At 38.2% G+C, this 72,089-nt stretch overlaps 1 protein-coding gene and 1 pseudogene across 5 annotated transcripts; one reads left to right on the top strand and one right to left on the bottom strand.

Annotated features, from left to right (window-relative positions):
* Nucleotides 1-15,553: 15,553 nt before the first annotated feature.
* On the bottom strand, nucleotides 15,554-63,013 carry ZFY (zinc finger protein Y-linked). Of its 5 annotated transcripts, none has more exons than XM_031661108.1 (8): nucleotides 61,777-63,013; nucleotides 44,790-44,878; nucleotides 37,010-37,582; nucleotides 22,427-22,576; nucleotides 22,018-22,161; nucleotides 20,856-21,008; nucleotides 19,933-20,073; nucleotides 15,554-19,213 (listed from the first exon to the last, which is right to left on the bottom strand). In XM_031661108.1, the coding sequence occupies exons 2-8, from the start codon at nucleotides 44,848-44,850 to the stop codon at nucleotides 18,030-18,032; spliced, it is 2,406 nt and encodes an 801-aa protein (XP_031516968.1). In that variant the 5' UTR covers nucleotides 44,851-44,878; nucleotides 61,777-63,013; the 3' UTR covers nucleotides 15,554-18,029. The 5 variants fall into 5 exon arrangements, with proteins under 5 accessions (XP_031516968.1, XP_031516969.1, XP_031516970.1 ...); XM_031661109.1 differs by having other exon boundaries at nucleotides 61,966-63,013; XM_031661110.1 differs by lacking the exon at nucleotides 61,777-63,013 and adding an exon at nucleotides 55,351-55,473.
* A 3,432-nt stretch (nucleotides 63,014-66,445) lies between these two features.
* On the top strand, nucleotides 66,446-67,949 carry LOC116272334 (annotated as a pseudogene).
* The last annotated feature ends 4,140 nt before the right edge of the window (nucleotides 67,950-72,089 follow it).

Genomic DNA, 72,089 nt, shown 5'->3' with positions numbered 1-72,089 from the left:
AAATAGCAGTGATTTAGATGGGCACCTCTGGCACAGTGGCACATGCTGTAATCCCAGAACTTTTGGAAGCCAAGGCAGATGGATCAGTTGAGGCCAGGAGTTCAAATTCAACTTTTCCTTTTTGCAAAATTTCTGCGTACTATTTACCAATGTTCTAAAATGCAACGTATTGTATTGTAAACCTTAAAAACTAATAGAGAGACTCTTTAAAAGAAAAGGTGTTTATTTGGAAAAGGAACATTACAAAGTATGCACAAGCTGTAGTAAACTAGGTGCATGTTCAGAGCAGTAAAGGAAGACAAAGGAATTTTAAAGTACTAAATGAGGAGGATTACATAGTTGTTATGAAATAACTATCCCCGGCTACAAAGATCAATAAAACAGATGTGTGGGTAAGTCAAAAAGAAAAGTAACAAACATAATGCCAGTCTGAGGTTGAATAGGCAGTTGCTGGGCAGATGTCTTGTGGAAATATTTTTTATAAGTTTGTGGTATGGTTGCAATCTGTGTTCCTACCCAAATCTCACACTGAATTGAAATCTTCAGTATTGAAGCAGGGGCCTGGTTGGGGGTGATTGGATCATGGGGGCAGTTGCTCACAATCCCCCTTGGGTGCTGTCATTGTGATAGTGAGCTCTCCTGAGATATGGTTGTTTAAAAGTGTGTGCCACTTTCCCCTCTCTCTGGATCCTGCTCCAGCTATGTGAGACACTTGTATCTGCTTTGCCTCCTGCCATGAATGAAAGCTCCCTGCAGCCTCCCCAGAAGCACATACGCCCATGCTTCCTGTAGAGCCTGCAGAACTGTAAGTCAATCAAACGTCTTTTCTTTATAAATTACCCAGTTTCAGATATTTCTTTATAGCAGTGTGAGAACAGACTAATAGTGATACTAACAATCACTTGGTCCAGTAACCTTTAAATCCTCATACCCAGGATTCTGCATAGTAGTTTAAACAGGCTTGAAATTAGTTTAAATAAGACCACTTAAATGGACTAAAAGTTTGTGATGCCTTTGTGCAAGGTTGTAGAGTTTTGTAGAGTCTTCTTTGCTGTCAGGCATACCAGTATGAGAACGCTGTATTCCTAGTCTTTCCTGGCTCCATTTGTTAGGATATTCTTTTTTAACATTAGGGACTCCTTTTTTTTTTTTTTTTTTTTTTGAGAGGGTGTCTCGCTCTGTCACCCAGGCTGGAGTGCAGTGGCCGGACCTCAGCTCACTGCAAGCTCCGCCTCCTGGGTTCACCCCATTCTCCTGCCTCAGCTTCCCGAGTAGCTGGGACTACAGGCGCCCACCACCTCGCCCGGCTAATGTTTTTTGTATTTTTTAGTAGAGACGGGGTTTCACCGTGTTAGCCAGGATGGTCTCGATCTCCTGACTTCGTGATCCGCCCGTCTCGGCCTCCCAAAGTGCTGGGATTATACATTTTTAATCTGACAACTTTCACAGTGTACATGTGTAATATTGTCACACAAAGTAATTTGCTTCTAAGTGTCAGATAAAAATAGGAGGTCTAAAGTTGGGGGAAATAAAGAATGTGGCTTTACCACAATATCAACCACTAACTATATGACTTTAACTGGCAGCCTCAATTTTCATATTTATAAAACAACATACTGAAAAGTATTAATGTTTATACATTTTTCCCACATTATACATTTTAAAATGAATACTATCCACAAATCTAATATGCCAAAGTGATCAAAAGCCTGCTGCTAGTTAAAAAAAAAAAAGAGTAAGAAAAAATAATAAACCAAGAAAAAAAAAGCAACCGATATGGCTAGGTGTGCACATGTAGGATTATTTTCTCCTATCATACTATAACTATCTGCGACCACCTTACTGTTTCATTGTACTGAACCCTGTTTAAACTACCTCGGCAGAATCCTGTGTGCCAGGATTTAAAGGTTACTGGACCTAAAAGTACTTCATAGAAATACTTCCAACTTTCTAGTCCAATAGAGGAAAGTGTATCATCAAAGCAGTGGACAAGAGGGCTGCTGGAGCTAGCAAGGTCACCAATTCTTCCCCAAAATCTCAGAAGGCTAAATGAATGTTATCCTTAATATTTGCTACCCCAGTTTTAATCAGTGGTGGAAGAATAGTCTCAGAACTGTTTGTTTCAATTGGCCATTTAAGTTTAATAATAAAAGAATCATTAATGAAAATAATGCATCATAAAACTTTAGAAGGAAAGTAGAGTGTCTTATGGGCCACTGGTAGGGGGAGTGTTGTTTGTTGTTGATTTTTTTTTGCATATGGCAGTTTTCAGTTACTGGGTTCAAAAACCAATACTATTTAATTAAAACAACTTGAATAAAAATCTGTCACAGCATTTTAAGAACCATTAAAACAAAGTTTAATGAGAAACCAAGAAAAGAACCCAAAATATGTTACAACGCTCTATTAATCAAAGCAGCATGACACAGCATATAAACAGATACACTGACCAAGGGAACAGAATAGAAACCTATGTATTTACCATACCATAAGCTGACTTTCAGTTGACAGGGAAAAATAAACACAAACAAGGAAAAACACATTTCATGGTGGCTCATGTCTGTAATCCCAGCACTTTGAAAGGCCGAGTTATGAGGATCACTTGAGATCAGCCTGAGAAACATAGTGAGACCCCCATTTCTACAAAAAAAACTTCTTAAAAATAATAATAAATTAGCCAACATAACCAGCTACTCAGGATGGTGAGGTGAGAGGATCTCTCAAGCCTGGGAGGTCAAAGCTGCAGTGAGCCGTGATCACTCCACTGCACTGCAGCCTCCGTGACAGACCAAGGTCCTATCTCAAAACAAAACAAAACTAAAAAGTTGTTATTGATGTGACCTAAAACTTCAATAATTTACAAAGGATTTTAACCTCATAAGATGCAAAAATGGTTTTAAAATCTGAATAAGTATAGATGTCATACCTCCAGGCAACATAGATAATACTTCATTGGTAGCAGAAATGCCAACCTGCTCAAAGAGCTGCAACACTTCCAGCTGGTAGTATGTTGGGGATTTAGTTTAAGCAGCTTTGTCTGTATGTATTTCTTGTGTATATCCATGCATGAATACCTGAATCCCCAAACATATATATATGGACACATACATACACAGAAACATATATATACATGTCATGTCATCTATCATTTACCAATATTCAAACACATATGTTAAAATAGGGTAGAAATTTATTTAGAAATAAGAGCAGATATCAAAACATAACAGGAATACTATATTAAACAAAATTTTATGAGCAAAACCACATATGTGTAATAAAACAAAATCCATGAGACCAACTTAAGTTTGACTATCTAGTAGCTACTGAGTGTGGAAAAATTGTATTTCTAACATGACTTACATCAACTACCCCTGGGGCAGTTAATTCTAAAAAACAAAATACTCATGCAGTTACTCACACCACACCTTTGCCAGCCTTTCAAGTTTTACTTGTTGACTCTGCTTCTGAATTTTATTTACCTTTGAAGAATTTAACTCATGGGAGACCACACAAGATTTATGAAATGCACATTATTTACAGGTGCATTAAAAAGTATACTTATTGAATGAACACCTGCCCTGTAAAAAGCTTACATAAAAGTATGAATGTGAACTATTTAGGCCCTGCTTTACTTGCTCTGCTTTTTTTTTTTGAGATACAGTCTCACTTTGTGTCCCAGGCTGGAGTACAGTGGCTCAATCTCTGCTCACTGCAACCTCCACCTCCTGGGTTCAAGAGACTCTCCTGTCTCAGCCTCCGGAGTAGCTGGGACTACAGGTGCACATTACCATACCTGGCTACTTTTTTTGTATTTTTGGTAGAGACAGGGTTTCATTATGTTGCCCAGGCTGGTCTGAAACTCCTGACCTCAGGTACTCCGCCCTCCTTGGCCTCCCACAGTGCTGGGATTATCAGTATGAGCCACCACATCCAACCTGTGAGTTTCTGGTTTGGTTTAGTTCTATGATTTTTCACATAAAACACAATATGTTGCATAATTATTTTGTAACTTCCTTAAAGTGCTCTTTTTAGTAAAGATTCACAAACTTGAGAGTGCATAAGAATAACGTCCTTAACAAAGGACTTGTTAAATCAGATCGCTGGGCTTATTGGTAGGAAAAATGTTGGCAAATGAATTATGCCTGCCTAACAGCAAAGAATGACGTCCATAAGATGGTATACTAGAACTTTCCAGGCCCTCATTCCACCAGAGACACCAAGTTAAGAAGAAACTGCAGGCCGGGCGCGGTGGCTCAAGCCTGTAATCCCAGCACTTTGGGAGGCCGAGACGGGCGGATCACGAGGTCAGGAGATCGAGACCATCTTGGCTAACGCAGTGAAACCCGTCTCTACTAAAAAATACAAAAAACTAGCCGGGCGAGGTGGCGGCGCCTGTAGTCCCAGCTACTCGGGAGGCTGAGGCCGGAGAATGGCGTAAACCCGGGAGGCGGAGCTTGCAGTGAGCTGAGATCCGGCCACTGCACTCCAGCCTGGGCGGCAGAGCGAGACTCCGTCTCAAAAAAAAAAAACTGCAGACTACAATACCTTTGTAAGAGCTCTCAAGACCAGCTGAGAAACTATAGCAAGCCATGCCAAGTAAAATCAAGAAGGGACAGGAAGAGTTATTGGACTATCAGTAATTTCTCAACAGAAACACTGCAGGCCAGAAGGGAGTGGGATGACACATTTAAAGTGCTGAAATTAACTGTATCTTGCAAACTATTCTTCAAAAATGAGTAAAAAATAAAAGTTTCCCATATAAAAGCTGCAAGTTAATTACTGTAAGAACTGCTCTTCAATAATTGCTAAAGAAAGTCCAAATTTGAAAAAAAAGGATGCTAAAGAGCAATATGAAAATATAAGGATTCTAGTAAAGGTAAATATGCAGAAAAATACAGTCATTTGGTTTGTTATAATTTTAGTGCATTGATTCACTTTTAATTCTTGTATGGAAGTTAAATTAAAAAAAGAAAAAGTAACTATAAATTTATGTGAATGAATAAACATAACCAAGTAGGGAGGTTACAGCTAAAGAGGCACATATATGTGACTGAAGTTAAGTTATATCAATTTAAAATAGAATGTTATAAACTTTAAGATATTTAATTGCAATGATAATATTGCAAACATAATATATCGACAATATGCGCAAAAGAAATGAGCAGGGAATCCCTACCAAAAAAAAAAAAAACTAAACACAAAGGAAGGCACTAAGACTTAAGCAGGAACACAAAAGCTAACCAGAAAATAATTAACAAAATGGCAATAGTAAATCCTTCCCCTATTATAATCTAATTTAAATGTAAATAGATTGAAATCTAAAAATAACATTGGAGTGTCTGGGTGCAGGTGCTCAGGCCTGTAATCCTAGCACCTGAAGAGGTCAAGGCAGATGGATCATTTGAGGCCAGGAGACTAGCCTGGCCATTGTAGCAAAACCCAATCTCTACTAAAAATGTAAAAATTAGCTGGGTGTGGTGGCACACAACTGTAATCCCAGCCCCTCAGGAGGCTGAGGCACAAGAATCACTTGAACCCAGGAGTAGGAGACTGCAGTGAGCCAAGATCACGCCACCGCACTCTAGCTTGTGTGATAGAACAAGACTCCATCTCACCAAAAAAAAAAAAAAAAAAAGAGAGAGAGAGAGATTGAGAGACTCTGTCTCAAAATAATTTCTCAGAAGAAATAAAATAACATCGTAACATTGGAGACTATAAATTGACTGGCTGTAAAAGAACAAAACAAAACAGAATCTAACTATATGTCGTCTATCTTAGATCTAATGACATACGTAGGCTGAAGGTGAAATGATGAAAAAAGATAATCAGGCAATAGTAACCAAAAAGAGCAGGAATGACTACAATAACAGATAAAATAGACTTCATGCAAAAAAACCATTCAAAGAGGCAAAAAATGTTATATAATAATAAAAGGGTTAATTCAACAAGAAGATATTTAAAATGTTTAAAATTGAATCAGTAATAAATAGCCCACCAACCAAAAAGAGCCGAGGACAAGATGGATTCACAGCTGAATTCTAGTGGATGTAAGAAAGAAGAGCTGGTACCATTCCTGCTGAAACTATTCCAAAATAATTGAGGAAGAGGGAATCCTCCCTAGCTCATTCTATGAGACCATCATCATCCTGATACCAAAACCTGGCAGAGACACAACTAACAAAAAAAATTTCAGGCTAATATCATTCTTGATGAATGTCAATGCAAAAATCCGTAGCAAAATACTGGCAAACTGAATCCAGCAGTGGATAAAAAAGCTAATTAGTCAACTATAATCAAGTAGGGTTTATCCTCTGGGAAGCAACGTTGGTTGAACAGATACAAATAAAAAAAATGTGGATTATCCTATAAACAGAAATAGAGACAAAAACTACAAGATCATCTCAATAGATGCAGAAAAGGCTTCTGTAAAATTCAATACCACTTCATGTTAAAAGCTCCTAATGAACTAGGTATTAAAGAAACACAACCCAAAATAACAAGAGACATCTATGACCAGCCCACAGCCAACATCATACTGAATGGACAAAAGTTAAAAGAATTTCCCTTGAAAACTGGCACAAGACAAAGAGGCCCTCTCTCATCACTCTTATTCAACATAGTATTGGAAGTTCTGGCCAGGGCAGTCGGCCAAGAGAAAGAAATAAAGGGCATCCAAATAGGAAGAGAGGAAGTCAAACTATCCCTGTTTGCGGACAGCATAATCCTAAATCTAGAAAACCTCATACACTTGGCCCAAAAGCTGATAAACAGCTTTAGCAAAATCTTAGGATACAGGGTCAATGTACAGAAACTGCTAGCATTCCTGTACACCAACAACATCCAAATCAGGAACATGATTCCATTCACAACTGCCATGAAAGAATGAAATACCTAGGAATACAGCTAACCATGGAAGTGAAAGATCTCTACAAGGATAATTACAAACCAGTGCTCAACGAAATCAGAGATGACATAAGTGGAAGAATTATCCATGCTCATGGATAAAGATGAATATTGTTAAAATGGCCATAATGTCCAAAGCAATTTATAGATTCAATGCTATTCCTATCAAACTACCAATGACATTCTTTACAGACTTGAAAAAAAAAATTAAATTCATATGAAACCACAAGAGAGCCTGAATAGCCAAGGCAATCCTAAGCAAAAAGAACAAAGCTGGAGGCATCACATTACCTGACTTCAAACCATACTACAGGACTACAGTAACTAAAACAGCATGGTAATTCTACAAAAACAGATACATAGATCAATGGAACAGAATAAATATCCCAGAAATAAGGCCACACACCTACAACTATCTGATCTCCAACTAAGCTGACAAGAACAAGGCATGGAAAAAGTACTCTCTATGCAATATATGGTGCTGGGATAACTGATTAGCCATATGTAGAAGATGGAAACTCTTCCTTTACACCATACACAAAACTCAAGTCAAGATGAATTAAAGGTTTACATATAAAACCCAAAACGGTAAAAACCCTAGAAGACAGCCTAGGCAATACCATTCTGGATGTAGGAATGGGCAAAGGTTTCGTGAAAAAGACAACAAAAGCAAATGCAGCAAAAGCAAAAATTGACAAATGGGAACTAATTAAACAGTTTCTTCACAGCAAAATAAACTATCAAGTAAGCAGACAACCTACAGAATGGGAGAAAATTTTTGCAAACTATATATCTGACAAAGGTGTAATATCCAGCTCTATAAGAAACTTTAAACAAGAAAACAACCCCATTAAAAAGTAAGCAAAGAGCCGGGCGCAGTGGCTCACGCCTGTAATCCCAGCACTTTGGGAGGCCGAGGCGGGTGGATCACGAGGTCAGGAGATCGAGACCATCCTGACTAACACAGTGAAACCCTGTCTCTACTAAAAATACAAAAAAATTAGCCGGGCCTGTTGGCGGGTGCCTGCATGCGAGATCCCGCCACTGCACTCAAGCCTGGCTGACAGGGCAAGACTCTGTCTCAAAAAGATAAATAAATAAATAAAGCAAGCAAAGGACATGAACAGATATTTTTCTAAAGAAAACATGTATTCAGTCAACAAACATGGGAGAAAAAGTTCAACATCACTAATCATTAGAGAAATGCAAATCAAAACCACAGTGAGATACCAGTCACAGCAGTCAGAATGGCTATGATTAAGAAGTCAACAGATGTTGGCAAGGTTGTGGAGAAAATGACACACCCATACACTGTTGGTGTGAGTGTAAATTAAGTCAGCCATTGTGGAAAACAGTGTGGTGATTTCTCATAAAAGGAAAAGCACAACTACCATTCGACCCAGCAATCTCATTACTGGGTATGTACCCAAAGAAATGTAAATCCTTCTGTCATAAAGACACAAGCATGTGTATGTTCACTGCAGCACTTTTCACCATAGCAAACACATGCAATCAACCTAAATGTCCACCAATAGTAGACTGAATAAAGAAAATGTGGCACATACACACCATGGAATACTATGCAGCCATAAAAAAAGAACGGGATCAGGCTGGGTGCAGTGGCTCATGCCTGTAATCCCAGCACTTTGGGGGGCCAAGGCAGGTGGATCACAAAGTCAGGAGTTCAAGACCAGCCTGTACAACATGGTAAAACCCCGTCTCTACTAAAAATACAAAAAATTAGGCGGGTGTGGTGGCGGGCGCCTGTAGTCCCAGCTACTCGGGAGGCTGAGGCAGGAGAATTACAGGAATCCAGGAGGTGGAGGTTGTGGTGAGCTGAGGCTGTGTCACTGCACTCCAGCCTGGGCAACAGAGCGAGACTCCATCTCAAAAGAAAAACAAAAACAAACAAACAAAAAACAACAACAGGATCATGTTCTTTGCAGGACCATGGATGGAGCTGGAGGCCATCATCTTAACTAACACAGGAACAGAAAACCGAATACTGTATGTCCTCACTTATAAGTGGGAGCTAAATGATGAGAGCGCACGGGCACATAGAGGAGAACAATACACACTGGGGCCTACCATAGGATGGAGAGTGGGAACAGGGAAAGGATCAGGAAAAACAAGTAATAGGTACTAGACTTAATGTCTGGTACCTAATGAAATAATCTGTACAACAAACCGCTGTGAAACAAGTCTACCTATGTAATAAACCTGCACGTGAACTTAAAATAAAAGTTAAAAGAAAAGATAATAACAATTATAAATATATCTACACTAAATATCAGAGCTCTTAAGTATGTGATAAAAATATTGACAGAAATAAAAACAAGAAACAAGGACAATAATATAGGAGGCATCATTCGCCCACTTTAAATAATGGGTAGAAAAATCAAATAGAAAACCAATGGAGAAACAGGACTAGTAAAATGCTGTACACGAATTGGACATACCAGACACATAGAGAACATTCCACACAACCACAGCAGAATATACTGAGGCGGGCGAATCATGAGGTCAGGAGATCAAGACCATCTGGCTAACACGGTGAAACCCCGTCTCTACCAAAAAAATACAAAAAACTAGCCGGGCGAGATGGCGGGCGCCTGTAGTCCCAGTTACTCCGGAGGCTGAGGCAGGAGAATGGCGTAAACCTGGGAGGCGGAGCTTGCAGTGAGCTGAGATCCGGTCACTGCACTCCAGCCTGGGCAACAGACCAAAAGGCAGTGTCAAAAACGAAACCACACAACCAATGAATCAAAAGCAGCTACAAGGAAAATTACCTTGGCACACACTAAAATGAAAGCACGACGTATGGTACACACAACGTGAGATACAATCAAAGTAGTCACAGACAGGTAAATTTACAGCTGTAAATTACGTGTATCAAAAAAGAAGAAAGACCTCAAACCAACTACCCAACAATATCACATGTACTCGAAAATATGTTATTTAAAAATATGTGGCCAGGCGCAATGGCTCACGCCTGTAATCCCAGCACTTTGGGAGGCCGAGGCGGGTAGATCATGAGGTCAGGAGATCGAGACCATCCTGGCTAATATGGTGAAACCCTGTCTCTACTAAAAATACAAAAAAAAAAAATTAGCTGGGTGTGGTGGTGGGCACCTGTAGTCACCCTACTCTGAGGCTTAGCCAGGAGAATGATGTGAACCTGAAACGTAGAGCTTGCAGTGAGCCGAGATCAGGCCACTGCACTCCAACCCAAGTGACAGAGCCAGACTCCATCTCAAGAAAAAAGAAGCTTAATAGTAGAAAAATCAACAAAACTGAATTCATATTTTGAAAAGATGAATAACATTGGCAAATTTTGCCTACATTAAGAAAAAGACTCAAATAACTGAATTTAGAAATGAAAGAACAGTAATTACAAGTGATGCCACAGAAATGAAAAGGAGTAAAGAGAATACAATGGGGCCGGGCGCGGTGGCTCAAGCCTGTAATCCCTGCACTTTGGGAGGCCGAGACGGGCGGATCACGAGGTCAGGAGATCGAGACCATCCTGGCTAACACGGTGAAACCCCGTCTCTACTAAAAACACAAAAAACCAGCCGGGCGCGGTGGCGGGCGCCTGTAGTCCCAGCTACTCGGGAGGCTGAGACAGGAGAATGGCGTGAACCCGGGGGGCGGAGCTTGCAGTGAGCTGAGATCCGGCCACTGCACTCCAGCCTGGGCGACAGAGAGAGACTCCGTCTCAAAAAAAAAAAAAAAAAAAAAAAGAATACAATGAATAAAATGTACACCAAGGAGTTGGATAAATCAGAAGGAATAGGCTGGGTGTAGTTGCTCACACCTGTAATCCCAGCGATCTGGGAGGCCAAAGCGGGTGGATCACCTCAAGGTAGGTTTGAGACCAGCCTGGCCAACATGGTAAAACCACATCTCTACTAAAAATATAAAAAATTACCCAGGTGTGGTGACGCACACCTGTAATCCCAGTTACTCGGGAGGCTAAGGCAGAAGAATCACTTGAGTCCGGGAGCCAGAGGTTGCAGTAAGCAGAGATAGTGCCACTGTAATCTAGCCTGGATGACCGAGTGAGATTCTGTCTTTAAAAAAATAAAATAAAATAAAATAATAATAATAATAATACATTGCTAGAAACACACAACCTACCATGAGTATATCAGGAAGAAGTAGAAAATCTGAACAAACCAGTAACTAGTAAGATTGAATCAGAAATAAAAATCTGAGCAAAGAACAGCCCACAGTAAGATGGCTTCACTGGAGAAGTCTATCAAAGTTTAAAAATAATTTTATGCAGGCACAATAAAGAATGAAATAATGTCCTTTGTAGCAACATGGTTGCAGCTGGAGGCCATTATCATAAGGAAACTAATGCAGAAACAGAAAACCAATTGTCACATGTAAGTGGGAACTAAATCTTGGGTTAATATGAACATAAAGATGGAAACAACACATACTAAAGTCTCCAAAAGAAGGGAGTAAAGGAGTGGGGCAAGCGTTGAGAAACTTCCTATTGGGTATTATCTTAACTATGTGGGTGATGGGATCAAAAGAAGCCCAAACCTCAACACTACACATACACCCTTATGGCAAACCTGTACTAGTACATCTGAATCTAAGATAAAAATGAAAATTTTTTAAAATAAAAAGAAATTAATAATCCTAAAGAAGGAAGCACTCTGAAATTCATATAAAGATGCCAGTATTACATTGCTGTCAAAACCAGATAAAGACATACACAAGGCTAGGTATGGTGGCTTATGCCTATATTCCCAGCATCTTGGGAGATTAAAACAGGGATTGCTTGAGTCCAGAAGTTCATGACAAGTCTGGGCAACTTAGGGAAACCATGTCTCTACAAAAAAATTGTAAAAAGTTAGTTAGGCATGGTAGTGTGCACTAGCAGTCCTAGCTATCCAGATGGCATGACAGTTTGAACCCAGCGGTTCAAGGTTACAGTCAGCTGCGATCGCACAACTGCACTACAGCCTGGGCAACACAGCAAGACCCTGCATCCAAAAAACATTAATTTAAAAAAAACACACAAAGACAAAAAGAAAATCACAGATCAATATCACTAATGAAAATCTATGCAAAAATTATCAGTAAAATACAAACAGGTTGAATTTAACAGCACATTATAAGGATTATAGGCTGGGATTACATGCTTGTAATCCCAGCATTTTGGGAGGCCAAGGTGGGTGGATCATTTGAGGTCAGGAGTTTGAGACCAGCCTGCCCAACATGGTGAAACCCTGCCTCTACTAAAAATACAAAAATTAGCCAAATGTGGTGGCCAAGATGCAGTGGCATGTGCCTGTAATCCAGCTACTTGAGAGGCTGAGTAAGGAGAATCACTTGACCTTGGGAGGCGGAGGTTGCAGTGAGCCAAGATCACACCATGGCACTCCAGCCTGGGTGACAGCAAGACTCTGTCTCCAAAAAAAAAAAAAAAATTACATAGGCCAGGTGCCATGGCTTATAATCCTATAATCCTAGCACTTTGGAAGGTCAAAGCAGATGGATCACCTGAAGTCAACAGTTCAAGACCAGCCTGGACAACATGGTGAAATCTTATCTCTATTAAAAATACAAAAATTAGCTGGGAGTGGTAGCAGATGTCTGTAAGCCCAGCTACTTGGCAGGCTGAGTGAGGCAGGAGAATCTCTCTAACCCAGGAGGCGGAGGTTGCAGTGAGCTAAGATCACGCCATTGTACTCCAGCCTGGGCAACACAGAAAAAAATTGCTCTCAAAACAACAACAAAAAAAACAAAAAACTGATTATATACCATGACCAGTAAGATTTTACTGGATTTTAAGAATGGTTCAACAATACCTTTTAATACATCACGTTAACAAAAACAAAGGACAAAAGCTACATGATCATTTCAATTTACATAAAAAAGCATGTGACAAGATTCCACACCTGTTCGTTATAAAATACACTTAGGCAAGAAGGGGGAACCCTCAACATAATGAGGGCAATTATTTTTATTTATTTATTTTGAGATGGAGTCTTGCTCTGTCACCCAGGCTGGAGTGCAGTGGTGCAATCTCACCTTACTGCAACAGCCTCCTCCCACGTTCAAGTGATTCTCATTCTTCAGCTTCTTGAGTAGCTAGGATTACAGACATGTGCCAGATGCCCAGCTCATTTTTGTATTTTTAGTAGAGACCTAGTTTCATTATGTTGGCCAGGCTGGTCTCAAACTCCTGACCTTAAGTCATCTACCTGCCTCAGCCTCTTAAAGTGCCAGGATTATAGGTATAAGCCACCATGACTACCTAGGGCAATTTTATTTATTTTTGAGATGGAGTCTCGCTCTTTTGCTCAGGCTGGAGGGAAGTGGCATGATCTCGGCTCACTGCCACCTCTGATACCTGGGTTCAAGCAATTCTCCTGCCTCAGCCTCCCGAGTAGCTGGAGTTACAGCCATCTGCCACCACGCCCAGTTATTTTTGTATTTTTAGTACAGACGGCGTGTCACCATGTTGGCCAGGCTGGTTTCAAACTCCTGACCTCAGGTGATCTACCCGAACTCCCAAAGTGCTGGGATTACAGGTGTGAGCCACTGTGCTCAGCCAGCAGTTATTTTTAAAAGCCCACAGCTAACACCTTATTTGATGGTGAAAGGCTGAAAACTTTTTCTCTAAAATTGAGGAAAGGCTGCTAAGTGATATAAGCCAGTTACACACCCACACACACACACACACAAACTGTACGATTCTAATAAAGTAGTCAAATTCATGGAAACAAACTAGAATAATGGTTACCAGGGCCTGGGAGGCAGTGGAGAAAGTTGTTTAATGAACATTGAGTTTCAAATATGAAACTTAAGAAACATTCACAACCATGTAAATATTCTTAGTACTATTAATTGTATACACTTAAAATGATTAAAATGGGCCGGGCGCGGTGGCTCAAGCCTGTAATCCCAGCACTTTGGGAGGCCAAGACAGGCGGATCCCGAGGTCAGGAGATCGAGACCATCCTGGCTAACATGGTGAAACCCCATCTCTACTAAAAACTACAAAAAACTAGCCGGGCGCGGTGGCGGGTGCCTGTAGTCCCAGCTACTTGGGAGGCTGAGGCAGGAGAATGGTATAAACCTGGGAGGTGGTGCTTGCAGTGAGCTGAGATCTGGCCACTGCACTCCAGCCTGGGCGACAGAGCAAGACTGTCTCAAAATAAATAAATAAAATGATTAAAACGGGTTTTTTTTTTTTTTTTTTTTCTTTTCACAGTAAAGCCAACCTGACTGACTGCTGGTGCCTATGTACAATTTTTTTATGTAGTAGGTCTAGGGTGAGCCCAAGATTTTATGTATCTAAAAAGATTCAAGTAATGCTGATGCTGACCTGGCCCAGCTTCAAAATATCATACCTTTAAGATATTGGTCATAATGCTTTTCTTTACAAAAATCCTAGAATTCCTGAGGAGTTAAAAAATAATAAAAATAAAAAATAATAAAATTGACATTGACATTGCCAGAAAACCAGTCAGTAAATTATCTTAGGTGAAATCACAGGCCTCATTGGGTATATTTTTAGGTTTTCTAAGACAAGTAAGTTATTCATGATCTTACCTGGCTTATGACTCTGGCCAGTGACATTCACCATATATATATTTTAAACATTTTAGTGGCTTTATTTACTGTTTGAACCACTAAACAAACACATGTTCCTAGAGTTGAAGAACTGCAGAATCTTTATCAAAGGTGTTTTGCAACTGGAGAGAGGTGATGGAAACATATGAATGTGTTAAATGCCACTTACACATTTTAAGATAGTGACTTTTATCATGTGAATTTTACCTCCACAAAAATTTACGAGTCTCGGTCTTCTTTGCTGTGTTTGACTCCTCGTTAACTTCTACCAAGCTTCTAATTTTTGTTGTAATACCCATCCCACAGTATATGTGTACACTAAAGATCTCCAAACTGAATACAAAGGAGTAACACACAAATGTGTAACTAGGGCAGGTTCTTCTGCTATGGACTTACTGCCCTCAAAAACCACTTAAGGCCTGGTGCACTGGCCTATGCCTATAACTGCACCATTTTGGGAGGCTGAGGCGGGAGGACTCCTTGAGCCCAGTGGTTTGAGACCACCGTGGGCAACATAATGAGACCCAACCCCATCTCTATAAAAAATAAAAAATTAGCCAGGCATGACAGTAGATGCCTATAGTCCCAGCTACTATGTAGGCTGAGGTGGGAGGACTGCTTGAGCCCGAGAGTTCAAGGTTGCAGTGAGTTGAGATCACAAACCACTGCACTTGAGCCTGGGCAAATGAGTGAGGCTTTGTTGTTAAAACAAAAACAAAAAACCAAAAGAAAAAAAAGAAAAAAAAAGCTCTATGCAAGGAAAATTTATTTCAGCAAGTGGAGATGCTAACCAAACAATCTTTCATTAAGATAAAACAAAAAATTGATTTTCAAAAACACACTGAGCAAAGGACTCTTCAATTAGCACAAGTACTCTGAAATACTACTTGTAAATTCATAAGGTTACCAATATTTACATAAAAAGCATTTTGTGTTCCACTTATGTACAGAATGAACTAAGTGGGGAAATAAAAATAGTCCACTATGTTTTATGTTTATTAAGACTTGAAACTGCATGTTTTAAAGAAAAAGCGTTAACTTAGTATTGGTATCATATACAAGTAAACATTTATTAACAGCAAAATATTATCATTTTTATTTTTGCATATTATTCTCAAGTACACATTTACAACAGTATCACACTTCCTACATGAATTCTCCATAGTATTTTAAGTACTTTACAATTTGTACAGTGGAAGGGACATACGATATTTAATACACTATTTTTCAACCAAACAATAATTTATGTCCTTGTAAGATTTTGTACCTCTTTAAAACTTTCAACTTCAACATCCACTTTTTTAGCTTTGCTAATCAAATTAAGAATTAAAACCAGCCTGCAAATAATAACAGTATATAACATTAAGCACAATTTCGTTTCTGTCTTTATACAAACGTTCTATCATATTTACTTGACCAAATGCTTAATTACCTTTTAAAGGTTTCAATACTGTGGTTAAAAACAACTGTGTATAACTCCAGACTATATGAAAAACATGAAGTATGTAAAGTGTTGTTCTTTACCTTTCTGTTTATTTTTAAAATATAAATAGCTAACTATTAATTTTAAGGAGTGCTTTAAAACTCTTAAACTTTCACTTAAATACTTCCTTTTATATTACTTCAGGGAGAAAACAAATTGGAAGCAGATTTAAAGGATTCTCAAATACAAACTGAAGTTATCAAGAACAAGATAATGAAGGACAGTAACAATCAGGTAGAAACATGTATGAGGGCTAAGAAGTCCTAACAGATTTTCAAAATCCATTATATGGTTTTGGTTGGTACTAGGTTTAAATTCATGTATGACTAAACCACTTCAGAACTAGATCAAATTAATCTAACATGTCAGAGGCTGTCAATCACCAAATATTTATATTTCCTAATCCTGTAACTTTTGAATTGGTGGCCCAGAAGGAGAAAACAAAAACCTGACAGCATAAGTTGAATGAAGCACCACCATACTAAAGCCAGAAGGTAGCTGTAATGTGGTTTAAAAAAAAATTCTAATCCCCGAAAATATTCCAAATACATAGGTACCAACAGCCAAATTAAGGAACCTAAAAATGTATTTTCCATTCTCCAAAATTCTTATTAACCAAATTCTTTTTAATTATATGAATTCATTTTATATTATATCCATACATGTTATTAACTGCTTAATAACTTATTAACTCTCAAACAATAAAATTTGGAAAGTGATGTATGTTCCAAATAAGGCCACGGATTTTCATTACGTATGTTTATCTTCTAATCAAAATCAACTTAACTGTTGTCTTTTTAAAACTTTACTCAGTGTAAAATAAAAAGCAGGATAAAGTTGCTAATTTGGAATTAGCTCTCATTCTGTTACATGGTACCACCACTTTCCCTTAGTCCTCTTTACTTTGCAGTGAGACAAGAGTTCCTTCACAGGATTCTCAAAAACTAAGAAACCTATGTCTGAAATAGCTTTCCAGGAAAAATTTATGATATGAAGCTGAAATTGTAAGAAAACATTCTATCTAGAAACATCTTACTTTCCATTTTTATCTATCAAAGAGTATTAGAAGATTTTTACTCTTCCTAATGTCGTTCTTTTCAATTCTTCACCTCAAATTTAGTAACTCTGAATAGTAAGTTATGAAATGCTCTCATGCATCCCTGGATCTTTCAGGTTACTGTAAATTTTCATAAGTTTAAAATTTGTGCTGGTGTGTGTAAATATGTAATAAGCAACAAAGATGCATATACAAGATTTAGAGTTACACACCAAGTTTCAAAAAATCCTGAGTCCACAATTTACCTCTAAAAGACTAAAAGTCAGTATGCAGTAAGTCTCGGGTGTTGGAATACAATGCAAGACAAAGCAGTACAAAGAGAAAACAAAAGACAAAAATAAGCAAAACTTTTCAATAATACTTTTTAAAAGTTTGCTGTGCTGACAAAAGATGTAAACACTAGTAATGAAAATTAAAGGAAGTACATTTTGTCTGCTGAACAAAATGAAATTTAAACATAAATGTAGTCAATATCCTATATTAATCAATGCTAGAAGCTCAAATGTAAAATTTCATCATCATGTAATATTAAGCAAGACAAAAAAATTATTACGTTTTGCTAACTGGACTTGACAGTAAAATCTCCCATTTATGTTAGCAGATGTCTCCAATGTGAAACGTTTGTGTAGGAAGAAATGGGTCAAAAATGTTACTTTTGTAGTTATCAATCTGATTTTGTCTTAGAAGAGTACCATCAACATGAATAAATATGTAAATAAATAGTAAAGCTTTTAAGACTGAAAATTCAGTATAGAATCACAAATTATAAGCAACTTGCTTGTTGCTATTTTTCTCATCTATTAAAGAAACTGAATAGGATTCAGGACACCCTATTGAATAAAATGTAAAGAAAAGTGGACTAGAAGCAATAATTCTATTTTTACACAGCATAATTCAATGTATAGTAATGGATGTGAACAAGACTGGCTTTAAAAAACGAATTTTCTGCTTCAAGGCCAACATCTTTACAAGCTTGTAGACACAATGTTAAGGCAGGCCAACTTCTTTATGATGTCGCATTATGTGCTGGTTCTTCTCTGAAGGTCTTCGGAAGCCTTTCTTGCAGTACTCACACCGATGAGGATAGTCTTTTGTATGAATGGAAATAACGTGCCGTTTAAAGCCTGAGGCATCCGTAGTGCTATACTCACAGTACTCACACTGATATACTTTCCTGCCACTGTGTGTCTTCATATGCTTTTTAAGCTCATTTTGTTGCCTAAATCCCTTTCTACATCTCTTACACCTAAATGGAAGATCCTTTGTGTGAACTGAGAGAATATGGCGACTTAGAACAAATGGGTCTGCAATCTTAAAGTCACAATGTCTACATTGGTGCATTTTTTTACCTTTGTGGACAGCCACATGCTTCTTGAGTTCTGAAGGCCTGTGAAAGCCTTTCTCGCACATCTCACACTTATGAGGATAGTCTTTTGTATGAACTGAAATTACGTGTCGTTTCAAATCACTTGAGTTTGAACTCTTGTGGTCACAATGCAAACACTGGTGTGTTTTGCTTTCTTGGTGGACAAGAGTATGCTGCTGCACTTCTTTGGTATCTGAGAAAGTCAGAAGACAAATATCACACTTGAATGGCATCTCTTTACTATGCTTTGTTTTTATATGTGTTTTCAAGTTAGAAGAGTCTGCAGACCTATATTCGCAGTACTGGCATTGGTATGGCTTCTCCCCTGTATGGATTCGCATGTGCTTTTTGAGTTCCGATGGGTGTCGGAAACCTTTACCACACTCCACACAAATATGAGGAAAGTTCTTGCTGTGGACTGCCAAGAGGTGGCGATTCAATAACCCCTGTTCAGCTGTCTCATATTCACAGAATTTACACTTGTGCATTTTGTTGGCCCCTTTTTCCTTGTGCACCATTTTGTGAGTAAACAAAGCCCCCGCATGAGAAAAATGCTTCCCACACTCATCACATTCAATGGCCTTCTCTGCCTTGCTGGTCAGCTTGTGGCTCTCCAAGTGGTTATGTAAACTTATCTTCTTGTTGGTAGTGTAATCACAGTCAGTACAGTGGTACTTCTTCTTGGCAAGGTGTTCGGGATGGTTTTTCATGTGTCTTTTCAAAAAACCTCTCGACTTAAACTTCTTCCCACAAATCATGCAAGGATAGACAGTCAAAGGATGACCATCAGGGCCAATAATTATTGCTAAGAAAGGAAAAGAAAGCAGTATGAGTGCTTAATCAAACTTCTGGTTTCCTCATGAATTTAAAGCTTGTGTTCTGAACATTACCGGGCAAATACTTTTATTAACATTCCTTTTACTGCTTTTCACTGTTAAGAGTTATAGTAATGTCCTAATCAAGAGAAGTGGTTTGGTTCAGTATGAATCAATCTCACCCCTCCAGCTTAAAAAAATAAATCAATCAAGCAGTGATAAAATAACATGAATTTAGAAATGTATAGCAAATAACCCATAGAAATCAAGGCCAGCATTTCTTCTTTGGTGACTGACTCCAAGCCAAATATATGCTAACAGTAAAGCTTAACTGCACCTATAAATAAATTTTAATATGCAAAGAAGCATTCAAAACAACACAGGATAGTAATCTGTCCTGTAAATAACCTAAGTACTTCTTCCACTTCTCTGTAAATAATACCTGCTTTATGGTGGTATACGTAGATCCATGTAATTTTGTTCACTTAAAGTTAGGTAACATTTTAGAAATTTATTTTCCTTTTCACTAAATCACCAGAGGATTTTAATTCTTTTTCCTGAATGTTTGAGGCACAACTGTTTCTTTTTATCCAAGAAAATCATTCATGAATATCACTGAATTTTGAAATGTTTTCTTTCAAATTCAATACACAAAAATACACGTGGCCTAGCAGCTAAAACTCTATCATAATACTCCTGTGGAACTCACCTGTTTGGTACTGCCTGGAATCAGGTCTTCTCTTTTTCTTTGGTTTTTGTTTAGCCAGTCTGCCAAGGCCAGTAGACTCATCTACGTGCAAGAGAGCACTTGCAGTGCCATTCCGGTTTTCAATTCCATCAGAATTATTACCTAATGATGTGCATTAAAACACAAAATTACACAACATTATAAATTCTAAAGAATCAGGAACTCTTTATTAACAACAAGAAGTCCTGACATTCACGAATGACAGAAAGTCCTTATTTTTTATTTTTATTTATTTATTTTTTAATGTATCTTTGAGACAGAGTCTTGCCCTGTCACCCAGGCTAGAGTGCAGAGGTATAATCTTGGCTCACTCCAACCTCCTCCTCTCAGGTTCAAGCGATTATCCTGCCTCAGCATCTTGAATAGCTGGGATTACAGGAACACACCATCATACCCATCTCATTTTTTTGTATTTTTAGTAGAGAGGAGGTTTCACCATATTGGCCAGGTTGATCTTGAACTCCTGACCCCAGGTCATCCACCTACCTCAGACTACCAAAGTGCTGGGATTACAGGCGTGAGCCACTACCCCTGACCCCAACTGCAGATAATGTGTTTTATGGGCATATTTATGGCAAGACCATGGGCAGTGCCTAGCTTCCATATCTAGCAGCATGTTGCTCTACTGGACTCCCTTATTACTTCCCAAAATTGTAAAGTTATGAGTTACCTATAAACCAAGATTTAAAATGTCAGACTAAAAGCTCCCACACTTACGTAATAAAGGCATGAAAGTTCATGTTAAAATTAAAGGCAACAGGGAGACTATGTAATCTTCCTCTACTTTTGCTTAAATCATGAAACCCTAAGACCACAGAAATCACTTTCAACGGAGAATTAATGTTCAAAAACCACTCAATCCTTCTAGCTACTATGTAAGTTACCATAAGCTGCTGCCCATGCAATTGGCACGAAGGTTTTCATTTCATCCTCATCAATTTGCTGCTCATGCACAGCAGCTGCTGCTGCTGCAACAGCAGCATCCTCCTCTCCTACGATCACTTCCATATAAACTTCATCAGCAATTTCAGCAACATCTAAGCACAAAATAAATAAAAAATTTTTTGTGACTAGGTTTACAGAGATCACACAGAAAAAATACATTAGTAGGAAAAAATAAACTGGTTGAATTAATCATTCGTTTCTTGGCTTTCACCATAATTAGTTTATAAAGCAACAATGAAAACATACATAGTCACTGATATGTTTCCTTGGAATATGGCAATATAGTAATCTCTACAACAGTGTTGCTTATTTTTTTCAAATATTGGCTGCATTAAAAAAAAAATAAAACGCAGCTTGGGCAGGGCACAGTGGCTCACGCCTGTAATCCCAGCACTTTGGGAGACCAAGGTGGGCGGATCATGAGGTCAAGAGATCCAGACCATCCTGGCCAACATGTTGAAACCCTCATCTCTACTAAAAATACAAAAATTAGCTGAGTGTGGTGGTGCATGCCTGTAGTCTCAGCTACTTGAGAGGCTGAGGCGGGAACCTGGGAGGTGGAAGTTGCAGTGAGCTGAGATTGCACCACTGCATTCCAGCCTGGCGACAGAATAAGACTCTGTCTCAAAAACACAAAAAACAAAAAACACAGCTTATAGAAAGATAAAACCCTCTCCCACAAAAAAAGCCACATACTGGCACATATACATCACGGAATACTATGCAGTCATAAAAAATAATGAGATCATGTCCTTTGCAGGGACATGGATGAAGCTGGAAACCACCATCCTCAGCAAATTAACACAAGAGTAGAAAACCAAACACCACATGTTTTCACTCATAAGTGGGAGTTGAACAATGAGGACGCATGGACACAGGGAGGGGGACATCACACACTGGGGCCTGTTGTGGGATGGGGTGCAAGGGAAGGGAGAGCATTAAGACAAATACCTAATGGACGGTGGGCTTAAAAACCTAGATGATGGGTTGATAGGTGCAGCAAACCACCATGGCACATGCATACCTATGTAACAAACCTGCACATTCAGCACATGTATCCCAGAACTTGAAGTAACATTTTTTTTTAAAAAAACCACATACTTAAATCTTCATCTTCTTGTTGAGAGTCATTGACAGTCATATAAACCATCTTTTCCCTGGGAACACGAATACTGCTGTTCTGATCAAGTAGTTCAACTCCATGATCATTTTCAGGCTCACTCTCCACAATGTCTACAGTTCCACCTATCAGAGAAGATGAAAGCTCCAAAAATTATTAGAGAGTTCATTTTCACATATTTTGCTTACATGTTTTCACATATTTTTATATTACTAAATCAAAAATATGTCTTGAAAGTTGTCTTTGAAAAAGAGTTCAAATTTTCCAACCTAAATAATCTAAACTAAACGCTAAATATCAATGAAAAAAAGGAACCTGTTTATTTTTTTGACACCATTTGGTTGAAACATTTGGATGATGATGTATAAAATGCTGACGGCTTCCTCTTACCTAAGTCATCTTCTCCAGGGTCAGCTTTAAAAATGTATACCTTGATGACTTCAGGACAAGTGCCATCCACTTTACAAGGATCCATTTCTGATTCTGCATCGATGGTCACTCCAGTGGAACCATCATGTTCTATTTTGCCAGCATCATCCACTGAAAAGGCAGAAAACATATCATCAACAATAACAGCAGATGCTTTAAAACTTAAGAAAACTAATAAAAGCACATACATCATCTTTGCTTGTCATAAAGTAAAAGCATACAATATTACAAGTATTCTGCTTTATTTTTTGAGATGGGGTCTTTTCTTGTTCTGTCACTCAGGCTAGAGTACAGTGGCACAATTACAGTTCACTGCACCTTTGACTCCAGAATTCAAGCAATCCTTCCGCCTCAGCCTACTTCAGTAGCTGCAACAACAGGCGTATGCCACCATGCTCAGCTAATTTTTTTATTTTTTTGTACAGACAAGGTCTCACTATTTTTCTCCGGCTTATCTCCAATTCTTAGGCTCAAGCAATTCTCCCACCTCAGCCTCACAAAATGCTGGGATTACAAGCTTGAGCCACAGAACCCAGTTTACCAATGTTCTTGAAGATCTGAGAAATAATGCCCTACTAGTAAATTCAGTACACACTAGTCCTAATATATTTTATGAGCATTACCTAACATTCAGTACTTCTGAATACAATTGTCTTATCTGTTTCTATGAGAATCATAAACTTTTTAAAAATCAAAATATGGTTGCCAGAAACATAAATTCTGGCTGGCCGTGGTGGCACATGTCTGTAATCCCAGCACTTTGGGAGTCAGAGGCAGGCAGATCACCTGAGGTCTGGAGTTTGAGACCAGCCTGGTCAACATAGTGAAACCCCTGTCTCTACTAAAAATACAAAAAAATGAGTTGGGCATGGTGGCAGGCACCTGTAATCCCAGCTACTCAGGAAGCTGAGGCAGGAGAATCGCTTGAACTTGGAAGGCAGAGGTTGCAGTGAGTCAAGATTGCACCACTGTACTCCAGTCTGGATGACAGAGTGAAACTCTCAAAAAATAAATAAACATAAAAATAGTTGTAAATTCTAATATTAATCTGTTTAAACCTAATACTACACACATATGCATTTAAAAATACACACACACACACACACACAAAACATATACATGAGTTCATGGAAGTAATGAGTCTGGGTCTACTGCTGGCAAATAAGTAAGATGTAGGGCTTAAGTATCTTCTTAAATGACTTAAGGCAGCCTGTTTCATGTTTATGTATTAAAAAAAAAAAAAAAAGAATCCTTACTTACCAATAAAGTGAATATATGATTTCCAACAGTGGGCTCAGGGTATCTACAACAAACTTTTAAGTGTTACACAGTAAGGGAATTAAGTGTGCTGTTATGCTTGGGACTTCAAAATTTTAACAAAAGTAAAACATAATATCTAAAAAAAACACACTCTGGATTGCAGTAAATACCAAAAATATGACCCCCATATAATGTAACCTTACATTACACACCACTGTGGGCACTGACTACTATCTTTAGCACAACAGAAAGTGTGGCACAAACAATAGCCCAACAGAACAATTTAATTTATCACAAAAGTCAGATTTTTCAATATTCAGTCCATTACAGAAACACTGAGTAATGTTCTCTCTGTTCTGGGCCCACCTGGCCTGTATGACACAGCAAGAGACCAACCACAGAGGAGCAGGACCCCAAGAAGCTTTTTCATTTCCCCTTTCCCATTTTAGTTTTCTTTTTGTATTCCTCTGCTGAATATATTTCATTAACCTTTTGGCTAGATATTTATGTTTAATTCAATTAAACAATGATTCACAACTATAAATCAGACTCTGGGCAAGTATTAGAGGTGTAAACTTTAAAAGAAATTGACCCAAGGCCAGGCATGGTGATTCGCACCTGTAATCCCAGGGCTTTGCGAGGTGGACGTGAGTGGATTGCTTCAGGCCAGCCTGGTCAACATGGCAAAACATGTTTTTTACTGAAAATACAAAAGCTGGGCATAAAGGCACATGCCTGTAATCCCAGCTTCTTGGGAAGCTGAGGCGCAAGAATCATTTGGACCCAGGAGGCTGAGGCTGAGGCACAATAATCATTTGAACCCAGGAGGCTGAGGCTGAGGCTGAGGCACAAGAATCATTTGAACCCAGGCCAGAGGCTGCAGTGAGCTAAGATCTCACCACTGCACGCAAGCCTGGGCAACAGAGAAAGACTATCTCTGAAAAAAAAAAAAAAAAAAAAGGTAATGGACCCAAGAAATTTATAATTCAGTGAAAAAGCAGACAGATGAACAGATGATTATTTTAAAATGTGATCATAATAATGTAGTTACTTTTTATTAAGTGATTACTGAAAGCATTACTTAATACTCATAATAACTCCATGAGGAAGTGCTATAATACTGTCGACATTTTACAGTAAAGCAAACTTGAATGATTTATCTAAGGTCACACATCTAGTAATTGGCAAAACCAGAATTCAAATCTTGATCCATGTAATTCACAAGAAACAATCATCAACCTCTGGTGTTTGAAAAATGCTGTAAGTTTGAGCTGTTAGAGGCAATAATAATTTTTTCTAAAAATAAAAAACAATATAACAAAAGATGGTTTCCATTAGTGCAGAGCAGATAAATGCACTCACAATTCAACTACAATGAGTATTACTAGAAAAGGCAATGGTGATAGTTTTGACTACTTTAGGTTTTAAATTCTTAGTCTTAACTTTTAACAGTGGCTTATAACACAGAATTTAGATTTTGAAATCTTTGCATACTTTTCAAATTCCCCATCTTGTTCTTCAAAAGATCCAAAACTGTATTTGTCTAATCAAAATTCTCTAAAGCCAATGTTAAAGAAACAAAAATACAATGACAATATAATTTGGTTTCTTACTAGGAATTACAGACTACTTTCAAATAGCATCTCCTTGTTACAAACATGGATATTATAAAATCTAACTACTTAACCCAGGATATGAGAACTTGAAACACTGGGCTACTAAAAGCTACTAAAACTTAACTATTTAAACACAAGATGTAAGAACCCAAAACAATGGGGAAAAAAGTTTTGTCTAATTTGGACACAGTAACATATTTTCAAATCACGTTTTAATATACATTTGTCTTCAAAACAAAATGTCACTTAGAAAGACACTAGCTGATTCCTTAAAGTAAATTTAAAAGATTACTTAGAAGAAAAAATTAAATTTTCTTTTTTTTCTTGAGATAGGAGTCTCACTCAATTAACCCATGCTGGAGTGCATTGGCGCTATCTCAGCTCACAGCAACTCCCAAGTTCAAGTGGCTCTCTTGCCTTAGCCTCCTAAGTAGCTGGGATTACAGGCATGTGCCAACACGTGTTGTCAATTTTTGTATTTTTAGTACAGATGTGGTTTTGCCATATTGGCCACGCTGGTCTTGAACTTCCTGACCTCAAGTGATCCAGTTGCCTTGGCCTCTCAAATTGCTGGGATTACAGGCTTGGGCCACTGCACTTGGCCTAAAATTTCTTTAAACATAAAATTATACTAATTTTGAACTCTCTAGTGCAATCTTTAATGTTAACACTGGTGTACATTATTTTTATTAAAACTGATTCGTTTTCCCATACAATGAAATAATATTTTATAAATTTTCAAGGTGTCCACAAGATAGTATTCGTATAAAACAGGCTGGGGAGTCAGAAATGTTTTGGCAAATGTTGCAAAGTGCAATAACAGCTGCCCCCCAAAAAAGTGAAGGTATCTCATGTAGACTGAAAGAGAACAGCACTTATTCTATGCAAAGAATACAGCAGGTAGGGGGACAGGACAGTAAGAGAGTACGTTCTTCAATACTGCTGCAGATCAGGCCATAGTGGGAAATGTGACCAACTGGTAAACCAAAACCAGGTTTACTGGAGGACTTTATGCACCAGGCAGAGGGGCTCAAACTTAATTCTGGTAGACTGCAAGTTTCTCGATCTGATTAAAATCAGAATCTGCAGGTATGGAATGAACTTGTATACACAAATAGACTCCAAGGTATCCTACTCTTGGGGATTCGTATCAGAGATCTGATAATTTCTGCTTTTAAAAAGAGCAGTCACTAAGTCAGATCAGTATTTTTGCTAAAGCATCCTGCTGACCTTATAAAAAAGCAGATTTGAAGAGATCAAGAAATGACGCAGAGAACTACAGCTTCAAGTACATTTAGGTGACAGATAATGAGGCCTTGAATGAGGACAAAGGTAGTACAAATGGGGATAAAGGCTGGAGTTGAGTCATATTTAAGAATAAACCGAGAAGACAGAATGAATGACATGTGAAGCCACCTACAGAATATTCAACTCTGAAAGTTGAAGATCAACACCAATTTGGAAGCCATCAGCAAAATGTTAACTAAAAAACACTTGAGATCATGCAGTGAGCATCTGCAGTGTAAAGAAAATAATGAGCTAAAGACACAGTCCCAGTGAGATTACAATTTAAGGCAGTGGCAAGAAAGAATTCACACAGTAACCTAAGTAGAAAAAGCTGGAGAGGTAAGTAGAAGGGCACGAAAGAAGCCAGGGAGTTAAAGGTTCCAAGTATCCTAGTAAAACCTGATGTAATAACACAAGCCAATGAGCTACAAAAGGGAGAGGTGAGGAAATGAGAAGGATGTCTGTCTTTATAACTCATAGCTTAATTTTTAGCTGGTCATGTTATCTCACTTTTCTTTGCTTCCTCAGAAAATGAATTATAGTTCTGCTGAGGAAAAAAATTGGTTACTGGATTTCCACTGGACTGCATTTTGTCTAAATTAATATCATAAAAATGGTACTAGTTTTTTGCTTTGCAGTCTTAAAATGCAAGCACATGGCTTGTGCCTCTCCATTCATTTAAATCGTCTCATCTTTCAAAACCAGGTTGTTAAAACTTCATTTACAACTAACCTCAGAAACAAAAGAGTTTACCTGATTTCTCTCTCCTAAGGCTTCCAACCAGACACCTTGACAATGGTATCAATCTGTCTTCTTAAAAAAAAGATCCAGTCACTTTACCCTCCTGCCCTAGTCTCTAGTACTCCTTTTCCTACCAAGTAAAATACAAATTGCACAGTCTAGCAACCAAAATCTGCCCAAACTGCTTTGATCTTTACAGTATTATTGCCCCCAATATCTCATGGGCCCCAAATTTAAGAAATACTATTTTATTATTTATTCCCTTATACTTCTTCAACTTTGCTCTAAAAGACAGCTTTTTCTTGAGATGATCCACTTTAATATTTAAGAAAGTATTTAAAAAAAAATTAGAGTGCTCAAAAACAACACCATCTGAAATACCAATAGAATTTACAAAAATATTATTCAGATATTTCTCAATGCATATATACAACTAAAAGAACAGAAAGAAGGACAAATACAAGTTTAAAATTAAAATTGAAATGTTACTTTTAAACAAAAATTTTATAGCAATTTGAACAACAAGTAAAACAGCTTAATTCCATGGCTGGTCATTCTAACTGTTCTCTTGCATATTTTTTCAACTCCTATGCCCCTGTCTGATTTGATAATACTTGACTGGCAAAACCACAAACCTACCTGATATAATTTTATGTCAGCATCTACATCTATGCAGCTAAGTCTAGACAGAAAAAAAAAAACAGCATGATGTAGATAGTGTCATCTTTAAATATATAAATATGAACCTTGAGTAGATGCTATTTGCCATATTTTTCTTAAAATTCCAATACTACCTGCCTGTTATCTTATTTCCCACCTTACCAAGAACCCAAAGCAGAAAGGATGATCCACTGCCTGCACCATCTGTCCTACTGCCAACAACTCAACTTTGTATTTCCTGCACATTGCCACAGACAAGCAGTATTCCTTTCTACTTAAAACCAATGCCCCCACATAAGCACTAAATTATACCTTCTCTTTTCTGTTTTTTTGCATTTTTTTTTCAGTTATCCCCTATACCACCAATTTATCTATCACCCTCTAAAGGAATATTCCCACCAGGAAATAAGCTTTTTCTCTTGAAACAACACTAAAACAAACAAAAATTCCATCTTCTCTTGATCCCACTTCTCCTGCAAGCAACTGTTTCGTATCTCCAGTGATTCTCATTGCACATTCTTTCTCTAAACTTATACTTCCATCAAGCTTTTGTCCATGATTTCACTGAATCTGTTCACCGAAGAAATACATGACCAACTCTGAGTCCTCATCTGACTTGCCTAAGTTGCCGCATTTGATGCAAATTGTCACTGTCCTCTCTACTGAACTAAGATCAATACATGCATTTCCTTTTTGAAGTCTATGATACAACTGAAACTGAAGTCTATGACAAAATGTCATCCTTCCAGCAAGGCATCCCTGACCATCTCTGAAACTCACAATCCTTTTGATTAAGCTCTTTTACTTTCCCAAGACACATTATAATACACATTTAAATAATTTTACGTATATACAGTCATACCAGAAGTCCATCACGATGAGGGAAAGGAATCTCTATTTTGTGCACTAATGTATTCCAAGACTTGACAATATTGTCTAGCCTTAGTAACTATCTAACATTCAGTTTGTTATATATATGAAAGAAGATCAATTAAATGTCTATTAATTCAAAACAGAAGATTTTAAAATACTCTTCTAAGAAAAATATGGGCTGGGAGAGGTTCCTCAAGCCTGTAATCCCAGCACTTTGGGAGGCTGAGGTGGGTGGATCACGAGGTTAGGAGATCAAGACCATCCTGGCTAACATGGTGAAACGCCGTCGCTATTAAAAATACAAAACAGCTAGGTGTGGTGGCGGGCGCCTGTAGCCCCAGCTACTCGGGAGGCTGAGGCAGGAGAATGGCGTGAACCCAGGAGGCAGAGTTTGCAGCAGCTGAGATGGCACCACTGCACTCCAGCCTGGGCAACAGAGTGAGACTCCCTCTCAAAAAAAAAGAAAAATATGATAAAAATAATAGGTAGGAACCATACTGTAAAGATATTATCTACTGTCACCTGCTGTAAAAGGTGAAAACATGAACATATTTGCATATCGTGACATGGCAAATATTTTAGTTAATATTTTGTAGACATTTACCATGTTACATAACCTTAATTTGCATGTTTACTCCAATTTTACATTAATTCAAAAATCACTACTCATTATTTTATCAGTTCTCCACTCTTGAGTCTTTTTCTACTAATTCATCTTTTGGTTTACGGTACCAAGTAGCAACTCTATCACACATGGGTGCTAAAATTTCTGAAATCATGGATGTTTTAAAATGTCTAACTGTGATTTTGACTTGAATAAGCTGTCTGTGTATAAAATTCTTATGCTATACTTTCCTCAGAAACTTTAGGCTTTGTTGCACTGTGTATAGCATTGAGTATTTTGAGGTGGATGACTATATAATTCTTGATCCTTAAGTTCACTAATATGATGATGATTATTATTAGTTTTCGCTGGGTACAGTGGCTCACGCTTGTCATCCCAGCATTTTAGGAGGCTGAGGCAGGCAGATCACCTGAGGTCAGGAGTTCAAGACCAGCCTGAGCAACCAGGTGAAACCCCATTTCTACTGAAAATACAAAAATTAGCCAGGCATGGTGGCAGGCGCCTGTAATCCCAGCTACTTGCGAGGCTCAGACGGAATAATTGCTCGAACCCAGGAGGCAGAGGTTGCCGTGAGCTGAGATTGTGACACTGTACTCCAGCCTGGGTGACAGAGCAAGACTCTGCCTCAAAAAAAGAGTTTTATTAGTCTCTCAATTTCTTAGAAGAAAATGAACTGCCTTAAAAGATTACAATTTTTCTTTTTTGGCACTAAGAGGAAATTCACATATGAGTTACTGTGGCATAGTATGTAAAGCATACAATCCAGTGGGTTTTCAGAGAGCTGTGAAAATTCACAGAGCTGTGCAAGCATCATCACTAATTGCAGATAATTTCTATCACCCTCACAAGAAATCGCTGTACCATTTAGCTACTACTCCCTATTCCACACAACACTATCCATGAACACTAGGCAACAATATACTTTTTGACTTTACATATATACCTATTCTAGATACTGCACACACTTCTTGCATTTTAACACAATGTTTTCGAAGTTCATCCATGCTATGGCATTCATCAGTGCTTCATTACTTTTTATGATCAAATAATATTTCATTAGACAGATACACCACATTTTATCAATTCATCAACTGATAGATATTAAAGTTATTGCTGCTCTTTGGCTACTATGACTAATGATGCTATGAACATTTGTATAATATGTAACCTGTTTTCTGGGCATATGTTTTCAGTTCTCTTGGGTATATCTGGAAAGGAGCTGCTAGGTCATATGGTAGTCCTACGTAAATTTAACTTTTCCAGGAACTGCCAAACTTTGTCACAGTGGCTGCAAAACATCAACAATTTATGCTTATTCCAAATACTTGTTTTCCTTTCCTTTAATACCCATCCATAGCAGATATAGGGTGGTATCTCATTCAGGGATTCCTTTTATAGTTTTAGCTGTCTTATTTAGACAGGTGACAGCTCTCTACGATCATAGATAGCTGTCTATGATCATAGAGATAATCATATAGCTCTCTATGATTTTACAGAGCTATCAATGATCTGTTTTGAGTCATTTTTGTATACACTTTGAAGTAGGGACACAATTTCAATCTTCTGCATGCAAACATCTAGCTACTCCACTACCATCTGCCGGAAAAACTATTTGTTGTTATACTGAACTGTCTTGGCACCTATGTGAAAAATCAGCTGGGTGACAGAGCCAGACTCCATCTTAAAAAAAAAAAAAAAAAAAAAAAGGAAAGAAAAATCAATGGGCCCTAGAGACATGTGGTTTTATTTTGTACTCTGCATTCTGTTCCACTGATCTATACATCTCTTCTTATGGCAATATTACACAATCTGGATTACTGCTGCTGTTCTGGTTATCTGTAAATATTTTAATTTCACCTTCATTTTTAAAGTATAGTTTTGTTGAATTTCAAGTTCTTGACTGGTATCATGCCACTGCCTTCTATCCTCCATGTTTTGTAATGAGAAAATCGCTATTATACTTTTTCAGAGACGATAACTTGAGCTGGGTGCGGTGGCTCATGTCTGTAATCCCAGCATTTTGGGAGGCCAAGGCAGCAGATCTCGAGGTCAGGAGATCAAGACCATCCTGGCTAACACAGTGAAACCCCCTCTCTACTCAAAATATATAAAAATTAGCCAGGCATTGTGGCACACGCCAGTAGTCCCAGCTACTCAGGTGGCTGAGGCAGGAGAACTGCTTGAACTAGGGAGGCGGAGGTTGCAGTGAGCCGAAGTCGTACCACTGCATTACAGCGCAGGCGGCAGAGAAAGACTCCATCTCAAAAAAGAAGAAAAAAAAAAAAGGATGGATGAAATAGAAGGAAAGGAAGGAGGGAATGAGGGAGGGAGCGAGGGAAGGAGGACTTGTATGTGAGAAGTGAGTTCTACCTTACTGCTTTAAAAAAATTATCTGTCTTTTGACAACATAAATGTCTTGTGTCTAGACATGGATCCCTTGTAATTCACGCAACTTCTTACAAGTGAAGATTACAGTTTTTCATCAAGTTTATGAAGTTTTCAGCTATTATTAAACTATTCTTTAAGCAATTTCTTTCTTCCCTCCCACTTGTGGTACAGTATATGTTGGTATGCTTACTTCATGGCATCCCATAGATTATATATGGCCATATTCATTTTTCTTCATTATTTTTTATTTCTCCTCAGACTAGATGATCTTAATTGAAGTTCCTTTAAGTGTTCTGATTCTTTCTTCTGCCTGTTTAAACCTACTTTTGAGTTCCTCTGGTGAAATCTTCATTTCAACCCCAGAGACTCTATTTACTTTTTAAATTCTGATTATTGATATTCTCCATTTAATGAGACATCATTATCCTACTTTCCTTTATTTCTTTACACATGACTTCCTAATTAGCCCTTTGAACAATGTAATAAAACTGATTCATAAGCTACTCTAGTAAGTACTGTGTCTGGATTTCCTTGGAATGAATTTCTGTGGGCTGTACTTTTTCTTGCGCATAGGCTGTGCTTTTTTTGGTTTTGTGCCTGTCTCATTTTTTGTTGCTGTTGAAAACTGAACATTTAAAATAATACTATTTGGCAACTGTGAAAATCAGATTCTTTGTTTCCCTAATGTGTGTTGTTATGACTGGTTACTGTTGCTTAGCAAACAACAGTACTGTGATTTTTCTAACCTAATCCTTTAAAGTGTATTTTTTCACATGTAGCAATTTAAAAGTCTAATTATATCTAGTTATATAAAATACATATTCAGCTTATGACTCGACAGATGTGTAGAACCAGCAGTTTTTGGCTCTTACACGCATGTTGAAACATTCATGCAGGCTGTTTATAGTTCTATACTGGGTTTTATTTGGGCAGCCCTTGAAGATTACCCGAAGTGTGAGTCTAAGGCCTTGCCAAGCTTTTCCTTATCAGGGCCACAGACCTGGCATTATCACATTCAAGATTATCAGGAATACGTCCCAGCTTTTCAAAGCCCTCTGGACTTTTCATTCCACTACTGGACTTTTCATTCCTTTTAAGCTTTAGTATATCTACTGCTTGCCCTAACTGTATCAACTGCCTCAAAAACCAGTGATGTTCAACAGTTGTCTCTAAAATTTTCAAGCAACAACCCAAAGGAGAAGGCTCATACTACAGAAGTTCAGAGTCTAAGTCAATTAAAATAGTCTAAGTGTAGTATTGGGTGCAGTGGCTTACATCTGTAATTCCAGCACTTTGGGAGGCCAAGGTGGGTGGATCACTTCAGGCTGGAAGTTAGAGACCAGACAAATCAACATGGAGAAACCCCATTTCTACCAAAAAAAAAAAAAAAAAAAAAATTAGCCAGGGTGTGGTGGCACAGCACATGTAGTCCCAGCTACTCAGGAGGCTGAGGCACAAGAATTGCTTGAACCCAGGAGTTGGAGGCTAAGATGAGCTGAGATCACAGCACTGGGGTCCAGCCTGGGTAAAAGGGCAAGACTCTGTCTCAAAAAAAAAAAATGGGTGGGTCTTGCAGGTCACCACCACCAAGTCAAATAATATCAGTTCTCTGAAAATGGCCCTTTCTTCCTCCTCCAGTAGCTGCCAAACTGCTGTTTAAAAGAAAAAAAAATTTTTTTTGACTCAGGGTGTCGCTCTGTAACCTAGGTTGAAGTGCAGTGGCTTAATCATAACTCACTGCAATCTTAATCTCCTGAGTTAAAAGGATCCTCCTACCTCAGCCTCAAGTAGTTGGCACTGCAAGTGCATACCACCATGCTTGGGTAATTTTTTAGTTTTTCTGTAGAGAGAGGGTCTCACTATGTTGACTAGGATGGTCTCAAACTCCTGGCCCCAAATGATCCTCCTGGCCAAGCCTCTCAAAGCACTAGGATTACAGGCATGAGCTGCTATATCTTCCCTGACTGCTCCTTTTTTTTATATCTGTCAGATGTCAGTTTTTAAGGCCAACATACAGCTTGGGAGAAGTGGATGTAAACACAGCAAATTAAAAGGGCACAGTCTTGCCAATATCCTGTACTCACTCTATTGCTACAATCATTTAGTTTTCAGAGAGCTGAAAAATGTTACTCTGATAATTTTTTTAAACCATTGTTCTCATTATTTTCATAAAAGAGAAGTTTTTCAGTGTTCTTTACTCTGCCATTTTCATTGCTGTACTCAAATCATTCCTAATTTCAGGAAAGCTTTCTTCCATAACTTTCTGTCATATTAATTGTTTTCTTCTTTTCTGTATGTAAGTTTTGCCTTCTGTTTCTCATGTCTGCTAATCTTGTCCATAATCATTTTTATGTCTGTTTTTTCACCATTTCATTTTGGCAATTTTCTAAAGCCCAATCAGAAGGTCTCCAGTCATATTAACACTAATCCACATTTATTTTATTACTGCTTTTATAGTCTCTTTTATGGATAACGTTATTTCTCCGTTCAGCTTCTTTCCTAAATTCCAACAGTTTGATTTCTATCTCCTTTGATTAGCTTATCTCCTTTTGAAACACTGCACATATGCTTTAAGATTTTCTAAATGTATTTTAGAGTTTCTACATGAAAATCATTAGTTTTAGTCTTATGAAAAAACACCTGTTTCGGCAAGGTATCAAAATTTAAAACAACCTATCTCCCTAAAATATCTTTATTCACTTTTCAGAAATCATCCCTTGTAGATACACACTTTTAAAATTCTTGCATTTGGTATCATTTTGCCAAATGGTTTTACAAAACAAAACAAAATTAATAGATAGCTTAAAATATATGTATATACACTTACTAATTATATATGTAATATATATCTAAAATATATGTATTTTTAGATATATATATCTAATAATGAGTTACAGAAGGATAAGCAAAATTAATATATGCAATGTGTATAAATATACAAAAAATATAAAATAAGTACAATAAACAAGTATTTTACCAGCCCTACTCTGCTCTAGTAGCCACTAGAATCATTAAACAAATCATCAAACTGTATTGATCCATAGGCTTTCAGATTAGATATGAGGATTGGGTTTCATTTATTCATTTATTCACTGAACATTTTTACTGAATGTTCACTATGACCAAAGTCATAATTTATTAGAAACACTACGTGGATTGCCAAAACAACTAAACTAGATGCCCTTTGGATGAGACATGATATGCACAAATGTTCAGCTATAAAGTTCACGTAAGTGTTCACTCCACAAATATTTTATACCAAATATGCACAGGTTTGAGGGGGACCTGTATTTGAGGATGATGTAATCAACTTAAAAGTCAATGGTAACATCTATACTGTAAAGACTATATAAAGAGGTTATGTTGATCTCCATAGCATTTAGGGAGTAACAGTGAGCACTTTTGTGCAGATATACTACTGTGCTAACATAGAGGACTCTGATCATTTTAAATGAGATTTTCAGAGGAGAAAAAACCTGCCACTAAAGACATAAAAATTAATAAGCTCTTAAATCTAATAACATATTTTTAAATGTAAAGTGTACTTAAAGACTGTTTTACAACCTTCAATCTATGTATTAAATAACTATATTAAAGAATTTAAAAGATATTACCATCTCTCATATTATGGAAAGCATTAAAGCTTACTGTCAATGACAGCATCTCAGTATTCTCTATATTAATATAAAATCAGACCACACTTCCTCTATACACTTTATGAAAAACCTGTCAATCCTAAGCCCTATAGAGTTTTAATTTAAAATGCAGCATCAGGAGATATTTTTTCTGGAGGAAGCAAGAGCTAGCACAAAAAAAAAAAATTGAAATAGCTAGATAAATTTGGCATATAAAAATATTTATTATGACATTTTCAAAGAGCTAAACACCCCTTACTCCCCCTTTTCCTGGCACACCAGGTTATAAAGGTTATGAAGGTCAAAACTGTAAATTATTAATCTTAAATATTTAAACACTTCATAGAATAAGTTTTTACACACAGAATAAATGTTTATTAAATCAGTTGAATGAGGCTCTTTAAAATCATTAAGCAGGTTCAGAGGGAGGTAGAAAATTATCATTATTAGAAAACTAGGCCATAATGGTATACTTGATCATATAAGAGGTAAATGCCTACTCTCCCTGTGCCCATGCAAATGCCTGCACAAATCTTTTGCTGTGCCATGCTCAAAGACACAGGACAAGGAGTGTAGGTGGTATTTAATATTAAGGGGAATGCTCTAAACTAAATCTACACTATAAAACTTCATTTCAAAGACCATAGTAATGAACTGGTCAATTAGGATAACTATTTAAATCAGCAGATAAATGACACAATGATTCTATAAGTCGTAACCATATTAATGTAGAAAATATACCTAGATATTGAAGTTAAAAATATTAGAGAAAAATAGTCAGAGATTCTAGCAACAGAACGACTATAGCAGCTGCTGCATAAGCAAAAGTATGTCCAATCATGTTCTGGTTGACAAAGTTATAAACACAATCAAGAAAGCCAGCATCCCATGAGGATCAGTGAGCAGAACATAAAACTAGTATGATGTAAAATTTGAAATCAATTTGAAACCTAAATAAATTAGTTGTTGATGGCCTTGGTGCAACCACTGTATTTCAGGGCATTCACCAGATTTAACTCCAAAGCCACCAATGAATTAAACACCAACAACAAAATCATGACTTTAAAGAGAAAAGGGACACTACGGTAGAAAAAAGGGAGAAAGTGAAACGACTACATAATAAAAAGACTTTAAAAAACTGACTACAAATCTCAGGGATAAATCTGAAGGTAACAGACCAATCATACTTTGTATGATTTCATAAGGCTCAATTCTGTTATTTTCATTCCTTATTTTTCTCATCTTTCTATTCTACGCTAATATAGAAATAACTCTATTCTGTACCATGTCACTTAATTATGATTTATCTTCTAGGATGCGAACTAAGCAACAATGCATGTAGGTTTATGATTTGTACTTTAATTTTACAGAAGTTAAAGTCAATAAAATTTCACCATTATTTATGTTATAAAATATGTTTCAAAAACATTAATTAAAATCACTGTACCACATGACTTACACGAAATCATTAGGTAGTCCTCACAGTTGGCTTTGTCATTATCTTGCTGGTCCACTGAGATCCCGCTGGCATCTATGATTGCTTCAGGGGCACAGTCTGCTACCAACACTTCTTCTGAAACTACGTCACTGGTCAGAGGATCAGTAATGATTTCTGCTTCCACTACACTATCATGGACCACATGTTCAACATGTCCAATGTCACACACATGCATGGATTCACTCGTTAAAACATGTTCTGGCATAGATATTGAGGCTGAAGTAATGTCAGAAGCTAAAACATCATCTGGGACTGTGCAGTGTGGTAAAGAAACTTCTTCAGTTACATCTGAGTCCAGCACTTGCTCAGGAATGATGACATTTTCAGATACATCTGCCTCTTCTAAGATATCTGAGCACTGAACATCCTCCTCTATGACAACATCTTCAATAACATCTTGGATTACAACTGAGTCTGGGTCATCAGGAACAAAGTTATGCACAGTTATGTCTGAATCCACAATATTAGAAACAAAAACTGCTTCTTGTACTTCCACAACAATCTGATCACCATCCATGTGTGTAGCATCAGCTCCTTAAAAAATAAAAATTAAAATGACAAATCTCAGGTAAGTATACATGACTAAATACAGTTTTTATTTAATTTCTACTGGGAAAACAGACTATGTCCTTGGTGTTCCTCAAACATTGAGACAATAGAGAATGAATCTATTTTTGATTCATTTAACAAACAGAAATTTTTAACATGAAAACGTACTTTACTCAACCCTAATCAACTAACAAGAAATAAAAGAAAAACAAAAAACCTTTGGGGCAATTACAGAAGAAAACCATTCATGAAATACTTTTAAAACATCAACATAAAAAATTTCCCACCCCACTGAAATAAAATCTTAAGAGATTTTTATATAAGTTAGGCAACAAATTCAGAAAACAAATATACCATTTATTCGCTACATGTTTCATTCATTTCTCTTCCTTTTTTCACCGTCTCCTTTCTCAACACATTATTTTTCTTTTATTCATTATACCTACATATTTCTTTTTTACCCTTCCTTTTTTCTCTTTCGGCCTTTATAATCTTCCCACTTTGTCCTGGTGCAATATCCCATCAATATCCACTATAACTTTGCTAATTAGAAAGTCATTCTTTGAATCTAAGACAAAAGAATCAGGGTAGAAATTAAGAGGACTAAAGAGAGGAAAGACATTAGGTTGAGAGGTTTCTATGGATAGATAAAATGAATAAAAGTGCAGCTGGGCTAGGTGGTGAAGGGTGGGGGTGGTTAGCGTAGGGCCTGCCCTAATTTTGCCAGGATATTCCACCTCCATCTCTCCTCCTCCTGTTCCCACTAACCCCAAATCCCAAGGTAGTTCCTTGGGAATATATATATAAAAGCATTTTTCTAGTGCTGGGCGCAGTTAAGCAATGAAGGTAGAAGGGAGAGCCAGTTAAAGCCCACTGAGATCAAATGACTGAACCAAGATCACACAACTTGCACAGCACATGATGCTCGGTAAATATTATTCTAAATGAACACCACAAATATGAAGAGAATTCATGTATCTTTAACACAAATATAACCTAATATGAAACAAATCAGGCATTATGGCTACTAGTGCATAGAGAAAAGCAAACATGGATGACATATGAAAAGCTATTCACATATCACAAGCAGTTAAGATTTCTTTTTTTCCTTCTCCACTCCCACTACCTCACTGGATTATCCTTAAAAAAAAAGAAAAAGAAAAAAAAGCTATTTATCTGATTAGTATTTCTGATTGTAACTCAGAGGAAGCTGAGTCCAAGCAGGTACACAACTCAATGATTGTGTACCTGTGGCAAAGTCCTCAAACACACAGCTTCTTCACCAAAAGTGATCAACGAGGGCAAAGCAACAACAGATGTTGCAGGAGTCTTTCAAGTAGTTAATACCCACTTAAATTACATGTTGAAAGAATGTTTGCTTTTATTTCTATACATCTTCTACAAAATGATTTCTACTCATTTGTCTTCTATGTTCATAATAGCAATAGAACAGTGTAATCCCCATTGCACAGACATAAATTTGACAGCACTTAGTGGCAACAGCACTGGTGATAATGGTCTAAATCAGAGGGCAAAGTTTAGATACTTATTAGTTTTGTAACCTTGGACCAAGTCATCTAGCCTCTGAGTTCAGTTTCCTCAAGAGTAAAATGAGGTCAGTAGTAACTGTCATGCACACCTCACAGGACTATCATGATAAATGGGAATGCATGGTAAGTGTCCTGAAAAAATGTAATCAGATGTTTCATTATTGTTATGCATATGAAAATGGAAGCTTGGGTAGATTACATAACTTCCTCAAATTTAAAGAAAATACCATTTCAAGTGTTATCAAGGCGAAAATGCAACAGCCCTTCAATCTACCATTTAGCCCATGACTTAGGCATGATTGTGGCAAGAGTACACTAAAAAAAGTACTGAGTTTTTTCCCAAAGAACTTAGTCTCTCTCCTTCAAACAAAAAATTTGAAAGGGTGGTGCAGACTGGTGTTAAAAACCTGGCCACAAGCAATCCTCTTGCTGTGACCTCCCAAAATAATTATACTTCACTATGTTCCAGAGAAGGAAAGAATTATAGGTTTGCATTTACCATTAACAACCTGAAAGTACCTAACAGTGAGTCAAAAGAATATCCTAAATTGCTTAACAAATACATGCACACACACAAAATTTAGAAGGTATATTTAAAACTCCTTATGTTTCTCGGTAAAGTTAATTACTATTGCTAATATATGGCAATATTCATTTAAAATTCAGTTAATAAAACCATTAAAATTTTAATTTACAAGAGTATGAAACAGAAAAATAAAATCTAGTCTAATTATAGTATTATGTATTTAGAACCCTGAGCAATCTGAAATTGAGAATACTTTTTTCCCCCTCTTGTTTAAGTGTAATTTTTTTTGCAGTTCTGGAAATGAGGTAAGGATGCATCTGCCTGATATAGAGGCTCCTTTTGTGAATATGTGAAAAGGTTACAAAAGTTAGGACAGGATCAATTCCAGAGGACCTGGGATTTATAGTTTATTTCCTGGGCAATGGAAAGGAATAATCCATGTTTTTTAGGGTTGAATATTCTACTACTGTGGTAGATGAAAGAAAGAAACCAAGAGTGAGAAAACAGTCTTAATACTATCAATGAAGAATGAGGTAATAGGGCCTATATGGTAGGAACTAGCATGAAGAAAAAGCAGTGTCATAAGAAGACTTCTCTCAGCATCCCAGACAATCTACATCCCACTGTATCCCCCACCAACCAAATCCCCAAGATGTTTATTCTCTGATCACTGGAACTTACAATATATTATGTTATGACTTATACCACATGGGCAGTGCAGGTAAAATTAAGGTCATGAACTTTAAAAATAATTTGTTGAGACCAATCTGCTTAGATAAAGCAGAGAGCTTTTTATGTCCGGAGTTGGGGAGCTGAAGCAGAATGATAAATTGGAGAGATTTTACATATGAGAGGGATCGATTAGCCTCTTAGCTCACAACCAGTACAGCAATGGAGACTCCAGTCCTATAGCTGCATGAACTGCCTTCAACCAATGACCTGAATAAACTGAAATTGGATGCATCTAAAGAACAATGAAACTGGATTCACCAGAAAGGAATAAAACTCTGGCAACACCTTATGAAACTAGCCACGCCATGACAGAATTCTGACCTACGGAAACTGAGACAATAAAATTTGTTTTGAACTGCTTGAGTTTGTGTTAATTTTCTTTGCATTAACAAAAATAATTTCAGATTTTGGTGCCAAGAAGTGGAGAACTGCTTATACAAACACCTAAAAACATAAAGTGACTTTGCAGTTATGGATAGGTGATACCTAAAAATGTAAAATGGCTTTGCTGTTGGATAGGTGCAGATTGTAAAATTTCTTACAAGAATGAAGAGAAATTCCAGCTCTTAGGGAAATGAAAAAAAAAAAAATTTAAAGAATGAAAAGCTTAGGATTCTGTTGAGTAGAAAAAAAAACTAAATTTCCTTAAAAAAACCAATACTAAAAATATGAATGTTAAAAATAATAGGCTGGGCACAGTGGCTCATGTCTGTAATCACAACACTTTGGGAGGCTGAGGTGGGAGGATGGCCTGAGCTCAGGAATTCAACATCGGCCTAAGCAGCACAGCAAAACCTCATTTCTACTAAAAAAATTCCCGGCCAGGAGCGGTGGCTCAAGCCTGTAATCCCAGCACTTTGGGAGGCCGAGGGAGGTAGATCACAAGGTCAGGAGACCGAGACCAGCCTGGCTAACACGGTGAAACCCCATCTCTACTAAAAACACACAAAAAAATTAGCCAGGTGTGGTGGCGGGCGCCTGTAATCCCAGCTACTCGGGAGGCTGAGGCAGGAGAATGGCGTGAACCCGGGAGGCAGAGCTTGCAGTTAGACAAGATCGCGCCACTGCACTCCAGCCTGCGGGACACAGCAAGACTCTGTCTCAAAAAAAAAAAAAAAATCCCCAGGCATTGTGGTGCCTGCCTGTAGTTCCAGCTACTCAAGAGGCTGAGGTGGGTGGATCACTTGAGCCCAGGAGGTTGAGGCTGCAGTGAGGAGCCATCATCATGTCACTGCCCTTCAGCCCTGGTGACACAGTGAGACCCTATCTCAAAACCAACAACAAAAAAAAGTAACAAACTCTGCCAGTGAGAATCCAGAGGGAGAAAAGATCAAGGCAGAGAAATCCTACATGGACTCAGAGAATACCTAAGTCATGTATGACTGCTAGTAGAAATCTAGAGTTTTGTAACACTGCTTGTAAGGGCTTAAAAGTGAGTTTCCAACAGAAGGAAGGAAAAGCTCTGTTACATAAAAAGACAGACTACTTAGCACAATTGTCTCCCTGGGTTATGTGGAAAGCACAACTTGATAGACCACTTAGCAAAATTGTCTCCCTGGGTTATATGGAAAGCACAACTTGTAAAAATGAACTCTTCAGTTCAGAAGATTTTAGGAAAGTGTTGGAGATGTGGTCTCATTTCTTCTTACTGCTCGGAGTAAAATTCAGTGTGAAAAATGAATAGTTGGAAGATCAAGCAAAGAGATAGTAAAACACGACAAATGAGAAGTTTTCTGTCCATCTGGGGGGTGAAAGGGGAAGTTAAATTAAAGAGATTCCTTGTCAGAGCAAAGCCTCATCTTTATTTACAGCCATTTCCCATCACAGGCATCACTGCCTGAACTCTCGCCTCCTGTCAGGTCAGTAGCAACATTACATTCTCATAGGAATGCGAACCGTACTGTAAACTGCACATGTGAGGGATCTAGGTTGCATGTTCCTTGTAAGAATCTAATGCCTGATGATCTGTAACTGTCTCCCATCACCCTCAGATGGGATGGTATGGTTGCAGGAAAACAAGCTCAGGGCTCCCACTGATTCTAAATTATGGTGAACAGTATAATTGTTTCATTATATATTACATGTAATAATAATACAGATGAAGTGCAGAATAAATGTAATGTGCTTGATTCATCTAGTAACTATCCCCAAACCTCCCTATTCCCAGGTCCCTGGAAAAACTGTCTTCCACAAAACCAGTCCCTGGTGCCCAAAAGAGTGAGGACTGCTGATTTAAGACAGAGAAAAAAACAGTATGGGATTCTCAATTATTCCATGAAACAGAAAGAACAAAAGGTTCCTTCAGGCACCTGATCATTACACAAGGAAAGTAAAATTTAAGGAAAAAGGAAAGAGAGGGAAAGGCCAAGGTAAAAGAAAAAGAAAGAGGGAAGGAAAAGAAAAGGCAAGGAGTGAGGTAAGGTAAGGTAAGGCAAGGTAAAAAGAAAAAGGAAAGGAAGTGGAGGGAAAGGAAAGGGAAAGGGAAAGGGAAAGATCAAAAGGCCAGAGAATTAAGTCTTTTTCAAGCAAGTAAAAGTGTGACCTACAAATACTCAGCACTTCTAAGAAATCTAACGATATTGGACTTCAACCATTTTAGCAGAAGTCAAAAATAGACATAAGATAATCTCAGAAAAAATTATATGAGCCTCTTGTCTACTACAATAAATCCCCAAGACACACACAAATTGTTTTTTCAAAAGAAGCACTGCTAGCTTAAATTGAAAGGGACACAGAATTAACACAATGAACTGTTGGACTACCAGAATTCCAGAGGCAGGAAGCAGGAAATAAAACTATTCAGCTGCAAATACCTACTGTCTTTGAAGAAAATAGCAAAGAAGACCCAAAGGGTGGAGCCACAGGCCAAAAAGGATTATTCCCAGGTCTTGAAAGTTAATGGGAGTTTGTCTGGTTGCATTTCAGAATTTCTTCACACAAAATTTCTTTCTTACCTTTCATGTCACCCTGTTTGAACCAGAATATCCCAAACTGTCCTACCACTGTACATTGGGAAGTAGATAAAGAGGAATTGTGTCCCAGGACTTGCACTTAATGACTGATACCCAGAGAATTATTAGCATCTGATTTAAATGATACTTAGCACTTCTGAGCTGATTAATTTCATATAAGATTTTTATTTTTTTTTTAACTGGGAAACTTGAGAGAGGGTGGATGTTATTTTACATTTGTCAGAGACACATGAGAACCAGGGTGCAGATGGTGGCAGGAAGAACGGTCCCACAAAGATGTCCATACCCTAATCCCTGTAAATCTTGTAAATATGTTACATGACATGGCAAAAGAAATTTTTCAGGTGTAATTAAGATTATGAATTTAAAATTGGGCAATTATCCCGGATTACCCTGGTGCATCAAATCTAGTCATGTGAGCTCTAAAAATTAATAGTTTTCTGGCTAGATTCAAGAAGATGTATGTGATAGAAGGGAAGATCAGAAAGATTAAAAGCATGAGATGGACTCCACTCACTGCTGCTTGAGGAAATCACCATGCAAAGCATGAGAAGAAACGTGGGCAGGTTCTGGAAGCAAAAAATGTTCCTGGATGATGAACTGTAGGGAATAACAAACAGTATCTCCATGGTACAACAAAAAGAAACTAAATTTACCTAAAAGTATGGATATTCTTCGAAGTCAAGAGGCTCCAGCCCTGCAGATAGCTTGATTTTTTTTTTCTTGCTCTGTTACCCAGGCTGGGGTACAGCTGTGCCATTATAGCTCACCACAGCCTTAATTTCTGGTTTAGCAATCCTCCTACCTCAGCCTCCAGAGCACCTAGAACTAGAGCTATGCACCATCATGCTCAGCTAATTTAAAAAAAAAATTTTTTTTTGCAGAGACAGGGTTTCCATTGTGTTGCCCAGCACCCAGGATGTTCTTCAATTCCTGATCTCAAGCAATCCTCACAATTCCGCCTTCCAAAGCAATGAAATTACAGATGTGAGCCACCACACCTGGCCAACATCTTAATTTTAACCTTGTAAAATTCTATACACAGAACTCAGTTGAGCCACATTTCTGACCTATAGAACTCCTGAGATAAATTTGTCCTGTTTTAGATTAGTAAATTTTTTGAAATGTACCAATGGAAAAATAGAAAACTAACACAAATAGAAAACATTTCAAAGGGAGAACTAGCAGGATTTAATTGCATAACTGGAAAAACTGGAACAACTGAAGGGTAACAGTAAGATTTCGGTATTGATGGCTTAATTAACAAGATTATGAGTTGGCTATAAGATTCTGACGGGACCTAAGTATGGACCTAAGTACTTAAATATGAATTAACATCAGATTCTGCAATTTTGATAAGTAATTCCAAATCCAGCAGATGGGAAGTGAAACAACCCAAGAAATAGTAATACCTATTCCATCAAAAAATGAGTTTGGCTCTTGTGGCTGCAATTCAAATTCATCTTCATCCATGGCCTTTAATTCTCATTAGTCACAGCTCCTAAACCAGGGAATAAAGTATACCAAACATTAATTTTTATATCACATATTAAAATGTCATGATATTCACATTTCTGAAATGCTAAAATTATTTTTCAATAACCTATCAATGTAAAATTAAAGGGAACAAACTGATTTCCAGTGATACATGGGCTGCAACAAGACAGGAAAGGGCAGGTAGATTAAATCAAACAGATTGACAGTGTTTCTGTTTTTTTGTTTTTTAAAGATACTGGGTCTTGGCCAGGCACGGTGCCTCATGTCTGTAATCCCAGCACTCTGGGAGGCCAAGGCGGGAGGATCACAAGGTCAGGAGATCAAGACCAGCCTGGCTAACACGGTGAAACCCCATCTCTACTAAAAACACACAAAAAAATTAGCTGGGTGTGGTGGTGGGCGCCTGTAGTCCCAGCTACTCAGAAGGCTGAGGTGGGAGAATGGCGTGAACCCGGGAGGCAGAGTTTGCAGTGAGCCGAGATCATGCCACTGCACTCCAGCCTGGGCGACAGAGTGAGACTCTGACTCCAAAAAAAAAAAAAAAAGAAAAAGAAAAAGAAAAAGATATGCAGTCTTGTTCCTCACACTAGCCTAGTATTCCAGGGCTCAAGTAATTCTTCCCCGCTCAGCCTGACCGGGTGGGACTATACAGGCCACCATGCTTGGCTTTTTTGTATTTTTTTAAAAGTTCAATTATCATCTTACATAAAATTCACAATGCTTAAGTATTTAGCATGACAAACTTTCGTAAGTGTTAACTGGAATTTGCATTATTTATATTAATTACTTAAGTGTTAACCGGCATTTGCATTATTTATATTAAGATACAGAACATTTCTTACACACCAGATGAATCTTCTTGAAGCACTGCTTTGATCACTCCCTTATGAACAAGCAGTTCTCCAATATTCAGTGAGCTCCACATTATTAACCCAAGCTACCACATGACATTTACTGTTATTATTCAACTTTGCAACCTAGTTGGACAGCATATCATTCTTTAAACAATCTTTATGTGTTTACCCTGGCACTCAACATCCTAGAATTTTCTAGGAGATGAGGTCTTGAAAAAGTGGAGCTATACCTGTTCAACTGTCATTAGCAGAGTCAATAACTGCTAATATTTACAAATATTTATAAATGCAGGGAAATGTCAATATCAGTGACCCCTTAGGGATGTGGTACTAGCGTCTCATGTATGTAAACAGATATCTGTGCCACAAATAGCTAAATTCTGGTTTAATCATTCTGAAACAGGCAATAAAGAAAAGAGCTCAAACAAGTGAGAAACCAACCACTAACTGCTACATTCTAGGACTTTACTCAGCACAACAGCTACTAACTCAAAATCTTAAATGAAAGGGGGTTAGCTATAATTTTATGTCATATACTTATTCCTACTATATACTTGAGCCCATGATAATGGCTGCCCACCAATCCAATCTTTACTATAGTGAGCAATCATTCTTCAGCAACACATTTGACTGATTATTGTCCTATTTTATCATGGCGAAAACTGACAGAGACAAGAGGCTTTTTTTGCACTTCACTGTAAAGATGACCACACCTTTACATTAGTAAGCTTTCTTGGGTTAGAACTGCCAGTTTCTTCCTACAACCAGAACAAAACCATGCTCTTAATGGTAATAATATTACCACAATTTTGATAAGTAAAGGTGAAAGATAAGCTCCCATGATTTAACAGTAATTTCTAATGCCTTTGCAGTAAGAACCAAGCTTAGAGATCAGCTGAACTGGAAAACAAATAAACAGAATGATCCAGAGGATCCACTCTAAAAAATAATTTTGGCCAGGTGTGGTAGCTTAATCTTGTAATCCCAGTATTTTGAGAGACCACGGGAGGGGGATTACTGGAGCCCAGGAGTTCTAGACAAGTCTGGGCAAATAGTTGGATTCCTTCTCTACAAAAAAATTTAAAAATTAGCTGGATGTGGTGGTTCACCTGTGGTCCCAGCTACTTGGGAGGCTGAGGCAGGGGAAGATCATTTGAGCCTGAGAGGTCATGGCTACAGTGAGCTATAATCACACCACTGCACTCCAGCCTGGGTGACAGAGCAAGGCACTATCTCTATAAAAAACTCCAAAATTAGCCAGATGTGGTGGTGCATGCCTTCAGTACCTAGCTACAGTGGTATGAAGATGAGAAAACAACTAACAGCTAGTAAACCAAAAAAGGAGAAATAAACCAGTGTAAAGTAGAAAAGCATTCTAGAAACATATGCGTATGCATGTGTGTATGTATAAGCATATGTGTGTGTGTGCATATATATATATATGCACACGCACACAAACATATGGGGTTTTTTGTTTTGTTTTTGTTTTTGTTTTGAGACAGGGTCTTGCTCTGTCGCCCAGGATGGAGTGCAGTGATGTGATCATGACTCACTGCTGCCTCGACCTCCCATGCGAAACCGATCCTCCCATCTCAGTCTCCAGAGAAGCTGAGACTACAGGCACTTACCAACATGCCTGGCTAATTTTTTTTTCTTTTTTTTTTTTTTTGTAGACATGGGGGTCTCAGTAGATTGACCAGGCTGGTCTTCCACTCCTGGACTCAAGGTAACTGCCTGCCTCTGCCTCCAAAGTGCTGGGATTGTAAGTGTGAGCCATCACAGCTAGCAATATTGCTAAAATAATCTTGACAAAGGCTCTTAAAAATTTATTAGCTTTCACAAGTAATGTGAGACAGTGACTATTTCCCAAAAACTAATAAGCACCACAGACTTAAATTTTTTGGCCAGCTTGGGTGCCATGGCTCACCCCAGTAATCCGAGCATTCTGGGAGGCTGAGGCAGGTGGATGCTTGAACCCAGGAATTTAAAACCAGCCTGGACAATATGGTGAAATCTATATATTTTAAATCTTTTATATCTTTACAAAAGATATAAAAATTAGCCAATCATGATAGTGGGTACCTGTGGTCAGTTACCTGGAGGGCTGAGGTGGGAGAACTGCTTGAGCCCAGAAGGTTGAGGCTGCAGTGAGCCATATTCTTGTCACTGTACTCTAGCCTGGACAACAGAAATAGATTGTCTCAAAAAAAGGAAAAAGAAAAAAAATGTGGCTGCGTATTGTGGCTCACACTTGAAATAGCAAAGGCAAGAGGATTGCTTGAGGCCAGGAGTTTGAGGCCAGGAGTTCAAGACCAACTTGGGCAACACAGTGAAACTCTTTCTCTACTTAAAAAAAAAAAAATTAGCTGGTTGTGGTAGCACGCCCCTGTAGTCCCAGCCACCAATGAAGATGAGGAAAGAGGATTGCTTGAGCCTAGCAGTTTGAGCTTTCAGTAAGCTATGACTTGGTTGCTGTACTCCAGCCTATGACTAAGACCCTGTCTCAAAAAAAAAAAAAGGGATAACTTCTGACCCCCTTACTGAAAAAAAAAAAAAATTTATATCCAATGTGTTTTTTCTGGAAAGAAAAATGCTTGCGCATTTCATACATCTTTCTATCAAGTTTTATCTCACTGATGTAATGTTATATGTGTTTATATTGTTATGTGATCTATTGTTATACTTTTATCTGTCATATGTTTAAATTTTTTAAGCAACCCCATCAGATTTTGATTGGAACTGCATCAGTCTATACTAATCAATTTGAAAAGAAATAGTATATTTAAAATATTAACTCTTCTACTCCATATCTACTCTTTAATTTAGGTCCTCTTAGATTTAATACAAGAATTTATGAGAAAGATCTTAGATTATTTCATTACATTTACTTCAAAGCACTGGATGTTAGCCTGCTACAACCTTCTTCAATAAAGTCAGAAATAAAAGTTGAATGTTAGCCTTTTTAATTTGTATCCATGTTTGTTTTAATTTATTCTAACTTCATCCATTTTTAAAAGGTGTCATAATTTGTTAGATGCAAAAATCTGTTAAGCCGTTTGTATAAACGTTTGTATAAACTGTCTCATTTAATTCACCGTAAGTAGTAGCTATGACCCAAGCCTATTTTCCAGTTAAGGAAACTGAAGCTTAAAATGCTAAGAAGCCTGCTCAAGGACACATTGTAGCAAAAGAAGATCTTTCACCTAAGGTGTCAAACCACCACGTCTACTGTTTATCTCATTACTCTGTATCATAATCTGGGACTTCATTCCATTTTATTCCTTATATAAATTTCAACTACTTATTTTTTAATCTTTTAATTCCCCATTCTCTAGTTTCAGTTGTTTCATAATATCTTCATTTAGTCTACTTTAAGCTATCTGAATGTTCATTATCTTAAGAGTTTTATGGCTGAAGAGGAAAACAAAAGTTCTAAGAATGAACATATTTAGCATATCAGTATTCTCTAAAGTAGTATTTGCACACATTTAGGAAATGGATGTAAAAAGACAAAAATCAAAACTTTTGTTTTTATATATTTTAAAATCTCATCCTTTAAATGTGTACATTGTATGTTTAAAAATAATAGTTTAACAAAATAGGTGAATAAGAAAAACTGGAGATTACTCAACTAAAAAATGCAAACACTCCTCCCTTTATAAACTGTAACTGCTTCCTACTGAACACACATTGTCTTTGTTAATCAGTCTGAATGACAAATATAGTAACATGACAACAATACAAAATAAATACAATTATGTTGTAAGATGCAAAATGTAAAATCCTACAATTATATGTATAAAAAAATTGGTGAAAGTAAAAAAAAAAAGTTCAATCACAGTCACGGCCATTGGCTTAAATATAGATCTCTCTTTATAACTATAGAAAGAAATCATAACTGTAGAAAGAAAAACACACCTGTAAGCACGGAAGTAATTTTTTTCCAAAGGAGAATTATGTGAATATCAAGATTTGCAACAGCTCTTAGAAAACTGACAAAGCCCTTGAATATATTATCTTTATTATCACGCAGTGCACAACAATGAAAATACCGTTACTGTACTGCCACACAGTTCTGTCATCCAAAACTGAATCCACTGTTTAATTCATTCTGTTCAAATAATTAGTACACAGGATTACAATTAAATCTAATTTTTGAAAGATGAAACAAATTCATAATTTTTATTTCATCTATAAAAATAAAATCTCAAGCTATTTTGCACCATATTATAAAACATTTATCCTGATTTTCCATAGTCCAACTTTCTTCTGTAATCTACATACTCAGAAAACATAAATATGGTGTGTTATACACATTTCTTTGATATTATTGTAACAATTTTAAGTTCTATTTAGCTTTCCTCAATTTTTTTTGTTTTGTTTGTTTGAGACAGAGTTTCACTCTTTTTGCCCAGGCTGGAGTGCACTGGTGCAGCGCAATCTTGGCTTCGCAGGTTCCAAACAATTCTCTTGCCTCAGCCTCCCGAGTAGCTGGGATTACATAAGCCTGCCACCAAGACCAGCTAATTTTTTTGTTTTTTTTTTTTTTTTCAGTAGAGATGGCGTTTCACCATGTTTGGCCACGCTGGTTTCGAACTCAGGTTTCAGGTGATCCACCTATCTCAGCCTCCCAAAGTGCTGGGATTACAGGCATGAGCCACCATGCCCAGCCCAAATATTTTTAATTTAATACACCCTATTTATCTTAAAAATTCATCTTTTTTTTTTTTCTTATCTGCCACTCCACTCAACCAATCTTTTTATGATAAAGCAAATTTTAAACTTCCCTTTTTTTCCTGGCCACCAAACCCTATCTTCAAATAGAAGTTTAAATACAAAATAAACACACTGATTATCTTTCTACTGCCTGAAATCAAGTAATTGGGTTTAACATTAAAACAAAGTAACTGAAAAGACATAAGTAGAAACAATTTATTTATAAGCTGTTGTTTAAAAAGATGGTGAGATGAAATCATTCAGTACACTAAAAAGCCAGAAAGGAGATGGGAACTCATGATGAAATCTGGCAAACAGACAACATAAAATACAATGGAAAGAGATTTAAAAAGATGTCCTAAATAAGAGATTAAACTCACTCAACGGGTTATGTTTAAAATACTCCTTGTGGCCAGCCAGGGTGGCTCATGTCTATAATACCAGCACTTTGGGAGGCCAAGGTGGTTGGACTGCTTGACCCCAAGAGTTCAAGACCAGCCTGGGCAACGTAGTGAGATCCCATCTCTTAAAAAAAAAAATCCTCCTTGCATACCCTTGTTAATAGGAGATTAAAATTAAAACCACTGCAAACTCTTTAGTTTTTAAAAAATTATATGATTTTTATAAGAGGGAGAAAAATATTGTTTTAAAAAGGCACATTAACAAAAAACAAAAAAAGCCAGAAATTAAACAAAATTTAAGACCAGAATCATCATCAGCGTTGAAATACATCATGTCTTAATGTTAAAACGAAAATAGTGACATAATATGTAATAGTCCTAAACACAGGCACCTTACAATACAGCCCAATAAATACATACATTTGAAAATACAGGGAAAAACTTAAATAATTCAGGGGTAATGAGAAAAATATCTATAGAGGCCAGGTCCTGTGGCTCACGCCTCTAATCCCAGCACTTTCGGAAACTAACATGGGAGGTTCACTTGAGGTCAGGTGTTCGAGACCAGCCTACCCAACATGGTCCTGGCCAATATGGTTAAATCTTGTATCTATTAAAAACACACACACAAAAAGTTAGCCAGGTGTGACGGCATGCAGCTACTTGGGAGGCTCAGGCACGAGAACTCCTTGGACCTGGGAAGCACAGGTTGCAGTAAGCGGACATCATACTACTCCACTCCAGCCTGGGCTGTTGAGTGAAATGCTGAGTCAAAAGAGGGGAGGACAGGGGAGCAACTTTAATTGCATATACTGTAAAAAGTGAAATTAAATATAAATGTGCTAAGCTTCCTACATATGCATACACACAAAACTGAAAAAAAAAAAAGGCATAGTAAATTCAAGCAAAAGGGAACGAAAGATACGGACAGAAAGCATCAACAAAAAAATTCATTAAAAAATATAATCGAATTCCTATCTGGCAAGGAAAAACGGCAAAATGTAAAAAGCTTATCAGAAAAAAAGAAGCAAACTGACAGAATTATACACGTTTTGTAAGTCATAAGATAAAACTATAAATATTTATATCCTATTTATAAACATATTTATAGGACATTACAAATTCTGTGTAAGCAACAAGATCATACCCAAGAAAAGCCAAAGACTTATCACCATGAAAGAAACTTTCAATAAATCCAATGTCAAAAAAATATTAATGGCCAGGCACAGTGGCTCACACCTGTAATCCATCATTTCAGGAGGCCAAGGTTGACAGATCACCTGAGGTTGGGAGGTCAAGACCAGCGTGACCAACATGGAAAAACCCCGTGTCTACTAAAAATACAAAATTAGCTGGGCATTGTGGCGCATGCCTGTAATCCTGGCTACTCAGGAGGCTGAGGCAGGAGAATCACTTGAATCTGAGAGGCGGAGGTTGCAGCGAGCCAAGATTGCACCATAGACTGCAGCCTGGGTGACGGAGTGAGACTCTGTCTCACCAAAAAAAAAAAAAAAAAAATTCATAAAAAGACTCCAAGTACAAGTAAATATACAAAGAAATTCTATCTAACTTCAAAGAAACAACGAATCCCTTTTTAATAGGCAACCTGTGTCCAGAAAGAGAGAAACTCTCATTACCTGAGTTTAACACAACCTTATCAAACTGTGAAAAAAAAAATTACAGCAACGTAATTTTGTTTCTATTCTATTAGCATCTATGAGACTGTGCAGATACGAAGATAGGACTACAATAAGGCTATGTAAATATTAAACATCAGGTGATTCACAATGTTTAAAGTTAGAAACGCTATTACTGCAATTAAGCACATTAAAAAACTAAAGGGGAAAATCAACAGATGTAACCAAACATCTTAAAAATTCAACTTCTCCTTTTTATTAAAAAAAAAAAAAACCTCTCAAATTGTGAATGGAAGGAAGCTTAAAGAATATCTTCCCAAGAAAACATTCCAACATCAGTATTTAAGGATAAAACACTGGAAGCACTTCTTTTAAAGAATCTAGACCACTGGAAAAGAAATCTAACATCACTATTCACAGATAACATAATTATACAAAAAATGCAAAAAAATCATTATTACTGCTGAATCTTACTATGTCTACATGCTCAAAATTGTAGGATGAGCCTTTATATACCACTAATGAAAAACACTGCCAAGTAAATTGATACACTGGAGTTCGTTTAGATTTATTCACACAGTTTTTAAAAATCATACACCACTCTTATGCATACATAGAAAGAACAGCAACATCCAAAGGAAATTGGCTCAGGGTATTGATAAAGTTTCTTTGAATTCAGTGCTACTCTCACTCACTTGTCTATTCACTGCTGTTCAAAGTCCTTATCCTTCTAACTAATAGAGTCATCTTGATAACAACAGTGCTAATGATGAAGCATACTAAATTATCATCTCTGGAATAATCTTTCAAGTCAAAGACATCTACTTTGCAAGTTCTGATGCCTGCATTTTACTATTTGACAAAAGTCTGTTTTATCTTTTCCCCTGAACTGAACCACACCAATATATGGTAAGAAGCTGTCTCCAAAATTAGAAAATATATAATAAATATATTACAACATATTTATACTCAACATAAGACAATTAACCTCTGATTGAACCAAGGGCCAATCAAACCTGCTTCTGGCTGTTTCCTTCGGCCAGGCACAGTGGCTCATGCCTGTAATTCCAGCACTTTGGGAGGCTAACACGGCCTGGTCATTTGAGGCCAAGAGTTCAAGACCAGCCTTGCCAACATGGTGAAAACTGGTCTCTACCAAAAATACAAAAATTAGCTGGGCATGGTGAGGTGCACCTGTAGTCCCAGCTACTTGGGAGGCTGAGGCATGAGAACTCTTGAACCTAAAAGGTAGAGGATGCAATGAGCTGAGATTGTGACACTGTACTCCAGCCTGGGTGAGAGTGAGACTCCGTCTCAAAAAAGAAAAAAAAAAAAAATTAGCCAGTCATGATGAGTGTCCTATACTCCCTGCTACAAAGGAGGCTGAGGGGGGAGGATCACTTAAGTTCAGGAATTCAAGACCAGCCTGAGCAACATAGTGAAACCCCATCTCTACAAAAATATATGAAAATTATCTGGACATGATGGTGTGCACTTGTACTCTAAGCTACACATGAGGCTGAAGTGGGAGGATCACTTGAACCCAGGAATTTGAGGCTGCAGTGAGCTATGATCATGCCACAGGACTCCAGACTGTGCAACACAGTGGGACTCTGTCTCAAAAAAACATTATGTATATAGTGGTATATACACACAACAGAATACTACTCAGCTATAAAAAGAAAAAGAAATCATGTCTTTTGCGGCAACATGGGTGGAACTGAAGGCTATTATCTTAAGTGAAATACAACAGGTACAGAAAGACAAATGGCATATTATCTCATAAATGGGATCTAACTAATGTCTACACATGGACTTGACACTAGAGACTCAGAAGGGTAAAGGTGTGGAAGGGAGTTGGATAATGAGAAATAACTTAATGGGTATAATGTATGTTACTTAGGAGATGGCTACTCTACCATCTCTATGTATGTAACAAATGCATCCATGTATACACCATGCAATCTACGTATGTAGTTGTACCCCATAAATTTACACACACAAACATATTTTGTGTATATATGGACAGTGGACTTAGATGGCCAAATTCAAAACCTACTCCAGCACTTAATCATATAATATATAAAATGTCATGGCCTATAGACTTTCTTATCAGAAATACGGTACAAAGCTGGGGAAGGTGGCTCACTCACACTTGTAATCCTAGCACTTTGGAAGGCAGAGATGGGAGGATTACTGGAACCTAGGAGTTCAAAGCCTGCCTGGGCAACACAGTGAGTCCCCATTTCTATAAAAAATAAAAAACTAGCTGGGTATGCATGGTGGTTTGCACCTGTAGCTCCAACTACTTGGGAGGCTGAAGTTAAGAGGATCACTTGAGCCCCGAAGTCCAAGGGTAAGCCCTAATCATGCATCAGTGCACTCCAGCCTGCTAACAGAGAAGACCCACTACAGCCTAGTGACAGAGCAAGACTCCGTCTCAATTTTTAAAAAAGAAAAGAAAGTTAAAACAATTCTAAATAAAATACACATATTAACATTTGATCATAAAGTCAGTTTTAAAACACAGCAAACAGAGAAGCAAATAAAACACTGAAAACAAAATAGGGAAACTAAAAATGCCTAAATACTTAAAGGAATCTGATATACCACACAAATTGCATTACATATCAATGGAGAGAAAAGCTAAATGAAATAAATCCATACAAAAAAAGATAAATTGCAATCCAGTAAAAAATACAAAACATGTCCAGAAGGATTCATGCCCTATATATTTTTGTAAAACACAAAACTTTAAATCAGTTTTAAAAAACAAATAGAAGACAGCATTTTTATGCCCTATTTAGTAGGAAAATTATTGCAGACACAAAAATTACAACTTATATATGAAAACACTAAAAAGATTACCTCAAAACTGCATCCTACTCAACAAAATATACCCAAAAGAACGTTAAAAGAAGCCCCAGGCCAGGCATGGTGGCTCACACATGTAGTTCCAACAGTTTGGGAGGCCAAGGCAGGAAGATTGCTTCAGCCCAGGAGTTCAAGACCAGGCTGGACAACATGGCAAGACTCTGTGTCTATGAAAAATAAAAAACAAAAAGTTAACCAGTGTGGTGGGGTGCACCTCGGTCCAGCTATTCAGGAGGCTGAGGCAAAGGGTTTGCTTGAACACAAGAGGTCAAGGCTACAATGAGTTGTGACCACTCCACCATACCCCAGCATAGAAAACACACACACACACACACACTTAAAACAACTGGATATTATTTCATCTCCAAAACCCTGAAATAAATTAAACTGTCAAACCTTTGGTGCCAGGTATGGTGGCTCACGCCTGTAATCCCAGCACTTTGTGAGGCCAAGACGGACAGATGACCGGAAGTCAAGAATTTGAGACCAGACTGGCCTGCATGACAAAACCCTGCTTCTACTAAATAAATAAATAAGCCAAGTGTGGTGGCACATGCCTGTAGTCCCAGCTATTCTGGAGGCTGATGTACAAGAATTGCTTGAATCCAGGAGGCAAAGGTTGCAGTGAGCCACGATTGCACCACGGCACGCCAGCCTGGGCAACAGCATAAGACTCCCTCTCAAAAAAAAAAAAAAGGTAATGATATGGAGAAACACTCTGACAGAAAACTTAGTATCAACTAGATACAACCAATGTGGAAAGAATTTGGCAATTCCAGTACAGCTGACAAATGCACATGCACTTCAGATTACCAATTCCACTTAAACCCAAGAGAAGTTAATCATGTACAAAGATGTTCACAGCCACATTGTTTCAAAATTGGAAAAGACTGAAAACCTAATTGGTTCCCAGTAATTTATAAACAGGCCACAGCATATTTATAAACTATAATAGAATATAAATTCAGATTAATGATTTCCCAAACTTTTTCACCTTAGGACTCCTTCACAATTAAAAAATTTGAGAGTCCTAAAAGAGCTTTTGTTTAAGCAGGTTTTATTATCAACATATACCATTTTAAAAGGTAATGCCTACTAATTTTAGGAAAAGTTTATTTATGTTTGTTCACTTAAAACTAATAAACCATTAATATTAAGATAAATAACACTATTAAAAGTACTTTCCAAATTAGACATTTTTATGTTAATCTTTTTAATACCTGGCTTAAAATAAAACAGACGGATTCCTCTATCTGCTTCTGCATTCAACTTTCTGAAACATGTGAAACTCTTGAAAACTCTACTGTACACTACATTAATGGGATAATAAGAGTAAAAAAGGTAAATTACTTCTTGGTATTTTTTAAAAAATTGTTTTTCTCTCACAGACATCTGAAAAGGTGCCAAAGATCCCCATGGGTTCCTAGACCAATTTTTGCTAACTAAAACATTAGATCCACAGATAACATGAAAGAAACTCAAAAACTCACTGTTGAGTGATAAAAAATACACAAAATGACACATACTCTATAACTTCCTGAAGTTATAACACATACAAGGAAACCAGTCTGGGGAAAAAGAAGCAGGATTGAGAAGCACTGAAGGCAACTCTTTAAAATGACCTGCACAATTCCATTTCTTTAAATAAAAAAAAAAAAAAAGAAACAAGTTTGAAAGACTGTAACATTTGTTACAATCTGTTACAACAGATTTATACTTGCTTACTAAGGACAAAAGATTTTATAATTTACATGTTTAATATATTAACTGTTAATTTTTTAAAGTCATTGACGTAGATTCCTTTGTGTCTCTCCTAGATTCCTTTGTGCCTCTCCTAGATTAAAATTCCTCTTTCAATTAAGCAAAATTTGGTTAAAATCTAGTTACTCTCCTTTATTACATTTTACAGCTAAATAAGAGCGCCATATTTATTAAAATACTATGTTTAAAACAAGAATGGGCTGTCAGTCAAGGTAGATGGTGAAAGCAATGGTGGAAACATGTTCCTGAGAATCCTGTTTTCATCTGCTGCCTTCAAAAAATGAACACTCAATACTTACACAATTCAAGAACACTATTTGGCTCCTTAATTTCAATTGGGGGGCCATTCAACTCCATATAAATCTCTGCATTAAATTATTTCAAATGATTTTTTTTTTGAAATAATGTTTATCTGCCAGATCATTCTGTTAGCGGAACAAATCAAGATAAGAAACTATCTACTATAATTAAGGGCTTCAAAAGTTAGGGATGAAAACAAAAGTATAAATCTACATTTAGAATACAATAGATTAAATGTTAATTAAAGAAATCTACACTGCTCTAAGTGACAAGGATGAAAGAAAGCCTGGTAAAACGGTAGTGTCTGGAAAAGGAAGAAAGCAAAAAGCAGGAATTATTTTAGGGACTCTAGGGCAAAAGAGGTTCAATGCACATTACTGGGCACCTACTCTGTGCCAGATAAATTTGGTTTCAGCAATATTGAATATGGACTGTTAATAACAGGTCAGGATGGAGGTGTTCCGTAAGTAACTGTAAATGCTAGATGAGAAATTTGATGAGTGAGAATAAGAGACAGGGATGCCAGAGAAGAATTTTGGAGAAAACGAGTAATTAATCTCAAGTTAAATTCCACATTTAGGTTAGGAAAATGACCAGAGCAGACAAAGAAAGGACAGAGAGTTTCTGAAATGCAGTACACTTTCAGGTGACACACCAATTACCTGCTGTGGAACAGTTTCACATGTTGAGAAATACCAGATTTAGAGGTGGGAAGAATAGAAATAAAAGTACTAGTGAAACTAAAGAGAAGACAGATAAGCTTTTTGTAAAATAAGCATATCTGTGAGTATTTATAGAAAGGGGCAGGCAGAGAGTAAGGAAAGGGTAAGCAGAGAAAATGAACTTTGAAAGCAACACTTCTCCCAACAAAAGAAAGTAAAGTGAAGGAAGAACTAAAGCAAAAGTATGAAATGAATGAGATCAAACATTTGCATCATATGGTCATCTATCTTTCTCAATTCAGTAACAAAATAATATGCTGGCATTGAAGAACTTAAGAATCTAAAAAAGTTTGCAATTGCCAGAACGCATAAATGCAACAATTCAAAGGATAGCAATTAGTGACAATACAAATGAAAACAGAATCAGAGTTTTTTTTATATATATATATATATAAGCACTGTATGCTTTAAAAAAAAAAAAGTTAAGGGGCACCTATTTGAAAAATACACATAAATTAAAAACTAACAACTCATTTATCCAAGATAATTGGCTAGCAGAAGTCCGGCACAGTGGTTCACGCCTGTAATCCTACCACTTTAGGAAGCCAAGGCAGGTGGATCATCTGAGGTCTGGAGGTCGAGACCAGCCAGGCCAACATGGTGAAACCCCATTTCTACTAAAACTACAAAAATTAAAAATTAGCTGGGTATGGTGGCACACACCTGTAGTTCCAGCTACTTCGAAGGCTGAGGCAGGAGAATCGCTTGAACCCAGGAGGCAGAGGTTGCAGTGAGCTGAGATAGCAACAATGCACTCTAGGCCGGGTGACAGAACGAGACTGTCTCAAAAAAAAAAAAAAAAAAAAAGGCTAACAGATCGTCAAGGTCTATCCCATCAGGCAAAAAAGTACTTTTTACTTAACGATTTCCTTATAAATCCTTTAAAACTATGCACTTGCCTGTCTTCTTTTTGCACATCCATTGCTGATGTACTGGAACATCTACAACTGCTGTACTGTACAAGATACAGTTCTATCTTCTTTACAGCTCTTCAGTTGTCAAGATATAAAGCAACTACCTCTACAGTTTATGTTGGCCCTTAGCAAGTCAACAACTAGATTGCATTAAAAATTTGCTTTGACGGCCGGGCGCGGTGGCTCACGCCTGTAATCCCACTACTTCGGGAGGCCGAGATGGGTGGCTCACGACGTCAGCAGATTGAGACCATCCTGGCTAATATGGTGAAACCCCGTTTCTACTAAATATACAAAAAAATTAGCCGGGTGTGGTGGCGGGCTCCTGTGGTTCCACCTACTGGGGAGGCTGAGGCAGGAGAATGGTGTGAATCTGGGAGGCAGAGCTTGCAGTGAGCCGAGATCGCGCCACTGCACTCCAGTCTGGGCGACAGAGCCAGTCTCTGTCTCAAACAAAAAAAAAAAAAAAAAAAAAAATTTTTTTTCCCTTTGACTACCTCCTGCAATACACTGCCACACTTTTGTAAACCATCAATCTCTAGTTTCCTTCAGACTTATTTGAATCATCAGAGCTCTGATATGCTGCAGTCTGGGAAAACTGAAAACCTGCCTTTTATAAATTGTAAAAGTCTAGGAAACAAGTGCTGTACATGTTCTCTGAAACTACTGCATTTAGGACCCTCACATATAAAGTGAACAGCCAATTTTAAAGCTTGCTCACCTGAAGACTATTTTCATCAGAGGATTACCTTCACCAAGAAGGGCAAAGTTTGCATACAGCCATCTGAAGGCTACTGCATTTCTGACAACTGCTTTTTTTTTTTTTTTTTTTTTTTTTTTTTTTGAGACAGAGTCTCTCTCTGTCGCCCAGGCTGGAGTGCAGTGGGGCGATCTAGGCTCACTACAAGCTCCGCCTCCCGCGTTCACGCCATTCTCCTGCCTCAGCCTCCCAAGTAGCTGGGACTACAGGCGCCCGCCACCTCGCCCGGCTAGTTTTTTTTGTATTTTTAGTAGAGAGGGGGTTTCACCGTCTTAGCCAGGATGGTTTCGATCTCCTGACCTCGTCGCCTCGGCCTCCCAAAGTGCTGGGATTACAGGCATGAGTCACCGCACCCGGCCAAAAAATAGCTACATTCTTGATCATCTATCCGGTAACGGAAACACCAATTTACTACTAGCCCTCAATGCTTCTCAGCCTTGAAACTGTTCTAACAGCTGCAGCCAGAGCTCAGCATAAACTCAGGTGTGCCACGAACGCATTTCAGAATCTATCTTTTACAGCCTAAATTTGTATCCCTTTCCTATCTATATTACACACTCCAGCCAAACCGTAAATATTTGCCTATTTTCTACAGACATTTCATTCTTGTAATGACCTCTCCTACTCCCACCCTACCTAAGAAAATCCTACTCATCCCTCAGTAACCCTAGCTAAACCCCATTATCTACTTCAGGAATCCTTTCCCAATTTTGCAACCTGAAACCTCGCCTTCCTGTGAAATGCCCACAGCAAACTTTTTGCAGTCACGTTCTGCATTAAGCGCCTTTTAAATCTTTCTTAGTACCTAGCACTGTCCAACGCTCACGCTACTGTGCTCCAATTTGCCAGCAAAGTTGTACAAAATGCTAACAAGTCTTTTGAAGATGAAACTGTATAAGAAATTTCAAATAAAATCTCAATGTCATCATGGGTATATGAACCTAAAAGTAATGTATTGTCCTTCAAAGAGAAAAATACCTCTTCTGCCTATTTTCCATCTCTTACTCAAAAAAAAGTATCCAGACTAAAAAGCTCGTTTAAATACAGCTCATCAAAAGTTTTTCCACATAAATGAGAAGTCGCCTTAAAATTTTATTCCTCTGCCCTCGTGCTATATAATTTGTACTGTATTGTCTATCGAATGAGTGCCTAATAACTTTTTTATAATAAATCCCATTCATATTTTTCAGATCCTCGGAGGCAATGATGGTTGCAAAATAAGCGCATGGAAGGTCCCCGAACAGCCACATAATGACTTTAATTAGGAGAAAATAAAATTTTCTGGAATTTATGTGCTCTCGTGAGCCCAGGTACCCTAAGTGCCACCTGCCCACTAGGGTGCTATAGACTCTGGGAAAGACACAGAGCAGTGAGCGCTGCGACCCCGGCACCCGAACAGACGTCTGCGGCATGTCAGCTAAAGCGTAGCCGACACAGCCTCCAGCCATGGACCGGCTGTGAGGGGAAGGCCGAGAGGTGGCGCTGCTGCAGGAGTCTGGAATGTAAGCGCGCGCATGGCGACAAAGGCAAAGGCCGCCAAGGGAACGAGCACGCCCCGTCGCGCAGACACGCCGTCGCGCCGGAATCTGGGCGGCCGCGGCCGCCGCCGCCGCCGCCCTTTTCCCCATCCCCGGCTCAAGGATCATAACGGAATTTTTTTCCAGATACCGCCTTCAAAATGGCGGCTCCGCCTCCCGACAACACTTTCAATACTCCCCAGCAGCAGGCGCCTACTATCCGCCATCTTGTCCCCCGTCCCTCCTCCCCTTCGCGGACATTTACATAGCGAAAATAGGCCCAGCAGGCCTCCGGCCTTCACCTCACGCCTGCAGCCTTCGCCTCCTCGCCAAGCCTCGCCCCCGTGCCGCGCCCTGGGTCTGCAGTGGTTCGACCCCAGATCCACCAACCGCCCTCCGAACAAACAGGCGACCTTTTCCCACCCCTGCCCGCTTACGGAGCGCACCTCCGCATCCTCTCAGGGCCGCCGAATTATTCCCAGGCCTAACTGCGGCCTCCTCGGGGCCTGTTCGGCGCCGAGCGCCACGCCGGCCGGCCTAGCGCGGGAGGGCGCCCTACGGGACGCCGACCAGGCCACGAGCAAGTTACTGCGCGCGCACTAGGCCCCGCGGCCGCGGGGGCACGCGGGACTCACCCGACGGACTTGCGGGCCGCCGGCGACAGCGGCGGGTGCTGCAGGCCGGCCTTTCTCTGGAGCACTGGGCCGGGCTCCGGCTGGTAGGGCGGGCGGAGGGAGGGAGGAGGGGCCGAGCTCGGAGCTGACAAAAAGCGGCCCAGCTCCCCGGCACAGGCCCGCCGTCAGCACGTCACGTCACCGCCCGGGAGAGAGACCCAGGAATATGCGGGATGGTAGTTGGGCCCCCTCCGCCCGGTGGGCCTCCCGGCGCCCCGGGTCGCCGCCGGTCACGCCCCGAGACTGGGGAGTCCAGTGACCTCACTGCAGTGGGGTCTCCGGCAGCCGGAGTTTCCGTCACAACGTTCTTTTCTTCCGCGCTCCCGCCCGCCGTCACCACTACTCGCGCGCCACCGCCTCAGTCGGTGGCGTACAGGCAAGCGGCCCCGCACCGGCCAGGCCACCCCCTGCCATCTCCGGTGGACCTCGGATTCCTAATCTCCCACACCCTGCCCCAGGCCTCCCCGAGACCTATTGCCTCTCCGCGCCAGTCCTAGCCAAGGCAACAGCTCTCATTGTTTGCTTGTCCTTAGACCCCCCGCACGCAGTAAATGTGTTTTCTTTATTCCTAGGGTTGAGGAGGAAAGCAGATGCAGAGATACAGATACAGACAGCATCCCCCACTGGCTCCTGCGTTCGATTTAAAAATTAAAAGAAAAAAGTAAATGGATTTACCAGTGTGCAGGCAAGAGGAGGGGAGGGTTATCCTAAATCAATTACTAAGCCATTTGAGTTTTTTATGTTAACGTAGGTATTTTGACCAAGGTCTGTAATGTTTAGTATACGTTCTCTATTGCAATGTTTCATCTTTTGGCATCCTTGAAAGGTCAGTTTTGTGTAATTTTCTCATAATGAATTATGCACATTCTTTAATAAGTGTAAACTAACAATTGGTTTGGGGATTGTTTTCTTACAAAATTATCCTCTTAAAGTTTAAAAAACCTTTAAAATGCATTTGATTAAACAGCTAGTACTGATGAACTACAAAAACGTGTATGTGTTTTCATTACGGTTTTATGCGTGCTAACTTCCTATTAAACTTGGGACTCGGACTGTGTTTGAAAGTTGCTACTAAAAAGTTAAATATGCCTGTCGCCGTGGCTCACCTCCGAGCGCTTTGGGAGACCAAGGCTGGAGTATCGCTTGAGGGCAGAAGATACAGGCCTTTGGGAGGCCAAGGCTGGAGTATCGCTTGAGAGCAGAAGATACAGGCCGACAGCTGTGATCAAGCCACTGCTCTGCAGCCTGCAGGCCAGAGCCAGTAACCTCTAAATGTAGAGGCTAAATATTTCAGTTTTCTAGCATACCGATTTTTAAAACTCACAGAAATCATCTTGTCCTTACCTGAGACACCTAAAAGTCATAAAATGCTTTACAAAAGAAAAACCAATGGTACATAGTTGGTATAATGAGATTAGTGGCTGGATAGCAATTCTCTTTTCAAACCATTGGTTTGACCTTTTTTTCTCAAGTGGTTACATTTTGTTTCAAACATGATAAATGAGAGGCAGCTCACCCCTGTAATTCCAAAACACTTTGGAATGCTGAGATAAAATCAGCTTGTGCTCAACTGAGAGTTGGAGACAAGCCTGGAAAACAGGGAGATACATCTGTACAAAAAAAACTGAAAAGAGCTGGGTGTGTTGGTACACGCCTGTAGTCCCAGCTGTGGGGAGGCAAAAGCCCAGTTGGGCTATGATTGTGACACCACACTCCAGCTTTTATGACAGAGCAAGATCCTATATTTAAATAAATAAATAAATGTAAGTCTTGTTTGAGAAAATTTCATCAAGTTAAGACAATGTATTTTGTGGAAAGAAAAGTATTCTTACAATGTCTTTCAGTGAAGAACTAGCCTAATTTCATACATAATTAACATAATTTCAAAATACTGATAAAGTTCAAGTTTTTAGAGAGAGTACCTGGCTCTTGCCACCCAGGCTGGAGTGCAGTAGCCCCTTCATAGTTCACTTGGCTTTGAACTCTCCAGTTCAGTGTAACAGCCATGGTTTCCCAAAGCACTGGGATTACAGCCGTAAATCAAATATTTCCCAAAGGCCTTCATTTAATGCTATGATATGTCAAGAATAGGATCTCATATCATCCTTTCAACTGTAAGCAGCATGGTCAGAACACAAAAAAGGTAAACACTGTTAATACTTCTATGCTAATCAAAAATCCCATTATTATCAAAAATTACCAATATATAAAGCACTTTAGAAAGAACAGCTAAGGAATATAAAGGAAAAAAAGATGTTTCCTAATCTAAAAGATCAGAGGTAGTTTAGATAATGAAAGTTTAAACAGCTTTTGACACTACTTTTCATTCATAATGTTAACTTTTGTTAAGAGACAAGGAAAGGATGGTCTAATTGTAGTTGTCATATAAGAAGAGTATTACAGTCCAAGAAAGATTATAAATGACTCCACAGATGAAGTCAACTATATTACATCTTTTTATTTTCTCAGACACAACAGAGGGAAAATTTATACAAGGACAATGATGAGATAATATTTCAAAAGTATATTGTGAATACAAAATAACTGGCTGCAAAGCAAATAAGCTTTTATTACTGATAAAATGTATCTGTTGTTCAGAGTTGCTAATGTGTCTCAGCTTTGAAAGTAACCAGCTCAGAAAGATCATGGTTTCAATAAAGTAGCTACAATTGCATAAGCAAGAGACAGTACAATGTCTTTATGTCTTTTTCCAAAAGAAGATGAAGAAAAGAAAAATTGAATTTTTCTTTCCGTTACTAAGAAGGAATTTACAAAAGAAAGATTATAGTAGTTTTTGAGAAAGCAGAGACACTTCAATAGTACAGCATTCATTCATATACCAAAATTTAAAAGCATGTTATCTAAAGTGTCTCAAAAAGCTTTATGGAACCAAAATTTAAAGACATCGTATCTAAAAAAATCTCAAAAAGTTTTATAGAACTAAGTGTATTAGGCTGCTATGGCGGCCATGAGGAAATACCACACTGAGTGGTTTAATCAACAGAAATTCATTTTCTCACAATTTCAGAAGCCCCAAGTCCAAGGTCAAAGTATTGACAGGTTTGATTTATTCCAAGGCCTTTCTAGTTGACTTTTAGTAATGGCAGCCATATCACTGTCTTCACCTGATCTTCACCCTGTGTCCATGTCTGACTCTCTTGTAAGGACACTAGTATTGAATTAGAGATCACCCATATGACTTCATTTTACCTTAATTACCTCTCTGCAAATGCAGGCACAGTTGGAGGTACTTGGAGTTATAATTTGGGGAAGGACCCATTTCAGCCCAGAATACCCTCTGGTCACTCAAATGCATCTTATTTCTCACATGCAAAATACATCATTACTAGGGTGTGTCAAAAAATGTTGTGATCCAGTTTGAAGAGGCTTGTACTGACTAATAATGAGTATCATAATAACACGTTATAGAAATGCACTTAACCATTCAATGTATCCAAAATCATGAATCTACAATAACATATTTCAAAAAATTACCACCTTTGGGCCGGGCGCGATGGCTCAAGCCTGTAATCCCAGCACTTTGGGAGGCCGAGACGGGCGGATCACGAGGTCAGGAGATCGAGACCATCCTGGCTAACACGGTGAAACCCCGTCTCTACTAAAAAAATACAAAAAACTAGCTGGGCGAGGTGGCGGCGCCTGTAGTCCCAGCTACTCGGGAGGCTGAGGCAGGAGAATGGCGTAACCTGGGCGGCGGAGCTTGCAGTGAGCTGAGATCCGGCCACTGCACTCCAGCCTGGGTGACAGAGCCAGACTCCGTCTCAAAAAAAAAAAAAAATTACCACCTTTGAGGAATGGTACAGAACCAACACTTATGAGAAGAATGTCTGATTATGAAAAGAATAACATGTTTAGCTCATACAAATTTTCCCAACCAAAAACAGTGATAGCAATTTTCTCTTTATAGATGTATTCCCTTTTTCAGTCTGTTTTCTTATCACATCATGTAGCCTCCAGAAAATTCCACTGTACACCTGTGGAAAAATAAGAATGCAAAAGGCAGTATTTATAGTTATATGGAAATAGTTTTTTGTTGTTGTTGTTTTGAGGAGTCTCACTTTGTCGCCCAAGCTGGAGTGCAGTGGCGCGATCTCGGCTCACTGCCAGCTCCACTTCCCAGGTTCACTCCATTCTGCTGCCTCAGCCTCCCAAGTAGCTGGAACTACAGGTGCCCGCCACCACGCCCAGCCAATTTTTTTTGTAGTTTTAGTAGAGACAAGGTTTCACCGTGTTAGCCAAGATGGCCTCAATCTCCTTGTGATCTGCCCACCTCTGCCTCCCGAAGTGCTGGGATTACAGGCATGAGCCACCGCACTCAGCCTGGAAATAGTTTTGAAATTCCCCTTGAAACAGTCTGGGGACCCTCAGACCAGACTCTGAGAAAGAATTTGTGAGTTAAAATGTAATAATAGTTACACAGAGTGTCTTTGTTATAACATTTCCAGAGAATGCACAAATATGCCATTTTCATCCACCAAAATAACTAAAACAGAAATGAGGGATTTCATGTCAGATATTCAGAGTTCTTACATGGCAGACATTGACAACAAAGAAGAGTCTCATCTTGGACAAGATTTGGGGCTGGCTGTGGTGCTTCATGCCTGTAATCCCAGTTCTTTGGGACAAGGAGGGTGGATCACAAATTCAAGACTAGCCTGGCCAACATGGTGAAACCCTGTCTCTACTAAAAATATAAAAATTAGGTGTGGTGGTGCATGTCTGTAGTCCCAGCTAGTCGGGGGGCTGAGGCAGAGAATTGCTATAACCCAGGAGGCAGAGGTTGCAGTGAGCTGAGATTGTGCCATTGCATTCCAGCCTAGGCAACAGAGTGAGACCCCTTTTCAAGAAAAAAGAAAAGAAAAGAAACTGGTGAAGAGACAAAAATCAAAGCAGATTTGTTCAGATGATGGAAAATCCTCAGATTCTTACAGGCTTTAGAGAAAGACTTTATGGTCTGGTAGAAAGATCAACAGGATACACTGAAAGCTTGCCTAGAGTAGTTAAAAGATGAGTCAATACTCTCAAAAACCTGCAACTTAAATGTGCACAGAGGCCAAATTCTATGAGGAAGTTTATGATCCTGAAAGGAAGTATGCTACTCCCTCTCAACCTCTATTTGATATGTGATTTGATATTATTAATGCAATTCATGAACCTATGGAAGAAATATGTGAATTGAAAGCAGATAAAGAAAACAGAATTTCAGCTGAAATTCAAAGCTGAAAGAAAGGCCAAGGTTGAAGATGAAAAAAGTGAATGAAGAAAACAAAGACCCCAAAGGAATTCCCAACTTTTGGACTTGCTTAATGATATGGTTTGGGAACATCACGAACCTATTTTGAAGCACTTCAAAGATATTAAAGTGAAGTTCTCAGATGCTAGCCAACCTATGAGTTTTGTCTTAGAATTTCACTTTGAACCCTGAATATTTCACAAATGAAGTGTTGACAAAGACATATAGTATGAGGTCAAAACCAGATGACTCTGATCATTTTTCTTTTGATAGGCCAGAAATTATGGGTTCTATAGGCGGCCAGATGGACTGGGAAAAAAGGAATAAAAACCTTTAAGAAGCAGAAACACAAGGAATGTGGGACAGTTTCTGATGGGAATAAAACAGCTTCTGAGAACTCTTTCTTTAATTTTTTTCTGCCCTGCTTGAAGTTCTGAGAATGCAGTTCTGGATGATGCTTCTGAAGCTGTATTTGCTGTACACTGTGAAAATGGTTTATAATCCCAAAATTTATATTTACTGGAGCAGCTGTTGAAGAAGATGATGATTATGATGAAGAAAGTGAAGAAATGCATGATAAAGAGGAAACAAACGGAGAATGAGAAAAATCATCCAGGCTGGGTATGGTGGGTCACACCTGTAATCCAGCACTTTAAGAGGGTGAAACAGGCATATCACTTGAGGCCAGGAGTTAGAGACCACCCTGACCAAAGATTACCCTGGTGAAATCCCATCTTTACCAAAAACTGCAAAAATTAGCCAGATGTGGTGGTGGACACCTGAAGTCTCAGCTACTTGGGAGGCTGAGGACAATCACCTGAGCCTAGGAGGTCAAGGCCGCAGTAAACCATGATTATGCCACTGCACTCTGCTTTGTCTGACAGAGTAAGATCCTGTCTCAAAAAAAAAAACTATCCAAAGCAGAATCAAAACCTCGTGGAGAGCAAGCAGCAGTAAAGTAGGATGGCCTACCTTCTGCTTCTCTAGAAAAGAAATATTTACATCTGACAAGTCTATTTCAAGGGTTTGTGGTGGTGTTTTCTTGTTGTTGTTTGCTTGCTGGCTTGTTTTTGTTTTACAGCCTAAAATAAAAATGTCAAATACAGAAAACAAGTGTACTCCAACTAATTAATTAAGGATAGACAATAGGAAAATACCACCATTTTGTAATCCCTAATACATAAATAAATCTAAAGCAATGATTATCAATGACTACTAGAAGACAATTAGATAATATGCCCTATGAAGAATATGCACAATAAGACCTATAAAGTAATCTGCTTCCTAACTCCCCCAAAGCAGTCTTGTACACAATCAATCCTCTAGATTTAACCACTTATTTGCAATACATTTAGGGGCTTAGAGAAACATATAAAGCCATGATGGTAGAGAGTGTTTTACAGGAATAGATGAACACAACCCAAACTCTACTGGACAAATGACTTTTTTATCAAATAAAAAGTATGAGATAAAAGTGGAGGGGAAAATCAATAAATTAGAAAAGGCTTAAAAGGCATTTTAAACAATTATGAATAAGATTTATTTTAATCATGATTCAGAAAAATAACTATAAAAAGTGTAACTTTGAAATTATAAACCCTTAATGTGCCTGTATATACAGATACACAAATATACATATATTATAATATACACATACAAAGATATATATTATGATATACATACATATTCTTGTTAATATGTTGAAGTTGAATGCTTTTGTTAATGTTCATTTTTACATGATTATGTAATTACACCCTTAAAAAAGGATTCCTGTCTTTTAAAGATATACAATAAAAATATTTTTATAGGAAATATTTCAGAAATTTGCTTCAAAAAACTGTGAGGGTAAGGGAGGATCATGAATGATCATGAAATAGGTGGAAGGTATACATGAAATAAGATTGGCTATGTTGTAACAGTTTTAGAAGCTGAACGATGTATATGTGGGGTAATTCTCTGTGTGTATATTCAAAATAATTCACAGGTTTAAAACACAAACAAAGGCAAATACAAAAAGAAAAGTTTACCTTCGTATTCCCAAGTATCTTTGCTGAGGAACAAGCTCTACAGACACTACTTGCTTCCTTCACATTTATGTGGACCAATGCAATACCACTTATTTAAAAATTATGTGGGAGGCCAAGGCAGGCGGATCACCTGAGGTCAGGAGTTTGAAACCATGTTGGCCAACATGGAGAAACCCTGACTCTACTAAAAATACAAAAATTAGCCAGCCATGGTGGTATGTGCCTGTAGTTTAAGTTACTCGGGAGGCCAAGGCAGCAGAATCACTTGAACCCAGGAGGCAGAGGCTGTAGTGAATTGAGATCATGCCACTGTACTCCAGCCTGGGCAACAGAGCAAGACTCCATCTCAAAAAAAAAAAAAAAAAAAAAACCAAATTCCAGAGAAACATCTGTTTTTAAAAACAGATGGAAATTTCTGGGCCCAACTCCTAGGCACTGATTTTTAGGGCTCAGGTATCAATAGTTTTCTCCAACACCAAGCACATTTTGAAAAACATTAGCACACTCCTGTAAAAATCCTCTTTGTCCACATCTAAAACAGCTTTTCCACTGAGGATTGTATTGGTCCATTCTCATGTTGCTAATAAAGACACACCTGAGACTGGGTAATTTATAAAGAAAAGATGCTTTCCTGACTCACGTTTCAAAATGGCTAGGGAGGCCTCAGGAAACTTACAATTATGGTGGAAGGGAAAGCAAACACATCATTCTTTACACGGCAGCAGTAAGGAGAAGTTCCAAGTGGGGAAAAGTCCCCTATAAATTAATCAGATCTCATGAGAACTCACTCACTATCATGAGAACAGCAGCATGGTAACTGCCCCCATGATTCAATTACGTCCCACCAGGCCACTCCTACAACATGTGGGGATTATGGGAACTATATATAATTCAAGACAACATTTGGATAGGGACAGAGCCAAACCATATCAAGGATTAATGTTACCAAAATGCCAGGGGTTCAGTCTAGGTCCTGCTGCTCAGTGAAAAGGAAGCCATTTACTAAAACAACAAATATTTATAGGCAAGAAGCTTTAATCAGGTGCTGCAGCCAACAAGATAGGAGCTCAGTCTCAAATCCATCGTACCAACCAACTAAAGTCAAAGTTTTACATAGCAGGGAAAAAATACAAATACATGCAGAAAAATAGAAATTATGGAGGTGCAAGGAAGATGATTTGGTTAACAGGAAGCAGGTGGTCAGTTATGTAATCATGATGGGGGAGGGGTCTGGCATTTCATTATCCAAATGGAGTAATCCAGTTATGTTTTAGTTCCTTGATACTACCTGGGAGGCCTAATAGTGGGCTGCCTAAGAAAGGAACTCAGATAAGACACACTTTAAAACTTTTCAAGTTCAAGGAGGTATATTTGCCAAAGTTAAGGATGCACACCCATGACACAGCCTCAGGAGGTCCTGATGACATGTGCCCAAGGTTGTTGGGGCGCAGCCTGGTTTTATACATTTCAGCGAGAAATAAGACATCAGTCAATATATGTAAGAAGTACATTGGTTCCATCCAGAAAGGCAGGGACAACTCCAAGCAGGGAGGGGGCTTCCATGTTACAGGTAGGTGAGAGACAAATGGTTGTATTCTTTTGAGTTTCTGATAAGCCTTTCCAAAAGAGGCAATTAGATATGCATCTAACTCAGTGACCAGAAGGATGACTTTGAATATAATGGAAAGCAGATTTGCCCTGAGTAGTTACTACCTTGAAGGGACCCAAGATATTTGCCTTTCACAGTGCTACGAAGGGACATTTTGGGTAGCTCCATATGATGGTGGCCTCATGGCCAACTGGGAATCAGAGGTGAAATTAATACTATAGTTTTCTTCTGAAATACAATCTTTCTCTCTCCAGCCCCTTACTTCCACAAAAGATACATAATAACAGGACCATCTCTAATTAATATTACAAATTCTGTTCAGGCCAGGCACAATGGCTCATGCCTACAATCCCAGCACTCTGGGAGACTGAAACAGGCAGATCACTTGAGCCCAGGAGTTTGAGACCAGCATGGGCAACATAGCAAAACCCTATCTCTACAAAAAAACAGAAAAAAATAGCCGGGTTGGTGGATCACACCTGTAGTTGCAGCTACTCAGGGGGCTGACGTGGAGGTATCATCTAAACCTGGCAGGTTAAGGCTGCAGTAACCTGTAAATACACCAGTGCACTACAGCCTGAAAGCCAAAGTGAGATTCTAAAGAAAAAGAAAAGAAAAAATAATTTCAAAAGAGAAAACCAAATTTTACCTTTTTCTGTTGTATTACTAAACTATTTTAATAAACCCTTATAAACAAATCTATTTGATATGATTTTGCTGTATCCCCTGTGTCACACTGTAATCTCAAATTGTAATCCCTGTAATCCCCACCTGCTGTGGGAGGGACACAGTGAAAAGTTATTGGATCATGTGGTTTTCCCCATACTGTTTTCATAATAATGAGTATCAGAAGATCTGATGGTTTTTGTATTAGTCCATTTTCATGCTGCTGATAAAGACATACCTGAGACTGGGCAATTTATAAAGAAAAAGAGGTTTAATGGAACCCTCAAGTCCACTGATATAAGGAAATAGTGAACAGGAATTAGAATGGACTGATACGCTATCTTTTTAACTAGATTGATTATAAGGTAAAAACTTCATAAGCCTTTAATAATCATTTACAATTTTTTTATTATTATACTTTCAGTTCTGGTGTACATGTGCACAACATGCAGGTTTGTTACATAGGTATACCCATGCCATGGTGGTTTGCTGCACTCATCAACCCATCAGCTACATTAGGTATTCCTCC

This window comes from Papio anubis, chromosome Y (assembly GCF_008728515.1).
Source record: "Papio anubis isolate 15944 chromosome Y, Panubis1.0, whole genome shotgun sequence".
In the NCBI taxonomy this organism is placed as follows: domain Eukaryota; kingdom Metazoa; phylum Chordata; class Mammalia; order Primates; family Cercopithecidae; genus Papio; species Papio anubis.
This window is presented reverse-complemented; position numbering and strand designations above follow the sequence as displayed.

Excerpts from the sequence above, each read along its gene's own strand:
- ZFY (XM_031661108.1), bottom strand. The coding sequence starts at position 44,850 with ATGGATGAAGATGAATTTGAATTGCAGCCACAAGAGCCAAACTCATTT. Across the intron at positions 37,583-44,789 it reads CTCATTTTTTGATGGAATAG|GAGCTGATGCTACACACATG; the intron begins GTATTACTATTT and ends TTATTTTTTAAG. Across the intron at positions 20,074-20,855 it reads TGCATGGGCAGCAGCTTATG|GTAATAATTCTGATGGAATT; the intron begins GTAACTTACATA and ends GCACATCATTAG.